This window comes from Trichomycterus rosablanca, chromosome 1 (genome assembly GCF_030014385.1).
Source record: "Trichomycterus rosablanca isolate fTriRos1 chromosome 1, fTriRos1.hap1, whole genome shotgun sequence".
NCBI lineage: Eukaryota > Metazoa > Chordata > Actinopteri > Siluriformes > Trichomycteridae > Trichomycterus > Trichomycterus rosablanca.
The window spans coordinates 23,061,881-23,133,969 of NC_085988.1; the positions used below are offsets into that span (position 1 = coordinate 23,061,881).

At 38.6% G+C, this 72,089-nt stretch overlaps 4 protein-coding genes across 4 annotated transcripts; 2 read left to right on the forward strand and 2 right to left on the reverse strand.

Annotated features, from left to right (window-relative positions):
• Nucleotides 1-9,585: 9,585 nt before the first annotated feature.
• Nucleotides 9,586-27,698, forward strand: si:ch211-107m4.1 (heterogeneous nuclear ribonucleoprotein U-like protein 2). The gene is made up of 13 exons (XM_062990390.1): nucleotides 9,586-10,288; nucleotides 14,606-14,729; nucleotides 14,842-14,918; nucleotides 16,069-16,208; nucleotides 17,934-18,042; nucleotides 18,147-18,259; nucleotides 18,915-19,181; nucleotides 20,286-20,522; nucleotides 20,793-20,958; nucleotides 21,745-21,924; nucleotides 22,031-22,092; nucleotides 22,408-22,497; nucleotides 26,834-27,698. The coding sequence occupies exons 1-13, from the start codon at nucleotides 9,697-9,699 to the stop codon at nucleotides 26,906-26,908; spliced, it is 2,232 nt and encodes a 743-aa protein (XP_062846460.1). The 5' UTR covers nucleotides 9,586-9,696; the 3' UTR covers nucleotides 26,909-27,698.
• Nucleotides 27,699-27,729: 31 nt separating this feature from the next.
• nudt22 (nudix (nucleoside diphosphate linked moiety X)-type motif 22) lies at nucleotides 27,730-39,781 on the reverse strand. The gene is made up of 6 exons (XM_062990403.1): nucleotides 39,318-39,781; nucleotides 32,991-33,621; nucleotides 29,855-29,968; nucleotides 28,857-28,954; nucleotides 28,160-28,253; nucleotides 27,730-28,081 (listed from the first exon to the last, which is right to left on the reverse strand). The coding sequence occupies exons 1-6, from the start codon at nucleotides 39,395-39,397 to the stop codon at nucleotides 27,977-27,979; spliced, it is 1,122 nt and encodes a 373-aa protein (XP_062846473.1). The 5' UTR covers nucleotides 39,398-39,781; the 3' UTR covers nucleotides 27,730-27,976.
• A 1,292-nt stretch (nucleotides 39,782-41,073) lies between these two features.
• On the forward strand, nucleotides 41,074-50,366 carry LOC134319727 (exosome complex component RRP40-like). The gene is made up of 4 exons (XM_063000986.1): nucleotides 41,074-41,330; nucleotides 44,153-44,302; nucleotides 44,442-44,593; nucleotides 49,402-50,366. Exons 1-4 carry the CDS (start codon nucleotides 41,100-41,102, stop codon nucleotides 49,607-49,609), a joined length of 741 nt encoding a protein of 246 aa, XP_062857056.1. The 5' UTR covers nucleotides 41,074-41,099; the 3' UTR covers nucleotides 49,610-50,366.
• Nucleotides 50,367-58,265: 7,899 nt separating this feature from the next.
• On the reverse strand, nucleotides 58,266-69,978 carry cdx1a (caudal type homeobox 1a). Its single transcript, XM_063000988.1, has 3 exons — nucleotides 69,473-69,978; nucleotides 60,452-60,600; nucleotides 58,266-58,463 (listed from the first exon to the last, which is right to left on the reverse strand). The coding sequence occupies exons 1-3, from the start codon at nucleotides 69,897-69,899 to the stop codon at nucleotides 58,266-58,268; spliced, it is 774 nt and encodes a 257-aa protein (XP_062857058.1). The 5' UTR covers nucleotides 69,900-69,978.
• Between the last annotated feature and the right edge of the window lie 2,111 nt (nucleotides 69,979-72,089).

Sequence of the window (72,089 nt, forward strand, 5' to 3'; positions counted from 1 at the left end):
AATCAGAAAAAGTTGGGACAGCATGGAAAATGCATTTACTTTGACTTTTATTTACTTGCAGACAGGATGAACCTGAGATATTTCATGTTTTGTCTGCTCAACTTCATTTCATTTACAGCCCCAAATCAGAAAAAGTTGGGACAGCATGGAAAATGCAAAAAAATAAAAAAAACACAGAGTTTCTTACATTTACTTTGACTTTTATTCGATGAAACAGGATGAACCTGAGATATTTTATGTTTTGTCTGCTCAACTTCATTTCATTTATTAATAAACATTCATTCCTTTCTGAACTCCTCGGTTCGAAACTCGGTGTTGCTTCTGGTCGGCTGGGCACCATCTAGCGGCCATAATTGGCAGTGTCTGCAGCAGATACTAATTGGCCATCGTATCTGCAGGGTGGGGGCCGGACTATGTGTGGGTCTCCATACGCTGTGTAAGGACCCTGATTGGCGAAAGAGACGCCTGTGCAGAAAGCAGGGGCGAGAAGAGGAGGACTGTGCACGTGTCGGAAGAGGCATGTACAGCGACGTGCTCTCCTCGGATGCAATCTGGTATCTCTGGTAGCAGCGGAAGACAAAATTGTCGCATTTTTCATTTTAACATTCTCGACACATTCTCTATTGGGGACAGGTCAGGACTGCAGGCAGGCCAGTCCAGTACCCATACCCCCTTCTTCTGCAGCCATGCCTTTGTAATATGTGCAGCATGTGATTTTGCATTGTCTTGTTGAAAAATGCATGGACATCCCTGGAAAAGATGACGTCTTGAAGGCAGCACATGTTGCTCTAAGAGTCTAAATGTTTTAATGTATGTATGTATGTATGTACAGTGGTGCTTGAAAGTTTGTGAACCCTTTGGAATTTTCTATATTTCTGCATAAATATGACCTAAAACATCATCAGAAGTCCTAAAAGTAGATAAAGAGAACCTAGTTAAACAAATGAGACAAAAATATTATACTTGGTCATTTATTTATTGAGGAAAATGATCCAATATTACATATTTGTGAGTGGAAAAAGTATGTGAACCTTTGCTTTCAGTATCTGGTGTGACCCCCCTTTGCAGCAATAACTGCAACTAAACATTTCCGGTAACTGTTGATCAGTCCTGCATACCGGCTTGGAGGAATTTTAGCCCATTCCTCCATACAGAACAGCTTCAACTCTGGGATGTTGTTAGGTTTCCTCACATTAACTGCTCGCTTCAGATCCTTCCTCAACATTTCGATTGGATTAAGGTCAGGACTTTGACTTGGCCATTCCAAAACATTAACTTTATTCTAGGGCTGTCAAACGATTAAAATTTTTAATCGCGATTAATCTCAGAATTTCATATAGTTAATCGCGATTAATCGCATTTAAAAAAATCTGTGTAAATGTTATAGAAAACAAGGATTTTTAAGTGAAATGTTACAATTAAAATGGTGAACACATTTTATGCTAAATGTACTGATGTTAAAAACTGCTGGGACAAGAGAAAACTGTAAGGGAGTTTATTCACTCACATACTAGGCAGTAAATGTCAGATTGTAGGTTAGAATTTCTCCATCAGCAAACATTGTAGATCAGCGGTGCTTTAGGTGGGATAAGGCGTAGTTATTGTATCAGACTTGTCTGTGGTTGTATCGTGACGATGGTTTGATGGACGTTTCTACACGAAGTGAGTGTGTTTTGACCCTTTGGGGCTTCCATAGTTCATGAACTAACGTGCTCGACTCAGCTTTCCGGTATTCGGTACAGAAGAAGAAGTTAATTAAGTGTAATAAAGTGTTCTGCTCCCGACAACTTGTGAATATAGCGTGTATTTATTTCTTTATTATGCAAGTGCATCACTACCACGATCGGTTACATTATGTTAACAAACCGCAAATGAAAAACGGTGGCAAGTCCGACATTAAAACGTTTGTTCTACCAGTCAAGTGTCAACATGAACTAGAATTTGCGTTAATGGCACTAATTTTTTTAATCGCGTTAAATTGAGGTCGCGTTAATGCGTTATTATCGCGTTAACTTCGACAGCCCTACTTTATTCTTCTTTAACCATTCTTTGGTAGAACGACTTGTGTGCTTAGGGTCGTTGTCTTGCTGCATGACGCACCTTCTCTTGAGATTCAGTTCTTGGATAGATGTCCTGATATTTTCCTTAAGAATTCTCTGTTATAATTCAGAATTTATTGTTCCATCAATGATGGCAAGCCGTCCTGGCCCAGATGCAGCAACCATGATACTACCACCACCATGTTTCACAGATGGGATAAGGTTCTTATGCTGGAATGCAGTGTTTTCCTTTCTCCAAACATAACGCTTTTCATTTAAACCAAAAAGTTCTATTTTGGTCTCATCCGTCCACAAAACATTCTTTCAGTAGCCTTCTGGCTTGTCCACGTGATCTGTAGCAAACTGCAGACAAGCAGCAATGTTCTTTTTGGAGAGCAGTGGCTTTCTCCTTGCAACCCTGACATGCACACCATTGTTGTTCGGTGTTCTCCTGATAGTGGACTCATGAACATTAGCCAATGTGAGAGAGGCCTTCAGTTGCTTAGAAGTTACCCTGGGGTCCTTTGTGACCTCGCTGACTATTACACGCCTTGCTCTTGGAGTGATCTTTGTTGGTCGACCACTCCTGGGGAGGGTAACAATGGTCTTGAATTTCCTCCATTTGTACACAATCTGTCTGACTGTGGATTGGTGGAGTCCAAACTCTTTAGAGATGGTTTTGTAACCTTTTCCAGCCTGATGAGCATCGACAACTCTTTTTCTGAGGTCCTCAGAAATCTCCTTTGTGCGTATCATGATACACTTCCACAAACATGTGTTGTGAAGAGCAGACTTTGATAGATCCCTGTTCTTTAAATAAAACAGGGTGCCCACTCACACCTGATTGTCATTCCATGATCAGGTGAAAACACCTGACTCTAATTTCACCTTCACATTAACTGCTAATCCTAGAGGTTCACATACTTTTGCCACTCACAAATATGTAATATTGGATCATTTTCCTCAATAAATAAATGACCAAGTATAATATTTTTGTCTCATTTGTTTAACTGGGATCTCTTTATCTACTTTTAGGACTTAAAACTCTGATGATGTTTTAGGTCATATTTATGCAGAAATATAGAAAATTCACAAACTTTCAAGCACCACTGTATATGTGAAAGTGTGTGTGAATTTATATATGTGTGTGTTTGTAAATGTGCATATGTAAGTGTATGTGCATGTAAGTTTGTGTATGAGTGTGTTTGAGTAATTATGTGTCACAAAGTGAATGTTAGTTTGCGTGTATATGTGTGTATATGTGTAAGCGTAATATGTGTCAGAATCTAGCTGTGTGTATGTGTGTGGGTGTATGCATGCATGGGAGTTCGAAAGTGTGTAAGTGTGCGTGCGTGCAAGTGTGTGTTTATGTGTGTTTGTAGTGTATTTGAGAGAGAGAAGAAGAGAGAGAGAGTATAATTAAGAGAAATAATTTGAAATATACATAATTAAACCTTACCCGCCACAACTCTGACCTGCAGGTAAACAAGAATAGAAAAGTCCTGCTACACCTCTGTCAAAGCCTGGCTCTGTACGTTGTCAGTGGTAGGTTACAAAAAAAATTGTAAAGACATTCCAATTAAAAGCCAATATACACTATATTGCCAAAAGTATTCACTCACCCATCCAAATCATTGAATTCAGGTGTTCCAATCACTTCCATGGCCACAGGTGTATAAAACCAAGCAGCTAGGCATGCAGACTGCTTCTACAAACATTAGTGAAAGAATGTGTCGCTCTCAGGAGCTCAGTGAATTTCAGCGTGGTACAGTGATAGGATGCCACCTGTGCAACAAGTCCAGTCATGGAGTCATTTCCTCACTACTAAATAGTTCACAGTCAACTGTCAGTGTATTATAACAAAGTGGAAGCAATTGGGAACGACAGCAACTCGTAAAATGACAGAGCGGGGTCAGCAGACGCTGAGGCGCATAGTGTGCAGAGGTCACCAACTTTCTGCAGAGTCAATCGCTACAGACCTCCAAACTTTCTGTGGCCTTCAGATTAGCTCAAGAACAGTGTGTAGAGAGCTTCATGGAATGGGTTTCCATGGCCGAGCAGCTGCATGCAAGCCTTACATCATCAAGCGCAATGCAAAGTGAGTCTTACCTCACAAATATGCTTCTGGAAGAATGGCCAAAAATTCCCATAAACACACTCCTAAACCTTGTGGAAAGCCTTCCCAGAAAAGTTGAAGCTGTTATGACTGCAAAGAGTGGGTCGACATCATATTAAATTCTATAGATAAAGAATGGGATGTAAAGAGTTCATATGCGTGTGAAGGCAGATGAGTGAATACTTTAGGCAGTATAGTGTATGTTGTATATATTTGATAACCCTCTTTTTCAGCCAATTGAATCTTATATAATTAACCTAATTATATTACTAGATTTAAATACATATTTGCAAACAGTAAAATCTTTAAGCCCCTCTTTAAACAAGAAATGATATACAGTAGATTGTTAACTGTCTTAATGCACTTTAGATTTATATAAAGATAACACATTTCTAAGAATGTTTTCTAAGAATTTCTAAGAATTATTTTAAATCTTATTCTATTAGAACCAGATTCCTTAAATGATTTGTAATTCCTCTGGCTTTGTTTCTTTCTTTGATATTTTTCATTTTTTATTGTTGTTGAACGTAAACTGGTTATTGTTGTACAGAGATGGGGACTCGAGTTCGAGTCGCACGTAAATCACACACACAGCGACTTCAAACTTGACTCGTTTCCACCAGTGCACCACCTTCTTCTCTCTCACTCACTGTCCCCTCTGTCTGATACACAGTGACAGCTACTGGCAGGAGTAATTATACAACAACAAATAGTGATGTTTTTCATTTTCTCACCACTACGCTTCCTCTGCACATTCTTTTGGGACATTTTAATATTGAATTTAAATATAACCCATATAATATAATATAAAGAAAACACCAGAAAAACACCATTTGCTGTCCGAATGTTCGCTCACTTTATATATACTGTATATAGAGAGAGAGATGGTTGGAGTCAACTTGTTTGTGACGTCACGTGTTTCGCGAATTTCTGTTCGTAATCCAAAATTTGTTCTAGGAAATCAGAGGATGAACAACAGCAGCTCTCACTGTTACACATTTATGAAAAGGTGACGAGACAAAGCAGTCCTGTCTCACATCTAAGGTGAAAGTTATAAAATACACACAATGTAATTATAAACACTGTATTCATATTATTTATGTTCCAGTTCTGTCTTTGTAGGGTTTTTATCACAGTGTGGAATACAAGGACACACTAAATACAATCATCCATCCATCCATTCAGTCATGCATCAACACATTTACCAGCCAGCACTTTATCCTATTCATCGTCACAGTGGGTACAATTATTTAGGCAAAAGTTATGAAACACCTCAGACAGGTTGCCAGTCCATCACAGGGCAACACACACACAAACACACATGTAGGGTAATTTTATTTAACCTGACTGCATGACTGCACGTTTATTTAACCTGACTGTGGAAGGAAACCGGAGCTTCTGGAGAAAAACCACGCGGACACGGGAAGAACATGCAAACTTCACACAGACCAGGACCACTCAACCTGGAAATCAAACCCAGGACTTTCTTAGTGTGGATGACAGTGCTACACACCATTGTGTCATTGTGTCTCCCCAGTTTACCAACCAGCTCTATTTAACCATTTTATTCATTTAATTTTATGTTTATTGTGTATATATTTTTTCCAATAAATAAATATTAATCAAATAAAGAAGTGTCAAAGATTTTATTACATCTCTGTATGTTTTATATTTTTAAATTTACAACAGTTATATGTATTATGTTTTATATGCTTATATTTTGCATAATGGGGAGGTATTTGTTGGTTGGATTTGGGTGGAGTAACTGTAGTAAGTTTAGATACCACTGCTATAAACTATTACAAAAACAGGACAGTGTTACTGTACAAAAATCTTTAAATTGGTGGTATGTAGAGTTGTGTGTATTTGGAGTTTATTCACAAAATGATCATGTAGACATGTAACTGCACATACAGTACATGGGTAGTGTAATACAAGTACCAAGTCGTATAAGGTCTGCTTTATCCTGGTAGATCTGGAGCCCACCTGGAAACTATGTACACAAGTGGAGATTTACCCAAAAACAATAATTTGTTTGGACACAGTAGACACAAACTTTAAAAGTGCATAAAAGTGTTGTATATAACAAACTTGTGACAAGTGGCAGTAAGCCAGTAAAGTTTTTTTGGAACCACAAAAGCGAACACCACACAACAGACTCAGAGATACGTTTCAACTGGTTTATTAAAGACAACCAAATCAAAATACTCATGGCAGAAGGAACTTGGAAGGAGCAGCAAAGGGACCAGGGGGCTGGGAAGGAGGCAGGGAGGAACAAGAGCGAATACTCGAGACAGGAGTGGCGGAAAGATGCAAGTTCACAAGGTTATATTGAATACAGTCATGGACTATTTAGTGTCTCCAATTCACCTCACTTGCATGTTTTTGGACTGTGGGAGGAAACCGGAGCACCCGGAGGAAACCCACGCGGACACAGGGAGAACATGCAAACTCCACACAGAAAGGACCCAGACTGCCCCACCTGAGGATCCAGGAACAAGAAGAATGAGGGCATCCAGGGAAAAACAAAATGAAATAATTGACCTCTCATTTTGTAAACATCAGAAAACAGCCTCCCATTGATAATTGACTACAGAAACTGAATGAGGTGCTACGTCTGAGACCTGAAAAAGTAAGGGGTAAAGCTGTGACTGTATCACGTCACTTTTACAGTTAGTTTCTTTACAGTTATTGAGGTAAACCAGCAGGTCTATGTATTTGAATTCACCAGCACAAATCACCATCACCATATACTTAATACAATTAAAAAATGAGCTTTACTGAAAGTAAAATTTGAATATTACTGCTATGAACTATTACAAAACAGGACAGTGTTATTGTACACATCCTACAAATTGGTGGTATGTGAGTGTGTACCTGGATTTTAATCACATTATTTATTCACTTAACACCTTATAATAGTTTTTTTGCTCCAGTCACATTACAGCTTTTTGTCCTACAGTTATAGAACTCTATAGGCCTTGAATTAAAATATTAAAGACTGTGACCATGACCTACCCTCTGTCACAGACATTGTCTACTTTACATTCTTTTTTAATGCAGTTTCTCCCTTTTCCTCCCGATTTTTAGCATGTCCAATTTTTACCCAATTACGGTATGCTTCCTCCCTACTGGTGCTGACCCCCGCCCCTGACACACGTCCCCTCCGATACGTGAGCAGTAGCTGACTGCATTTTTTCACCTGCACCAGCCGAGTTCATATGCCAAACAGCCGGAGAGCCACACCCTGATCAGCATTATTCCTCTACTACTCTATGCAGATGCCATCAACCAGCCCGCAGAGGTCGTAATTGCATCAGTTATGAGGTCCCCATCCGGCTCCATAATCCCGTATGAACAATAGCCAAACGTTGTTCATATAGCCGCTCAGCCCAGCCGGATGGCAGAGCTGAGATTTGATGTGATGTGAAATCCCAGCTCTGGTGCGCTAGCGTATTTTACAGCTGCGCCACAGCGGCCCCTACTTTACATTTCGTACATTTGGTGAGTTACATTTATAGTAAATATAACTCAATTCACCTGTAGGTAGTATGGTTGCCAAAATCATTCTATATAGTAAATATCACTAATTCACCTGTAGGTAGTACAGTATGTTTGTCAAAACCTCTCACACACTCAACACTCTATGTAGTTATTTATAGTAAAAATAAACTGAATTATAAAAAGCAATGGGTGTCATAATGTCTGCATAGATTAAAAAAAGACATTGAAGTCTTACACGTGAATGTTTTACTGTATGTTTTTATTTGTTAACACATAATTTATTTAGCTGTGTGTGTCCAGGCAAACGATTTACATTTTTAGCATTTAGCAGACACTTTTATCCAAAGCGACTTACAGTTGTGACAGTATACAGTCTAAGCAATTGAGGGTTAAGGGACTTGCTTGAGGGCCAAACAGTGGCGACCTGGCAGTGGTAAAGCTTGAACCAGCAACCTTGTGATTACTGGACCAGTACCTTAACCACTAGGCTACAGCTGCCTATATGAAGACGTTTTTGGCCCCAATGGCCTTCCATAGGAAATCTTTGGAGTTTTCCTGCTCCAAAGTTGCTTTGGATGTGTTATTACAGTTGCAGAACACAATGATTTGCGTGACAACTTTAGATTTGTAATGTGATGCCCTATAGCAAAGCACTTTACCATCACTTTACACTTTACTGCACTTTAACATCACCCCAGACTGCACACTGGACTGTTATAATTATTTATCATTTGCACTTGCACTTTACACAACTGTCATACATATACAAGTATAGTTATAGTTATTTTTCACCATCCTTATATAGTTATAGTTACAGCTGTATAGTTATTATTTACACATCTTTTATTACTATTACTGTTATTACTAATATATACCTAACTAATCTTTATTATTATTACTGTTATTATTATAATGTATACCTAACTAATCTTTATTATTATTACTGTTATTATTATAATGTATACTAACTAACCTTTATTATATTACTGTTATTATTATAATACATACCCATTTTTATTCATATGCTTATTGTTATTATTGCTATTATGTATATAGTGCTATGTACATAGATATAATTCCATATATGTAAATAGCTATAGTTATAACTTTATATTCATATTAATCATATATGTTACTTTATCTATCTATCTATCTATCTATCTATCTATCTATCTATCTATCTATCTATCTATCTATCTATCTATCTATCTATCTATCCATCCATCCATCCATCCATCCATCCATCCATCCATCCATCCATCCATCCATCCATCCATCCATCCATCCATCCATCCATCCATCTATGTATTTATGCTGATCAAATGCTGTTAATGGGCCAGTGATAGCTCAGTGGTTAAGGTACTGGACTAGTAAACAGAAGGTTGCCGGTTCAAGCCCCGCCACCACCAAGTTGCCACTGTTGGGTCCCTGAGCAAGGCCCTTAACCCTCAATTGCTCATTGTGTTCCACTCACTGTGTAAGTCGCTTTGGATAAAAGCGTCTGCTAAATGCTGAAAATGTAAATGTAAATGTAAATGTTAATGGTGATGTGTCTCATACTCCAGTCTCCACTTCTGTTAACCCCTGCTTTACGTTAACATGTGCATTTGTCTTTTGTAGTCCTATGTGTTTTTACATTGACCTTATAGGGCGGGACATTTAGATGATTGACCAATGAAAAAGACATATGACTACAGGAATGTTAAAGTTTGGCCAATAATGACATGAAATTCACTTTAACATGGCTCGATGTTTTGAAAAGTAACCAATAAAAAAAGATTTCAAAGCCCTTACTGGGCGTAATGTTTGAGTTATAGACCAATAAAAACAGCTTATTCTCATAAGGGGGCGGGAAACCTTTGGTGACCCACCAATCATTATTCAGAACTTTTTCTTGAACGTTGTGCAGCCGATTCTGTGTGTCGATTCAGTGCTTTCAGGAAAGCCGCTGTAAGTGGGTTTGTTTTTAATAATAATAATACAAAAATATAAGCATTTTAGTCGTTAGGTGTTTTATTGTTAAACGTGCTAGTTAAAATGTTGTTGGAGGAGGTGAAAAGGTTGAAAGTAACCGAGCTGCGGACTGAGCTAAAGGAGAGGGGGCTCGACCCCAGAGGACTGAAGGCTGAGCTGGTGGCTCGACTTATTTCTGCCATCGAGAGAACCGAATCTGATCAACTTGAGGAATTAAACTCGTTAAACACGAAAGCTGTGTCAGCTACAGAAGAACAGGACACAGAACTAAATCAACTAACATGTCTGGCTGCTTCACTACCGACTGGTGATAATGTTACAGCACCAACAACAACAACTGCAGCAGAGGACCATCATTCACCGGTTAAGAAACACACAGGATCAGTCCAGATTCCGACCATCAGCCAATCCCATGTGGATCAGAGTACACAGACAGAAAGTGACCTCAGTGTCACTGTGTCCCATCCACCCTGCTCCTGCTCCAGAAGAGAAGTGGAAACACACCAGTTTACAACCCAAAGTCTTCCTAGTAGTGTTAGCACTAGCACTGATGTTCATGTCCAGTCTGCCCAGTGTGCCCAGTCTGCAAGTCCTACACCAGTGCCCACCCTCCCAGTGTCCGAGCCTGAACCTTCATCCCATATAAACGACCAGTGTAAGTGTCTCTATTTAATTGCTTATTATAAGAGTACAGTAGACCCTTGACTTACGAATTTAATTGGTTCCGAAGGGTTCTTAAGTCAAAATGTTCATTAGTTAAACCTATTTTTCCCTTAAGAAATAATGTAAATAGAATTAATCCGTGCCAGACCTCCCAATCCCCCCCCCCCCCTTACCTAACCTTTCTAATGTCTTAAATGGTCTTTTTTGTTATAAATACAAGTTTATTTTCCCTTAATCTTAAATTATAGAATAGACATTACTGTAATAAACAATAATGAACAACAATACACAGTAGTAGTACTGTACATAAAACACACATCACATTTCTAAGCTTGTGTTTTTTGGCCTTTATGCACTGAAATTCCCCCCGATTGCTTAAATGGTTTAATGATATTATGCACTGTAGAGGGAGAAATATGCAAATCTCTTCCAATCTTTCTTTGAGGTACATTGTTTTTAAACATTTTAATAATTTTCTCACACATTTGTTGACAAACTAGAGATCCTCTGATCATCTTTGCTCATCAAGACTCAGCCTTTCCTGGATGCTGCTTTTGTACCAAACCATGATTACAATCACCTGTTGACATCACCTGTTTAAAATCGCATCATTTCGTTTTTTCATTGCATTACTAGCCCTAAATTGCCCCCGTTCCAACTTTTTTTGGAATGTGTTGCAGGCCTGAAATGCAGGAATGGAAGTTTATTAATAAATGAAATAAAGTTGAGCAGATAAAGCATGAAATATCTCAGGTTCATCCTGTCTGCAATCAAATAAAAGTCAAAGTAAATGTAAGGAACACTGCATTTTTATTTTTTTTGCATTTTCCATACTGTCCCAACTTTCTCTGATTTGGGCATGTGAATGAATGTAAATTGCATTATGACAGACAAGCATTTTAACACTTTCCAATACTTCTTCTTTTGGCTGCTCCCATAAGGGGTTACCACAGCGGATCATTAGTCTCAATCTTGTCCTGTCTTCAACATCCTCCCCTGTTACACCAGCCGCCTGTATGTTCTCCTTTACCACATTCATTAACCTTCTCTTTAGCCTTCCTCTCCTTTTCCTACCTGGTGGCTTCATTCTCATCATGCTTTTCCCTGTATGACTCTCATCCCTCCGCCACACATGCCCAAACCATCTCTAACTGTCTTTTCTCACATTTGTCTCCAAAGCATCCCACTTTCACTGTCCTTCTAATAAATTCGTTCCTAATCCTTTCCATCCCCATCACTCCCAAGCAGTATCACAGTATCTTCATCTCTGCCACCTCCAGCTCCCTCTACTGTCTTTATTCAGTGCCACCGCCTCCAGCCATACAACATAGTGGGTCTTACTACCGTCTTGTAAACTTTCAGTTTTACTCTGGCAGATACCCTTCTATTACAAATCACTCCTGTCACTCTATGCCATTCATTCTACACTGCCTGCACTCTTTTTGTCACCTCTCTATCAAATTTATTTCATTACTTTGTACACTTGACCTCAAGTATTGACGCTTATGTGCTTTTACCACCTCAGCTCCTTGCAGCTGCATCTATATGTACACTGATCAGCCATAACATTAAAACCACCGCCTTGTTTCTACACTCACTGTCCATTTTATCATCTCCACTTACCATATAGAAGCACTTTGTAGGTCTACAATTACTGACTGTAGTCCATCTGTTTCTCTGCATGCTTTGTTAGCCCCTTTCATGCTGATCTTCAATGGTCTGGACTCTCCCAGGACCACCACAGAGTAGGTATTATTTAGGTGGTGGATCATTCTCAGCACTGCAGTGACACTGACATGGTGGTGGTGTGTTAGTGTGTGTTGTGCTGGTGTGAGTGGATAAGACACAGCAATGCTGCTGGAGTTTTTAAACACCTCACTGTCACTTCTGGACTGAGAATATTCCTCCTACCTAAAAATATTTAGCCAACAGTGACCCGTGGGCAGTGTCCTGTGACCACTGATGAAGGTCTAGAAGATGACCAACTCAAGTGCCAACAGTGCCTCTAATGAGACTGACTGTTTGAGATGACTCAGGCAGTACAAACAATGATTAGCGTGAACAAAGCTTAACGTGACCTATTGTATTAAAACGAGCGAGGAATTTAATTAGTGGGTAGAACATGTGAGCAGTAATAATTAAGAAAGGTTTAGTGTTCCCATGTTGTTGATTCTTACAATTTCTTAGCACCCTGAGCTATAACACAAGTTTAAAAGTGAAACAGGAGAAAAATCCAGCTAAACACAGATATACGTGGATGCTTTCAGAGTGGTTTTGATGGTTATTCCACACAAATGCAGATTCGTCTCATATTCACACTTTGATGACGTTTTACCGCACCACTCAAGCCAAGTGCTGAACAAAGCGTCAATTTGCGCTGAGGCTCACGGTGAGCAAAGCACAAAACATTTCTCATGTGAATGTGCCCTTAGGGTAGGCAAGGATTTGAGAACATCCAGTATCAACCTAATCACACCAGGGAGGGGCAGCGGTACATAATAGAAGTGCATAGCTAGCAATTATGTGTGTGACATCACAATTTTAAACCCTGATATTCACGTTCTGAGAAACAATCAGTGTTGATATTTGTTTACGTTTATGCAATTAGCAGACACTATTATCCAAAGTGACTTACAACTGTGACTACAGTGGATAAAATCTACACACCCCTGCCACAATGGCAGGTTTTCTGATGTAAAGATGAATATTTCTAGAACTTTTTCCACTTGTAATGAGAACTAAAGTCATATCCATACATTTCCATTGAAAATAAACTGAAATCTTTTAGGGTTTTTTTTTTCTCGAATAAAAATAAAATACATTCTTTTTGGGTAGGAGTCTGTCAGCATGGCACATCTTGACATGGCAATCTTTGCCCACTCTTCCTTGCAGAAGCACTTCAAACAGACATATAAACAATACGGAAGATTGTTATATGTAGTAGTATGTAGTACACAGTCAGTACTTGCCAAAAATCTCTGCTTCTTATTTAATGTTGCTGTAGGCCTCCCAGTTTTCTTCTTGTCTTTTTATTCATTTTGGAGGGACGTCCAGTTCTTGGTAATGTCACTGTCATACGTTTGACTGATACGTTTGATGCTTTGTAGTATTTTGCTTACAGTAGCTTTTGCTGTAAGATGCTGTAGATAAATGTCAGTAAGATGTAATCCAATTGCCTGATTACGTCATGCTTCCTCTCCACCAATGCCGATCCTCGCTCTGATTGAGGAGAACGAAGCTAACCCACGCCCCCTCCAACACGTGGGCAGCAGTCTTATGCATTTTGTCACCTACACTTTGACGAGTACACATGCAGATCAGCACGTACGGAGAGACACACCCTGACAGCACTCTTTTTCTGCGCCATCAATCAACCAGCAGAGGTTGTAATTGCATTAGTTATAAGAGAGTCTCTATCCCACCCCTATCTGAACAACAGGCCAATTATTGTTCATGTGGTCACTCAGCCCAGGCGTCAGGCAGAGCTGAGACTCGATACGATGTATTCGAGATCCCAGCTCTGGTGTTCCAGCGTGTGTTTTTACCGCTGCACCACCTGAGCGGCGGGTCACTGACTACTATTTAACATGAGTTTGAATGTGATACGTTAATTTTTTTATAGGTTAGATTTTTATATCACAAAAACCTGGTGTTTTTACAGGGGTGTGTAAACTTTTACATTTACTGTATATACAGTCCAAGCACTTGAGGTCCTTGCTCAAGGGTCAAACAGTGGCAAAATGGTTGTGGATAGGCTTGAATCAGGGACCCTCTGATTACCAGTCCAGTACATTAACCACTGAGTTTCCATTGCCACTTACCTGACCCAGACTTATGCAGGTTAATGAACCTGAAATGAAATGACACCCAAACGTTTCATGCTTAATAGAACAGAGCACTCTTATAAAACACGGAAGATAGGAAGATAGTGAGTTCCCTTTAAGACATTAGCTTTAATTCACCATGCATGTGTTCATTTTATACCATTAAATGTCACATTTGGTCCAGTTTCCCCAGAATCACTCGACGAAATGCAGTAACACACCCTGGACCGGAAAACAATCCATCGCCTGGCCTTGGCCATTTCTCCCGACCCCATCAGATATTCCCAGTTTTGTCTGTATGTAGACGCTGAACCGGCTGATAGCTTCACTGGAGATTAGAACCCTAAATACAGCGGTAGTGGGCTAGCGTAATTATCCAAGCACCAGCCGAGCGCTCCATCATGCATGTGTGTGTGTGTGTCTGTAATTCACCTAATGTGAAAGGACCTGAATGTTAAAGACATTTTGTACTACATTTTCTGCAGCAATGCCATCTACAATGAAAGAGATGGAAACTGAAAATCAGGACAAACACAGGGAGCTGAGGAGACCTCTGGGTGAGAGGGGCAGAGATTATTATGAGTTTAAAGAGGAGATTCAGTATAAAAGGTATTAAGTTCCTGTAATATTTACCTGTCTTGTATGAACTGTGTTTTAAAGGTTCTTATTTGTCACCATTAATTCATGAAGTTCATTAATTTTGCCCTTACTTTTTTATTAGAGCCAAAACCCCAGAGCCTGGTCCAGTAAGTGAAGATGAAATGGACATTGATGAAGACATGATTCGGTTGGATCCTTGTAAGCTTAAAGCTTTTAATCTTTTAATCTTAAATAGTAAACAACAAATGTAATCACAACTTTGTTGCTTTGCAGGCTCATTCCATATCAGATTTTAATTACGCATACAATCAAACTGTACACACAAAGATCTGTCTGTCTGTCTGTCTGTCTGTCTGTCTGTCTGTCTGTCTATCTATCTATCTATCTATCTATCTGCCTGCCTGCCCGCCTGTTTGCTGTATATGTCTGTCTGCTGTATCTGTCTGTCTGTCTATCTATCTATCTGCTTGTCTGTCTGTCTGCTATATATCTGTCTGTCTGCCTGTCTGTCTCTATCTGTCTGCTATATGTCTGTCTATCTATCTGCCTGTCTGTCTATCTGCCTGCCTGCCTGTCTGTCTATCTATCTGCCTGTCTGTCTATCTATCTATCTATCTATCTATCTATCTATCTATCTATCTATCTATTTATCTATCTATCTATCTATCTGTCTGTCTGTCTGTCTATCTATGATGGAACTCACAATAATAAACAGTGTTAAAAGATAGATAGATAGATGGATGGATGGATGGATGGATGGATGGATGGATGGATGGACAATAGATAGATAGATAGATAGATAGATAGATAGATAGATAGATAGATAGATAGATAGATAGATAGATAGATAGATAGATAGATAGATAGATAGATAGATAGATAGATAGATAGATAGATAGATAGATAGATAGATAGACACTGTAGATAGATAGATAGATAGATAGATAGATAGATAGATAGATAGATAGATAGATAGATAGATAGATAGATAGATAGATAGATAGATATTTAAGGACCTGCTGGTAATATTCTGGTACTAAATATCACAGGACTCCCTCAGATGGATTGTGGAGTCCATGCTTTGGTGGGTTAGAGCTGTTTTGACAGTACTGTATATTAGGCAGTTGGGCCTACTGTTTTGGCTTAGCGTGGATTTCCTCCCTATATTTATTTACTGCAATTACAATGCTATACAGGTAGTGAAGCAGTGCAATGTCATAATCTGCTTCTCCAGAATTCAAAATTTTGAATCAGCAACCTTGTTTTCTGCTGTAAAAACTTGATTCAGTTATAAATTCCATGAACTTGCTCTATTAAATGTTTGTCCTTGCTGGGGTTTGTGTTGCAGATAACAGTGACATGCATTTTGAAGTAGGTTCAAATGGTAGCAGTGGTCAGCCTTTGCTCTGGGAGAAGTTTCCTCTGCTTCGTTCAGGATGTAGACTGACCCATGGCTTTACTCAGGGGAAAGTAGGATTCGAAGTCAAGGTAGGAATTTTGCCTTGGAGTCTCTATGCTTTCTTATCATTTATTCTTTACCACCTAGAGAACCCGAGAGATGCAGCCAATAAAATCTATGTTAAGTGAATAAAACCTGAAATCCAGCAAGCATAGTATCTGTTGGATCTTTTACTATGTAAGGAATGGAAGTTGGAATAACACAAAGCAGTGGCCATATCCAGTAAAAATATACAATACAGCTATACACTGTTTAGGTAGGATTTGACTGGAGTACTTTCTTCTATATCTAATGTCTTTAAAGAAATACATTGCTAAAAAATAAAATTGAACTTCACTTTGACTTCTATCACCTAATGGTTAATCTTGACCTGTAGTTCCAGTACACTATTAAGCACATTATAGAATTTATTTGATTTTTATTGACCAGTTTATCTCGGTCAGGGTCACGGCGGGTTCGGGTTCATCGGGAAACACTGAGCAAAAGGTGGTAATACTCTGGATAGGGCTAGTTCATCACAGGGCTTCGGCCACCTCCTGCTGAGACAGGAGGCCAGTCATATCTGTGTGGATGTCTGGCCGGCTGATAGCACTGCTGATATTCAAACCTAAATCTCAGCACTAATGGGCTAGTGTAATAGACGGCTGTGCCACCTGAGCACCCGAGTATAGAATTCCACTGAGCAAATTACTTCTATGGAGCCAGAATACTAATTCTATGGAGCCAGATTTTATTATTTTTTTAAATTATTTTCATGAAACTGAAAGTTCAAGTCCTGAGCTTTGACAGTTTGTGTCACATGAATCATTTTTCTACATTTATTTTTATTTTGAATACAGTGGTACCTTGTAAATGAGCGACCCCTAAACTCAAAATCTTTGAAACACAATGCCCTTTGTCGAAAAATGTGTACCCTTAAACTCAACATTTCCCTTAAACTCAATGCTTTGTTCAGTGCTCAACTTGAGCAGTGTGGTAAAACGTCATGCGAACATGAGACAATTCTGCATTTGTGTGGAATAACCGTCAAATTTTACATCCACATATATTTGTGTTCAGCTGTGTTTCTCCTGTTTCACTTTTAAACTTGTTTTGAAGTCGAGGTTCTGAAAAATGGTAAGAATCAGCTTTTCCGAAAGAGTCTAAAACACTTAAAAATAATAATGTATTAAATGTATAAAAAACGTAATGTATTAAAAGAACAACATAGAAACACTAAACCTCTCTTAATTATTACTGCTTATAAGTTCTCTCCACTAATTAAGAAGTATAAGAAAATAAAGAAGTAAAGGTAAATGCAGGTTTTATTGTATTTTTGATTGATTTTAACTGTTTTTTTAATTATATTTCAGTGTTTTTTTATATTATATTTGTGTTATTTTCAGTGTATAAGTGTCAAAAACAAGCCCATTTTTTTACATTGGCCTAAAATATATGCAGTTCCATGGGACCATGGAACACATGAACAGGTTTCCCACACATTCCTATGGGAAAAATACCTTAAAACTCAACACCTTTTAAGCTTAACGCCACTCCTAGTACCTTGAGTTTCCAGGTACCACTGTATATTATTTTTTTGCACATCGTGTTTGTGTTAAGTCGGCTTGATTACTGTGAATGTTCATATTGGTCAGTATGAGTACTGACAGGTTTTCAGAGCTTTGGCATCGGAAATAAAAACACTTGTTAGTGTTGCACATTAATACTGTGTCAATTTGCCATCATAAAAGCTCAGTGTGTTTTTTATCATGTAGTTTGTCAAGAGATTGTCTTTAACCCCAGTTGATGGCAACTCCATTGTTGACCCTGAGCCACACGTCCTCAGAGTGGGCTGGTCTGTGGATGGTTCCAGCTTTCAGCTAGGTAAAAACTGAATACATTCATCTAGTAATTTTGTATCATGCCACAAGTCAAATGCACAAAAATAATTTGTAATTATAATGTTTTTGTTATTTGATCTACTGTAGGAGAGGACAAGCTGTCGTTTGGTTTTGATGTAGCAGGTAGAGCAGTGACCAATAGAAAAATGGAAGAATTTGGCGAACCCTTCTCAGAGGGTGATGTCATTGGCTGCTATGCGGTATGTTTCTGTACTTACTTTAGCACACACAGGACAAATACATTACTTTTATTAGTTTAATCAATTCTGTTTTCAGGACCTAATTATTTTATAGTAATGATTAAGGAAGTAACGATACACTCTACCCATGATGCAATGCGATTCACAATACTGGGTTCACGATACGATTTTTTAAACAAAATGAAATTGAAGACAAATTATGACAAATTATTATAATGCCCTTTTATTTCTGAGGGAGCTACAAACTATGCAAAACAATGCTACACATGCAGGTTGCCAGGTCAGGCATAAATCACTACCCCGCAACCTTTAAATATTCACCCATTTAGAATTAAGCCCAGTTTGGCTGGAAAACACAGAACCTGGCAATTCTGTGTAGTGACGTCAACCAGACGAGGTGGCTAGCGCCAGTGCACTCTGCTGTTTAAAGTGAATATTGATTCATTTTACATCTCAATCGATTTGAGTCGTGGCATATTTGCATCGATTATTAACTTCTTGTGGTGCATTGTTACATCCCTAGTAATGATAGTAATATAGTAATATAGTAACAGCAGTGTGTTTATTAAACATCTAGCCCATTCATCATGTAATGAATTACTTATACAAATACGTCAAGCCACTTGAATTGTCTTCAAACTGTCATTTCTTCCAGTTTATCAGTGAAGCTGGACAAGCAGAACTCTCGTTTTCTAAAAATGGGCACCACCTTGGGGTGGCATTTCACCTTGATGACTACATGCTGGCAGGCCGTGCACTCTACCCACACGTGCTGTGTAAAAACTGCTCTGTTTCATTAAATCTGGACCCAGGGGGTACAGCATGGCACCCTGGTCCTTCTGGGTACTGCCCTTTTCCAGCGCTTCCATCCACACAGCTGACACGGGCATCCCTGTCTCCTTCTCATAGGAAGGACTGTGAGGTAAGTTTCCTGTGATTCTGCTTAGGCTTCACCTGTCAGTTTGAATGGCCTTGCTAGTTAACAGGGTTCTATGTTCTAAACATTTCTATTCAAAGAAATGTGACTTCAAATTCAGCTTTGACCAAACTGTGATTTGTGGTAACATTGTTTAATTGTAAACTACAAAAGGCAGTGCCGGATGCTTAGTGAAACAGCGGTCTACACTGTCGAGTCACATTATTATGACCACCAGCTAATATCCAGAGTAACCGCTGTGTGCAGATCAGACAGCTGCTACACAGGCTGGGAGTGACTTAATAAGGTCCTGGTTGGTTGACACAGGTATCTGGAGCCATACTGACTGCAGTGCATCCCACAGCTGCTGGAGGGTGCTTGGGGGAGGATCCATAAAGCGAACACGATGATCAAGGTGGTCCCACAGATGCTCAATTGAGTTCAAGTCTGGGAAATTAGGGGTCCAGGGTAGTACTTGAAACTCTTGGTCATGCTCTTCCAACCAATGTCAGACATTTCTAGCCGTGTGACATGTAGCGTCGTCTTGCTGAAGATCCCATCTGCCCCAGAAAAGATAATCAGCATGTATGGGTGTACGTGATGTCACTAATGGATTCATACGCAAATCGGTTGAGAGTGCCTTCCACATGGATGTATGGGCCCAGAGAATGCCATAAAAACATTCCCCAGATCACTACGCTGCCACAGTTGTTGAAAGTAGGAAGTGGTCATAATAATGTTACCAATATTACCAGTAGTGTATTACGTTAAACCACCACCACAGAGATCGGGGTTCGAATCTCAGAGGTGCTATGAGCCAGCCTGAAGTCTATAAGGACATGATTGGCTGTGTCTTTGGTAGCCAAAGCCCTGCGATCGATTGCTGCCCTGCCCTTTGGTTTCCTGTTGAAACTTTCCTGTTGCCCTTTTCTGCTAAAATATCCCAGTGACCACTTCACAAAACCACCAAACAGTTTCTGTTTTGATTGCGGCTTAAGGCTGTGTTAATGTGTTGATCATGGCATTTAACTTAAATAATAAATACAGCTTGTTTCAGGTGCTTTGTTGCCTTCTTATTAAACGAAACACTCTCATGTCTCTTTTCTTCAGATGCTGATGATGGTTGGCATGCCAGGTTCTGGAAAGAGTCACTGGACTCAAAGCCACATGGCCACAAATCCAGAAAAGCATTACAATGTGCTAAGCACAGACTCTGTCCTTCACTGCATGAACCTGCAGCTGCCAAACCCAGAGCACAAGGAGCTACTCCTACAGCAGGCCACTCAGTGTCTCACACACATCATCAAAATAGCAGCAACCAAACGACGAAACTTCATCCTAGACCAGGTGACGGTTTTTTATGTATACACCAGCAAGGAAAATGTGGTTCAGTGTCAAAACGATAATGATATGCATAAAAATTTTAAACATACATTCAGTTTTAATGATTTACTGGTTTAAGATTAGATCACTGATCTTTAGGTTATTCAACAGGTGAAACTGATGGAATTATGAGTAGGTTTAAAACCATTATTATTACAACTCTAGCAATCGAAAGTGTCTTTAAAGAGCCTAAAGATGAAAAGTAGCTCATTGTGCTCCTTTTTCATATCCTAGGCAAACATTTACCCATCTGCAAGAAGGCACAAGCTGCTGCGTTTCGCTGGGTATCAGAGGAGGGCGATCGTAGTCGTCCCCTCGGACAAAGAGTGGAAGAGGCGTCTTCAGCAGCAAGAGCAGAATGAGGGAGCAGTGCCTGAAATGTCACTGCTGAAGAGCAAAGGTGAGATTGCATGTCTTTCCTTGATCATTACAGGGGTGGTGCAAGCAGCAGTTGATCTGTAGTGGGGAATTGGAAACGACTAGATTGGACGTGCCTGACTGGCCAATAACATTTGAGATTCATTTGCGTCGTTTAGCGGACGCTTTTATCCAAAGCGACTTACAGTTCAAACAACTGAGAGTTAAGGGTCTTGCTAACTTGGTGTTGGTGGAGCTTGAACCAGCAACCTTCTTATTACTAATCCAGTACCTTAAGCACTGAGCTAAAACTTATTCGCACCCCAGATCCCAGAGGTAAATGGGCTAGTGTACTTTTGCTACTGCATCACCCGAGCACCTACTGTCATTGACATTTTGACATTTTTGGCATTTAGCAGATGCTTTTATCCAAAGTGACTTACAGTACTGTGACAGTATACTGTCTAAGCAATTGAGGGTTAAGGGTCCAACAGTGGCAACCTGGCAGTGCTGGGACTTGAACCAGTGACCTTTTGAATAGTAGTAACCACTAGGCTACAGCTGCCCCAGTCAAAGCACTGTCACTGCTAAAGAGCAAAGGTGAGAGTGCATGGATCTATAATGGGGAATTAAAAACTACTAGATTAGATAAGCAAGGGGGGGCACAAACAGTAAACAAGTGATCTCCTGTCCCAGTTGAGGTTGGGGGTGGTGCAGACATGAAGCAGCACTGAAGCTAATGTAAAATCACTAAAATTAAATTTTTATATTTTTAGGTAGTGTCCCCAAACCCTTTTTTGAAGTAGGTATCACTGTTCTCTTTTTGCAGCGAGTTTTACCCTCCCAGAGCAGGGGGATCTCCTGGAGGAGGTGCTGTTTGTGGAGCTCTGCCGAGAAGAAGCACAGTCGCTTCTCAAAAACTATAAAGAAGAGGCCGGACGTGTCCTCCCAGCACCTTCGAAACGCAAAAAGCTCCACAACAAACCTAACAAAGCCCAGAATCCACATGGTGAGGTCTTACAATTACTACACATGGTCAAACTGCAACATATGCTCATCTGTTGTTTGATCCAAATGCTAAAGATGCTTTATTAGATTTTTTTTTTCTTTTTCAGGATGGACCATGAACCGTAATGTTTATGCTCAGCAGTCACAGTGGGGGCGGCAAAAACCATATGTAAGTCCTTTTTTTTTTTTTTTTTTTTTTTTTTTTTTACATTATATTAAACTTTCAACCCTGCCAATCTATTTACCAATTCCAAATACCGGTAAAGTGTATGCTTTTGTTTCTTTTTCTGTTTGCTACATTTATATTTCATGATTTAAGCAAAGAAAGTTGAAAAAAGTGAACGAATTAGAATTATAAAAAAATTTTCCAGCAGTGCTGTATTCAATTTTTCGAAATGGGTAAATGCACCCAAGTTTCATCTAGGCAGACGTCATGCATGTGTAAAAGCAACCGAGGAGTAAAACTCTTTTTCCTTTTGTGTAGGGACGACCTCTTTCTGCATTCCCTCAATCTTACGGCTATAACAGCGATCCACAACAGTACAGAGATTACTATCAGCCATGCACTACGCAGGTGAGAGACACTGATACACAGCTTGATCTGTTTTTTTTTTTTTTTCTTTTCTGGGTTACGTTCAAACTGCAAAAAAAAAAAAAAAAAAAATTATATATATATATATATATATATATACAGGGGTTGGACAAAATAACTGAAACACCTGTCATTTTAGTGTGGGAGGTTTCATGGCTAAATTGGACCAGTCTGGTGGCCAATCTTCATTAATTGCACATTGCACCAGTAAGAGCAGAGTGTGAAGGTTCAATTAGCAGGGTAAGAGCACAGTTTTGCTCAAAATATTGCAATGCACACAACATTATGGGTGACATACCAGAGTTCAAAAGAGGACAAATTGTTGGTGCACGTCTTGCTGGCGCATCTGTGACCAAGACAGCAAGTCTTTGTGATGTATCAAGAGCCACGGTATCCAGGGTAATGTCAGCATACCACCAAGAAGGACAAACCACATCCAACAGGATTAACTGTGGACGCAAGAGGAAGCTGTCTGAAAGGGATGTTCGGGTGCTAACCCGGATTGTATCCAAAAAACATAAAACCACGGCTGCCCAAATCACGGCAGAATTAAATGTGCACCTCAACTCTCCTGTTTCCACCAGAACTGTCCGTCGGGAGCTCCACAGGGTCAATATACACGGCCGGGCTGCTATAGCCAAACCTTTGGTCACTCGTGCCAATGCCAAACGTCGGTTTCAATGGTGCAAGGAGCGCAAATCTTGGGCTGTGGACAATGTGAAACATGTATTGTTCTCTGATGAGTCCACCTTTACTGTTTTCCCCACATCCGGGAGAGTTACGGTGTGGAGAAGCCCCAAAGAAGCGTACCACCCAGACTGTTGCATGCCCAGAGTGAAGCATGGGGGTGGATCAGTGATGGTTTGGGCTGCCATATCATGGCATTCCCTTGGCCCAATACTTGTGCTAGATGGGTGCGTCACTGCCAAGGACTACCGAACCATTCTGGAGGACCATGTGCATCCAATGGCGGTGCCGTGTATCAGGATGACAATGCACCAATACACACAGCAAGACTGGTGAAAGATTGGTTTGATGAACATGAAAGTGAAGTTGAACATCTCCCATGGCCTGCACAGTCACCAGATCTAAATATTATTGAGCCACTTTGGGGTGTTTTGGAGAAGCGAGTCAGGAAACGTTTTCCTCCACCAGCATCACGTAGTGACCTGGCCACTATCCTGCAAGAAGAATGGCTTAAAATCCCTCTGACCACTGTGCAGGACTTGTATATGTCATTTCCAAGACGAATTGACGCTGTATTGGCCGCAAAAGGAGGCCCTACACCATACTAATAAATTATTGTGGTCTAAAACCAGGTGTTTCAGTTATTTTGTCCAACCCCTGTATATATATACAGTGTATCACAAAAGTGAGTACACCCCTCACATTTCTGCAAATATTTCATTATATCTTTTCATGGGACAACACTATAGACATGAAACTTGGATATAACTTAGAGTAGTCAGTGTACAGCTTGTATAGCAGTGTAGATTTACTGTCTTCTGAAAATAACTCAACACACAGCCATTAATGTCTAAATAGCTGGCAACATAAGTGAGTACACCCCACAGTGAACATGTCCAAATTGTGCCCAAATGTGTCGTTGTCCCTCCCTGGTGTCATGTGTCAAGGTCCCAGGTGTAAATGGGGAGCAGGGCTGTTAAATTTGGTGTTTTGGGTACAATTCTCTCATACTGGCCACTGGATATTCAACATGGCACCTCATGGCAAAGAACTCTCTGAGGATGTGAGAAATAGAATTGTTGCTCTCCACAAAGATGGCCTGGGCTATAAGAAGATTGCTAACACCCTGAAACTGAGCTACAGCATGGTGGCCAAGGTCCTACAGCGGTTTTCCAGGACAGGTTCCACTCGGAACAGGCTTCGCCAGGGTCGACCAAAGAAGTTGAGTCCACGTGTTCGGCGTCATATCCAGAGGTTGGCTTTAAAAAATAGACACATGAGTGCTGCCAGCATTGCTGCAGAGGTTGAAGACGTGGGAGGTCAGCCTGTCAGTGCTCAGACCATACGCCGCACACTGCATCAACTCGGTCTGCATGGTCGTCATCCCAGAAGGAAGCTGACGCTCAAGAAAGCCAGCAAACAGTTTGCTGAAGACAAGCAGTCCAAGAACATGGATTACTGGAATGCCCTGTGGTCTGACGAGACCAAGATAAACTTGTTTGGCTCAGATGGTGTCCAGCATGTGTGGCGGCGCCCTGGTGAGAGGTACCAAGACAACTGTATCTTGCCTACAGTCAAGCATGGTGGTGGTAGCATCATGGTATTGGGCTGCATGAGTGTTGTTGGCACTGGGGAGCTGCAGTTCATTGAGGGAAACATGAATTCCAACATGTACTGTGACATTCTGAAACAGAGCATGATCCCCTCCCTTTGAAAACTGGGCCTCATGGCAGTTTTCCAACAGGATAACAACCCCAAACACAACCTCCAAGATGACAACTGCCTTGCTGAGGAAGCTGAAGGTAAAGGTGATGGACTAAACTCAATTGAGCACCTGTTGCGCATCCTCAAGTGGAAGGTGGAGGAGTTCAAGGTGTCTAACATCCACCAGCTCCGTGATGTCATCATGGAGGAGTGGAAGAGGATTCCAGTAGCAACCTGTGCAGCTCTGGTGAATTCCATGCCCAGGAGGGTTAAGGCAGTGCTGGATAATAATGGTGGTCACACAAAATATTGACACTTTGGGCACAATTTGGACATGTTCACTGTGGGGTGTACTCACTTATGTTGCCAGCTATTTAGACATTAATGGCTGTGTGTTGAGTTATTTTCAGAAGACAGTAAATCTACACTGCTATACAAGCTGTACACTGACTACTCTAACTTATATCCAAGTTTTATTTCTATAGTGTTGTCCCATGAAAAGATATAATAAAATATTGGCAAAAATGTGAGGGGTGTACTCACTTTTGTGATACACTGTATATATATATACTGTATATATTCATACAGGCAATTTTGAGAACGTAAGTCAACTTAATTTTGGCTTCAAATGGAAAACATTCGAAAAACAGTGGCGTCTACACAGACATTTTTGTCACTAAATTCTACCCAAAATAGCCACAATGACAAAGTGAAAGCAGGTTTTTTGACATTTGTGCTAATTTATTAAAAATCAAAATGTAAAATATCATATGTACACAATTTGATATGACACCCAAAATTGAGCTGAGGTGCATTTAGTTTTCACTGATACTGCTTGAGGTGTTTCTATAATTTAATTGGAGTCCACCGGTGGTAAATTCAATTGACTGAACCTGATTGGGGATTGCCAACACCTGCCTGTATAAGGTCCCACAGTTGACAGTGCATATCAGAGCAAACTCCAAGCCATGGGGTCAAAGGAATTATCTGCAGACCTCAGAAACAGGATTGTGTCAGGGCATAGATCTGGAGAAGGGTACAGAAAAATTGCTGCAGCTTTACAGGTCCCAAAGAGCACAATGGCCACCATCATTTGTAAATGGAAGAAGTCTGAAACCACCAAGAATCTCCTAGACCTGGACGCCCGGCCAAACTGAGCGATCAGGGATGATGGGCCTTGGCCAGGGCGGTGAGCAGGAACCTGAGGGTCACTCTGACAAAGCTCCAGCGTATCCTTGTGGAGATGGGAGAACCTATCTGAAGATCAACCATCCAGGTAGCACTCCAGAAACAAGTGTGCCAAGCTCATAGCTTCTTTCCCAAGATGCCTTGAAGCTGTAATTGCTGCCAAAGGTGCATCAACCAAGTATTATAAGGGTGTGTACAGATATGTAACCCCTGAATAAACCATTTTTGTCAGTAATATAAAATTGCATATTTTCTAAACCCTGTTTTCACTTTGTAATTATTGACGATTGTGTGTCGATGTTTGAGGCAAAAAAAAGAACTCAATATATTATAGAATGTGTCTGTAACATAAAATGAGGAGATGGTAAAAGGGACATTCCGGCTTGACTATATAATAGTCCATGTGAACTATTATTCAACCCCCTATCTCAGTACTTTTGTGTTGATAACCCATAATAAGTGCTAAAAGGCCTCTGACTCCCCTCTTCAGGAGTCTTTGCCAATTCTTCTCATGCAAAAATTTCCAGCTCTTCCATTTCAGGTCTTCCATTCCATTTAGATCTGGAGATTGAGGTCTCAGATATGGTACAGTTAAAAGACGTGTGATAAATGTAAACCTGAGAAATCAGATATAAGCACTAAATTAAAAACTATCCATTGTGGTTGCAGCGTGAATGTAGTCTAGATGCAGGATGTAAGAATTGTTTTAATACGTATATTGTTTGTATTTTATTTGCAGTGGAACGCATACGACCAAAACCAGAGCTACTACAGCAACCAGAACTATTACTTTGGCAATCAAGCTTCTTGGTAGATTTCTACACGTCTTCATAGAAATTATTATTCCTTTTAAGTTCTTTTGGATTTTATTTTAAATGTGGAGCTTTTGTGCAGTGTTATATAGCAGTACTGCTTTAATGCAGATTATTTTAATTATACAGCATATGTTTTTAATACTACACTTTCACTTAGTGCAGCATAAAATGTATATTTCTGGCTTTTAGCAGACGCTTTTATTCAAAGCAACTTGGAGTTATGACTGACTGGCATGCAAGCAACTGAGTGCCTTGCTTAAGAGCTAGGGGCCAAACAGTGGCAACTTGGCAATAGTAGGGATAAAACAGGAAACCTTCTGATTTCTGATTTAGATTTGGAGACTGAGAAGGTCTCACATGGTACAGTTAAAAGACGTGTGATGAATGTAAACCTGAGAAATCGAATATAAGCACCAAATTAAAAACTAGCTATTGTGGTTGCAGTGTGAATGTAGCCTAGATGCAGGATGTAAGAATTGGATTTAATCCCAAGCAATTTGGAGTTATGACTGAATGCCATGCAAGCAGCTGAACGCCTTGCTTAAGGGTTAGGGGCCAAACGGTGGCAACTTGGCGATAGTAGGGATAGAACAGGCAACCTTCTGATTTGTCCAATATCTTAACCAGAGCTACCACTGCCAGATTTTTCATTATTTGTTTACAGTATTCAACAAATTATTTTAATTCATTTTAAACAGAAATGCTAAACCTGTAATACTGCTCAAACCATTTGTAATTACTATTTCTAACAGTAAGCAAATTGAAGTTTCTGGTACATACACATTTTAATAAAGCATTTGAATTTAGCATTTGTCTTTTAAAATGGATTTTTATTAAGGTGCATGTGTCAAGGTGACATTGTTAAACTAAATACAATATGTGGATTTAATACCATTTTAAAAATATAAATTTACTTTCATACTGACCTTAGCAAAAAATGTATACTGTAACCCTTTTAATATGTAAAAACTGTAAACATTTGTAACGCTGGCCAAGGCAAGAAGTACAAATCTAAAGATTCTAATCGTCCACTTGCTGGCCTTCCCTGCCTTTGGAGTAGTTCTGCATTAGGAGTGATCAGGCTTCACTAGTTGATACAGTAGCACAGCTCCTTTGGCTGAAGGACACAGTTCTGCCCACATGGGTGAGTTCTCATTCAGCTTCAGCATTTCCTACAACACAAGAAGTATGTTCTTCAAATTGCCACAAATGTTTTAAATTGTTGCATGAATGTAGATTTATTATCCTACCGTTCTACTCAGGAACACTATGTCCGTAGATTCATTAGCTTCTGGGCCTCCACGCCAATAAAAATCTTTTATCTCCTCCATCGTCAGAGAACACCTGATCAGAAAAAACGACAACTTGTAAATCTGCTCAAGCCGAGGCCCTGAGATGTACTGGCCAGTGTGGTTTTGTTTATTTTAATACATGGCTTCAGGTCATAGTCTGCATAAGTTTTGGATGCAGTTACATGGTGTGGGTATCAGTTTGCAAATAACGTTGAGATAATGTTTTATGCATTATCTCCCATTTTCTCCCAATTTATCGTAGTCAATTTGTCTTCCGCTGCTGGGGGATCCCTGATTGCAGTCGAGGTGGGTACATTACTGCATAAACCAAGGCACCTCTCTACCTGCTAATCAGGGTCCTTACACAGTGTTTGAAAACTCCACCCACATAGTCCTTTTATCCCGTCCTAGCAGACACTGCCAATTATGCCCGCTAGATGGCACTCAGCCAACCGATGGTTTCGAACCGAGGAGTTCAGAATCTCTGCGCTGGTGTGCTAGTGGAATATCCCACTGTGCCACCTGGGCACCCTGAGTGAGAAGCTTTTATTACTTGTTAGAAAGTTTAACATTGTAGCTTTAGAAGCAAAAAGTCAGACACCAAGCATATTTGGTAAAATCCTGTAAATTGGGACTTTTGCTTTGAGGTCTTTACCTGATGAAGAACTCTGCACTGGGTCGTCCTGCGCTGAGGTGATTGAGTGCTATTCCCATCAGAACAGGTGGGCTGAGGAAGGTGAGCGGAACGTTCACCTTCAGAAATAAAACAAACAAATATTCCCAAATCATCCTAAATTAAATGAACAAAGGTACATTAAGAAAATTGCCCTAAGGCCAATTGTGTTATGTTTCTAAGTAGATTTAACATATTTTTTGAAGCAAACATGGCTTTAATTTTCTAATGAAAATGGATATTATAAAACGGATAGTTCCGGTCCTAAAATCTAATTGGCTGAGCCGCGTTCGAAGCCATTGTAAAATCCCCGATAAACGCACACCTATGACCACCTCACATCATTCCATATTAATACGCCACTGAATCGAAAAAGTTAATGTTATTTTCGCCCTCATGTTGCCTAGCAACACTGTTAATCGAACTATTTTGCGTCGCGGAAGAATGCTTTATTGTAAGTTTATACACGATAAATACATTTATGAATTAAACATTGTTGTATTTATTATATTTTATGTTGACCGCCGTTTTATAATAGCAATAAGCCACTCGAGACCGTGCATTACTGTTATGATTTTAGCACGGGGAAAGAAGTTTTAGGCACTCCGCTTCGCGTCGTGCCAAAAACGTCATCCCCGTGCTAAAATCACAGTAATGCACGGCCTCTCGTGGCTTATTGCTTTATTTTACCATGGCTTTCTCCAAAATGAGTAAACAAAACATTTGATATGTGGATCCATCTCATTTTCCAGCCCTATACTGTGTGGATAACAGGTATGAGTTATCACGTGAATATTGAAATGGTTGACGCTGCACTGCCCATTCTTTAGTTTGAATATGGAAGTTCTTAAATGCTGCCCTAATTGCTACAAACCATTTTTTATTTAAGCCGCACCTACCACACCGTTGGTGATTAAATGAAGCACACCCAACACACATAATAATTGGGTTTTCTTAAGCTTGTAAATGAGTGTCCACACCTCATCTCTGATCTCGGCACACACCGAGGAGAAGATCTCCTTAACCACGGCTCTCTCACTGCCCTGCATGAGCTCAACACTGATGGTCTCCTCGCTCACTCCCTGACATACAGCCTAAAGAAAAAGAAGGAAGAGACAGTTGATATCTGCAATACAATACAATGCATTTTTAAAGAACAACGGATATACTGGACTAACTGTGTAGTATGTAAATATGTAGTTATAGTACATTAAAACAAAAGTTTACAATACTTGCTGAATAGGCATATGCAAAACGAATATCACTTGTTCTTAGCAGGGATGGCTCTAAAGAATGTATAAGGAACCATTACTATAGTGTCAACAAACTTAAATCTACTTGGACCCCTAAATATGAACTTATATACAGCAGTACCTTGAAACTCAACGTCAATTGGTTCTGGGAGTGGTGTTGAGTTTAAAAGGTGTTAAGTTTCAAGGTATTTTTTCCCATAAGGATGTATGGGAAACCTATTAATGCTTTCCATGGTCCTGTGGAACTGCATATATTTTAGGCTTATGTAAAATAAACACTTATACACTGAAAATAACACAAATGTAATATAAAAACACTCAAATACAATTAAAAACAGTTAAAAATTAATAAAAAATACAATAAAACCTGCATTTTACCTTCATTGTTATCTTATGCTTCTTAATTAGTGGATAGAACTTATAAGCAGTAATAATTAAGAGAGGTTTAGTGTTTCTATGTCGTTCTTTTAATACATTAAGTTACATTTTTTTTTTTTATGATAAGCGTTTTAGACTCTCTCGGAAAAGCTGATTCTTACAATTTCTCAGAACCTCGAGCTATAACACAAGTTAAAAAGTGAAACAGGAGAGAAATTCAGATAAACACATACAGTGTATCACAAAAGTGAGTACACCCCTCACATTTCTGCAGATATTTAAGTATATCTTTTCATGGGACAACACTGACAAAATGACACTTTGACACAATGAAAAGTAGTCTGTGTGCAGCTTATATAACAGTGTAAATTTATTCTTCCCTCAAAATAACTCAATATACAGCCATTAATGTCTAAACCACCGGCAACAAAAGTGAGTACACCCCTTAGTGAAAGTTCCTGAAGTGTCAATATTTTGTGTGGCCACCATTATTTCCCAGAACTGCTTTAACTCTCCTGGGCATGGAGTTTACCAGAGCTTCACAGGTTGCCACTGGAATGCTTTTCCACTCCTCCATGACGACATCACGGAGCTGGCGGATATTCGAGACTTTGCGCTCCTCCACCTTCCGCTTGAGGATGCCCCAAAGATGTTCTATTGGGTTTAGGTCTGGAGACATGCTTGGCCAGTCCATCACCTTTACCCTCAGCCTCTTCAATAAAGCAGTGGTCGTCTTAGAGGTGTGTTTGGGGTCATTATCATGCTGGAACACTGCCCTGCGACCCAGTTTCCGGAGGGAGGGGATCATGCTCTGCTTCAGTATTTCACAGTACATATTGGAGTTCATGTGTCCCTCAATGAAATGTAACTCCCCAACACCTGCTGCACTCATGCAGCCCCAGACCATGGCATTCCCACCACCATGCTTGACTGTAGGCATGACACACTTATCTTTGTACTCCTCACCTGATTGCCGCCACACATGCTTAAGACCATCTGAACCAAACAAATTAATCTTGGTCTCATCAGACCATAGGACATGGTTCCAGTAATCCATGTCCTTTGTTGACATGTCTTCAGCAAACTGTTTGCGGGCTTTCTTGTGTAGAGACTTCAGAAGAGGCTTCCTTCTGGGGTGACAGCCATGCAGACCAATTTGATGTAGTGTGCGGCGTATGGTCTGAGCACTGACAGGCTGACCCCCCACCTTTTCAATCTCTGCAGCAATGCTGACAGCACTCCTGCGCCTATCTTTCAAAGACAGCAGTTGGATGTGACGCTGAGCACGTGCACTCAGTTTCTATGGACGACCAACGCGAGGTCTGTTCTGAGTGGACCCTGCTCTTTTAAAACGCTGGATGATCTTGGCCACTGTGCTGCAGCTCAGTTTCAGGGTGTTGGCAATCTTCTTGTAGCCTTGGCCATCTTCATGTAGCGCAACAATTCGTCTTTTAAGATCCTCAGAGAGTTCTTTGCCATGAGGTGCCATGTTGGAACTTTCAGTGACCAGTATGAGCGAGTGTGAGAGCTGTACTACTAAATTGAACACACCTGCTCCCTATGCACACCTGAGACCTAGTAACACTAACAAATCACATGACATTTTGGAGGGAAAATGACAAGCAGTGCTCAATTTGGACATTTAGGGGTGTAGTCTCTTAGGGGTGTACTCACTTTTGTTGCCGGTGGTTTAGACATTAATGGCTGTATATTGAGTTATTTTGAGGGAAGAATAAATTTACACTGTTATATAAGCTGCACACAGACTACTTTTCATTGTGTCAAAGTGTCATTTTGTCAGTGTTGTCCCATGAAAAGATATACTTAAATATCTGCAGAAATGTGAGGGGTGTACTCACTTTTGTGATACACTGTACATGTGGAGCTTTTAGAGTGGATTTGACAGTTATTCCACACAAATGCAGATTTGTCTCATGTTCACATGACGTTTTACCACAACGCTCAAGCTGAGCGCTGAACAAAGCGGCAGTCGCACACAGTGAATTTAGGGAAAACGTTGAGTTTAAGGGTACAAATTTATGATGACGGGTGTTGAGTTTCAAAGATTTTGAGTTTAAAAGACGTTGAGTTACAAGGTACCACTGTATTACTAAATGTACACTAATTACTGCTGATGATGGACCAACATCGTCATCCTCAGAGAAGTCATAAATCGCTGACGTTGACAGCTAATGATGGCCTACTGCCCCGTCACATTTGCATTGTTTATGCACTTGTCTCTACTTGTCTTCTGATTTTTGTTGTTCTTTGTTTTGGATATCTTGTAACACTCCAGTAATACATCACTACTTCTGTAACACTAACAAACTTTGTAATTACTATAATAAGTAGTGAAATAAAATACAAAATAGTAGTTTTTTTTGCTATGTTTTAAGGTGACACCTGTTTTGATTAGATCTGCAAATCTATCCCACAGTCCCCTATTAAAAACTTAGTGTATATTATTCCACACTGATTGTTTTACCTTGGGCTCAGGATGACCACCTGGTATGTCCAAAAGCTCTGCTGCTTCGGCAACCTTCTGACTGCGGCGCAGCATCACCACCTGCCCATCTGAGGTAAGCAACACAGCGCCAACTCCGAGTGGCTGAGCCAGCAGCGCCTGAGAGTCTCCTAACTCCTGCTTACCACGCTGCTGCAGGTTAACAGCTTCACGTGACCAGTTAGTACCTAGAAAATCTTTGTAACAGGTCAGACCCAGCTGTAATCTCAGGATGGCTTGGTCCTGCTTTGGGGTGTTTATCACTGAGGATGAGTTTGCATCATGCTGGGCTTCTTTTGTCGTTTCTCTACAACAGTTGCCTTTGGTGTCTCTTGAGATTTGGTTTTTAGGCACAAAGGTGCGATCCCCCTCACCATGATCTGCAGTAATGGATTTCTGAAGCAGGTGGTTTTCAAGCTTTTTGGAGCAGTTTTGAATGCTATTAGTTGGCTCATCTGAGCAGTTTGAGGAGGTATCATGGACTGTGGTTAAGAGGTGTGCTGAATGAAATCGGAATTTGGCCCCGTTAAACAGCCATGGCTCTTTGGTCACTCTGTCATTCCACACAGCCTCAATGTGCTTATCGATCTCAAGAACATTTCGGCGGTTGAACCTGAAAGAGAATGCATATGTTGGAATATGATTGGTTGATTTGACAAGATAATATATATATATAAGAAACAATGTAAATAGAATTCATCCGTGCCAGACCTCCCAAACCCTACCTAACCTTTCTAATGTCTTAAATGGTCTTTTTTGTTATAAATACAAGTATATTTTCCCTTAATCTTAAATTATAGAATAGACATAAACAATAATAACTCGGCCCACTGTCCGAATGTTCACTCACTGTACATATATATATTTATACAACAGTTAGTTCAGACCTTACAATCTGATTGGTTGAGAAGTGTTCTAACTGTGCTGATATTCGTGATAACAGCACGGTCTTTTCACACCACAACTGTATTACTCTGCTGACGCGTTGCCAGTAACGACAAGCTTCATGCACACAAACGCGCACGCAGGCAACACAGACCTTTATTCCCGATCACGTTTTAAATCCGTGATCTGATATACAATCTAGTGCACTATGTAGGGAACATTAATCCGCGATCTGATACACAATCTAGTAGAGATGGACCGATCGGGGTTTTTGGCACCGATTCCGATCTCCTTTCAGGGACATCGGCCGATAGCCGATTCCGATCGGGAAGGGGGGGGGGGGGAATTAGCAGTAAATAAACTTAAAAAGAGCCTCACAGTAAAGATAAACCGGAGCAGCGCGCGTGTGTGTGTGTGTGCCTTTAGAAGATACGCTTTGTTCACAGTATCGCTATAAGTGATTCATTGATTCATGAGTTGATTCGTTTTTATGTGAAGCGTAAGTTTCTCTTCTCAGTTATCTCTCCGTGTTTACTGTTATTAATTAAATGTCGTGGTTTTAAATAAACACCAGCTACTACAGAACATTTTGTGTGACTCTCTTACATTAAAAAGCTTAATTAAAAAGCTTAATTAAACTGCTATTACCACAGATCTGTAACCGAGTCAGACTCGTTCCGTCTAAGGAGCTAAAAGTTTTCTAAAAGTTCAGCAGATGATCCTGAACTAACGAATTTGCTAATGAATAAACTTTTGCCTCTGATTGGCTCTGTAACGTCTTCTGTTCTCATCTACATCACAAGTAAGAACCGCTTACGATTTACCAAAGTGAACCAGGAGTTTATATAACGTGCTGATAGAATCGACTCAGATGTGACCGGGTTGAATTATCTTTTTAAAGTAAATATTACAATCAGCAAAATTACATCGTAAGAGCTTTCACGATGGTTTCTGTACGATGGTTGATGAATGGTGATGTGATGGTTGGTGCTTCATAGCTCAAAGTCTGGATCAATCCACTGAGCTGTTAACTTAACATGGTCTTTATATATCACACGATCGGATCGGCTACTTTTAGGAAATATCGCCGATCGCCGATAGCATATTTTGATTAAAAATCGGCCGATACCGATTCGTAGCCGATCGATCGTCCCATCTCTACAATCTAGTGCACTATGTAGGGAACATTAATGTGTTTGTGACGTGAACAGTTAGCTTAATAGCCCAGCAGCTCCTAAGAGTTCTGTTATCATCCATAATCCTTTGGTGTGTGTGAGAGGTTTTTTATTTCTTTTTTTCCCTTCGGAGGTTCTTGCTTTTTTCTTCTTGTTGTTCTTACCTCCCTAAAATGAGTTTTTGCAACTTGGGATGTCTGCTTTGTAGTGTTAAACTTTATATTCGTTGTGGAACTACTTTTTGGCGGAAGGTATTGTCAATATTAAAGCATATTTAATATGAAATTCAGGGCTTCTTTGATTTATTTTCTTTCTTTATTTTGTAAAAACTGTTGTATAAAAGCAATAGAACACTTGAGGTTGTGTGTTATAGCGAATAACATCACGACTGTTCGCGACAACACACTCCCTCTCGTGTTCTATTGCTTAAATATATATATATATATATATATATATATATATATATATATATATATATATATATATAGAGAGAGAGAGAGAGAGAGAGAGAGAGAGAGAGAGAGAGAGAGAGAGAGAGAGAGAGAGAGAGAGAGAGAGAGAGACGGTCGGAGTCAACTTGTTCGTGACGTCACGTATTTCGCGAATTTCGGTTCGTAATCCGAAATTTGTTTTGTACGTTAAGTTGAAAAAAAAAATGCTTGTAACCCAAAATGTTCGTATGGTAAACGGTTCATAACTCAAGGGGCTACTGTACTTTTCTATTACAAAAGACCTACGTTAATACCTGTTCTCACTAATCAAAAGAAATCGGAACTCAATTTTTACTTTAATGAAAAAAAATAAAAAATAAAAAGCTTAGGTTTTCTAACCAGTATGAAAACCAGTGGTGGTATACCAATTTGACTACTAGAACAGTGGTCCCCAACCACTGGGCCGCACAGAAAGAATGAATAATTAGAGATCGATTTCGGGTGTTATTGTCTTATTATCACCCCTAGGTGGTAGCAGTGTATTGTTGCAGTGAAAACAGCTCATTGTACATCGTTTGTGAGCAATATTATTAAAAAATATTAAATCCTCCCTTCCCCGCCAGTCCATGAAATTATATCTTATATGAAACCGGTCCGTGGTGCAAAAAAGGTTGGGAAACGCTGTACTAGAATATTATGCTTATATTAAACTTCTACATTAACCTTTATAAGGGGCAGCGGTAGTTAAGTGGTTAAGGTACTGGACTAGTAAAGAAAATGTCACTTGTTCAAGCCCTAGCACTGCCAATTTGCCAATAATGGGCCCTTGAGGAAGGTCTGTAACCCTCAATTGCATTCAGTCACAATTGTAAATCGCCTTCACTAAATGCCAGAAATGTATAATTTTACTCCAAAATATAATAATTAGGGCTGTCGTTAATTGCGTTAATTAACGCAATGTGTTAAAATTTTAATCACGATTAAAAAAATTAATCAAGAATAAAATTTTTATTAAACTATTTTTATTGGGCTGTTTGTGCCACTTTAAACATGCGTCACTGTGGTAATTTGCGTTGCTTTAACACAGCAACATTGTGTTTATACTGTTTAACTATAACATGGGTATTTTTACAGTTTGAGGTTATGAGTTAGAAATTGCTCGAGCTGCTGCTCCTACATATTGTGAAACGGGTGTTTTGAATAATAATTTTGTTTTCAAAAAGCGTGAGAAATTATCACTAGACAAAATTACAGTTATTAATTGACCTTCAGTATCATCTTTGGTCAAATCAAACTTTTGCCTCGTCAGGCATCTGTGCGCACGGATACACTTTACAGGCTAAATGAGCTCAGACAAATTTATTTCAGAGGAATTTGGATGGAAAGACCATGAACTGTACACGTCGTGGGAACATTACAAACACTAATGTTAAATGGATCGCAATGGACTGTAGACGCTTTAACAGTTAACGCTGTGGGTCTACATGACATTATACATCTTGCATCTAGAAATGGTTGATTGTAGTACCCTAAGCGCCTGTTTCCAGTGGCAGGGTTATGAACAGGAGAAGATCCTCACTTTTGCCTCACTTAACTGGCTGAAAGATGAGTAGCTGTTAACAACTCTATATAGGCATTGGCTGGCTTTCTTAAGATAATTTAGATGTAATAATTTTATCATAATTGTATAATTTTTTTTTATTGGTACACATTTTCTTGCAATAAAAATGTGCATAACTGTTCAAATGTTGCTTAGTTATTTTTGCAGTCAATCGCGATTAATCTCGATTAAAAATTTGAATCGTGTGACAGCCCTAATAATAATTATAGTTATGTATAATGTGAAAATGAAACTAATACTGGTAAACCTTAACCAGTGTGGTTACAGCTTTCTGTTCCAACCATAAGGTTATGCAAGTGAGTGAAGTATCACCTGTATTGATACTAGGATTAGTTGTTTATACAAGAGTAAAAGGCAGAAACTCCTGCTTAATTGGAATGAAAAACCTGCAGCCACGTCAACTGGCCCTTCCCGAATTCTCCACCCCTGTGTGAAGTCAAGATACTAGAATAAGAAAGAGACTAAATGTAAAAGTATTACAAAGGTACCACCCCATGTATGTCATGTAGGAAACGAACCGCAGGGTAAAAATAAGCCTTTTGGCATTACCAAACACAAACAAAGAAAAACAAACACAATTCTGGAAAAGCAATTAAAGCATTTTGTGAAATGCCAATACAAATAATTGTTAATTCTCTTGAGGCTTTATTTACCTGCCAAAATTAATTTTAATGTTTTGGCTGACCAATTCAATTATATTTTGTATCTATACTGTAAATAAATTTTTAATTAGAAACATTTACCATAATCAAATAAGTTGGGAAAGGAACAAATTAAGAGTGAACAGTTTATTGAATACTCCACCAAGGGCTAGGTCTTTCAAGTAAAGATGGGTCGTGGCTCACCACTTTGTGCCAAACTTTGTAGGAGGATTCAGGGACTCAGAGAAATCTTAGTCTGTGTAGAGCAAGGCCATTGTTGAGCACAACCTGCAAGTACTTAGATGATACAGCTTAAGAACCTGTCAAGCTACTGTGATAAATATAGTAGCCATGAGTAGCCATAAAGGCATGAATAATTAAACCGTTTGGCTCAAGCTCATCTCAGATGCACAGAAGATTAGAGTGTACTGTCTTTGATACGTTCACATTTTAGCTTATTTTTGGTAAAACAAAAGAACATCAAGTGCTCTGTTTATTAGGATTTCATGACAGGAAGCGTAGTTACTCATTACACAAGGTTTATTAGTTCACAAGTTTAATGTCAAACACAGTCATGGACAATTTTGTATCTCCAATTCACCTTAGTTGAATGTCTTTGGACTGTGGGAGAAAACCGGAGCTCCCGGAGGAAACCCACCAGAAAAAGGTGCAAATGGTATATATTGTGATTGCAAAGAGAGATATATTCTGCCAGTGTGACGTCTTGGGTAGGATAGTCCAAAATTATTCACATTTATGACATTTAACAGAAACTTTATCCAAAGTGACACTTGACCAAATAAAACTAAGATATTGAAGGCTACAGCAAGAAGGTCCTGGGTTTGATCCCCGGGTGGGGCGGTGCAGGTCCTTTCTGTGTGGAGTTTGCATGTTCTCCCAGTGTCTGTGGGTTTCCTCCGGGTGCTCCGGTTTCCTTCCATTTACATTTTACATTCCCACAGTCCAAAGACATGCAAGTAAGGTGAATTGGAGACCATGACTGTGTTCGATATAACCTTGTGAACTGATGAATCTTGTGTAATGAGTAACTACTGTTCCTGTCATGAATGTAACCAAAGTGTAAAATCCTACATGATGTTAAAATCCTAATAAACAAACAAACAAACAAACAAACAAACAAACAAAACCAAGAACAATGTAATTACAACCGGACAACAACTAAAACAAAGTATGGGTACAATAGAGCTTTGTGGTGTCTGAATTCTTTGTTTATGATGATCACATTTTGGTAATATTTTTAAGTTTAAAATTGATTGACATTGTGAGTGTAAATACTGTGTGTATGTTAAATAATGGCTTAAAATGACTGAATATTGAATATGAAATATTCCTAGTTATTATTTCAATGCAATTTCATTTCAATATATATATATATATATATATATATATATATATATATATATATATATATATGTGTGTGTGTGTGTGTGTGTGTGTGTGTGTGTGTGTGTGTGTGTGTGTGTGTGTGTGTGTGTTCCAGTCTTTTTAAATCAATCTTAATCATGACATGTTTGGTAGAATTGATGTATATTTACCTGGTCGATATCTCTACTTGTACTTGGTGTTCTTGAAGACCCCGAGCACAGTGGATCATAACAGAAGCTTCTGAATCCATTCTACTCTATTTTATTGCTACCTTATTTAATTTAAAGCTTTAACTCCGTTGCTTTAAATAAAGTAAAACTTATCATTAATAGTAAAAGTGGTTTAACCGAAGGCTTAACAGACAGAAAGCATAGCTGGGTTGTCAATGAATTCTGAATCTCCGGTTGCTGTTCACACAGCTGAACACCTGCTAGCTAGCTTACCTGCACACTTCCTCATATACGCTACATACAAACTTTACTGTTACCTCAGATATTAACACTTCCACTACAACGGAAATTACAACTAACATTATATTCTAATGTACTTAAACATTATTCTAAATTTTCGCTTTAAAACAATAAAATATAATGTCATTATTAATGTAAAACTCGTTCCTCGTTCGCCAACACCTTTCCGCTCTACTGTAGCAACAGCCTGTAAAGTCAAGCCAACAGATTGGAAAGCTCCTTCAAAATACAAGTGGTGTGTGTGGGGGTGTGTGTGTGTGTGTGTGTGTGTGTGTGTGTGTGTGTGTGTGTGTGTGTGTGTGTTTGAAGATTTCTTTATTTATTAGGATTTTAACATCATGTTTTACACACTTTGGTTACATTCATGACAGAAACAGTAGTTACTCGTTACACAAGATTCATCAGATCAACTCTTTAATGTCAAACACAGTCATGGACAATTTAGTATCTCCAATTTACCTCACTTGTATGTCTTTGGACTGTGGGAGGAAACCGGAGCTCACAGAGGAAACCCACACAGACACGGGTAGGGGTAGAACATGCAAACTCCACACAGAAAGGACCCGGACCGCCCCCACCTGGGGATCAAACCCAGGACCTTCTTGCTGTGAGGTGACAGTGCTACGTGCTGCCCCATGTGTGTGTTCTTCTGTTCGTGCTAATTGTCACATTTAAATGTTTCAGACTGTCCAAATTTAGTACACAAAATGCAGCTTTTAAATGCTTATTCAATTTATTGAAGATTTATTTATTTATTAGGATTTTACCGTCATGTTTTACACACTTTGACCAGCCAATTGCACTAAAATAACTAAATGATAAACATCTGGAGCTAAGATTCCATAAAGCCTATCCACAAAAGTGGAGATAATTTAGTAATAAGCAATATAGTTATGCTACACTACTTTACTACAAATCAACTAACACAAAAAAATAATCAAATGTTTGTTTTGTTGTCTTTAAACCAATTCAGCTTAATCTGGTATAAAGCACTGTATTAAAAATAATTATGAAGTGGTGTAGGGGGTTAATATACGAACTAGCAATTACTGTACTCAAACACACACTAACACACCATCACCATGTCAGTGTCACTGCAGTGCTGAGAATCATCCACCACCTAAATAATACCTGCTCTGTGGTGGTCCTGTGGGGGTCCTGACCATTGAAGAACAGGGTGAAAGCAGGCTAAAAATGTATGTAGAGAAATAGATGGACTACAGTCACTAACTGTAGAACTACAAAGTGCTTCTATATGGTAAGTAGACAGTGAGTGTAGAAACAAGGAGGTGGTTTTAATGTTATGGCTGATCGGTGTATGTATTGGTAACAAAAAGTATTCAGTTTAATTCACGACCAAGTACAGCCCTTGCTGTCGTAGATCAGGCTTTTATTTTGAAACCTGGTATGTTCTCATTGTGGTTGTTTTCAGTTTCTGGTCTCTCACGTGTGCACAGGAGATGTACAGCAGTAGATTCAAACATGGAGATCATCCACTCATGTTTTAAAGCTCAAATAGGTGAGGTGGTTTTACCTGGAGATGTTTTCTCCTTCGATGTTTCATCAGTGGAGCAGGACAGCGCTGTTAAAGCTGAGAAGATCATTTGTGGACCCGGACTGAGACGAAATGCAGAAGAAATCCTGGTGTACAAAAGTGGGATCCTCCGCCACAAACACCCCAACCTGTACTGGATAGATTCTCAACAAAAGCGGGTATAAAAGTTTAAATATTTTATGTTCATGCTCATTAAACTCATGTGTAGTTCCATATAATTACTGTGTGCATTTACTGCAACTACATACCAGGTGGTGGATGATTTGTTCACCAACAAATGCTGGTACAATAATGCTTAGAGACAGTGGTAGCCTAATGGGAACGGAAAGGTTGAGAGTTCGAATCCCAGCTCTGCCATGCAGTCACCTTGAGCTTGGGCCCTTGAGCAAGGCCCTTAATCCTCTATGCTCCAGGGGTGCCGTACAATGACTGACCCTGTGTTCTGACCAGTGTCGGCTCCTGCCAAATCTCTCAGGGGGGGCAATTGTTGCAATGATGACCAAGGTGACCCGTTCAATGGGTAAATTAAAGCTTAAATAATTAACATCTTAAGTCATCTGTCAGTTTGCTTTCAGAGCAGCTTTACCATTAATCACAAAATGAAGTAAATCCTTCACACTAACAATTTATTTCAGTCTTCATCAGATAGCATTTTATTTTAGGTGCAGCAGATCCAGAATAAAGATCGGGGGCATCGGGGCTGATGTGCAATAAATAAAGAAGTACAATTAAACAATTGGGGAGATACAATAAGTGCAATCACAATTCACAATTTAAAAATTACCTTACTTACTTGTAATTTACTTGTAACTTATATGATTTCCCCCCTTTGTAGATGCTTGATGTTTAAATTTGGTCTGGGTGGCCCTAATTCTTAAGTTCTTAAGTTGCTAATGTATCCTGATCACTACAATGACTGAACGGCATTTCCCTTAGTGACACGATGGAGTTGCTCCGAACTGAGGTGATGGTAGTCATGGTGACGAGATCGCGACACCAGGTTACGTGTGATGCAAGCCCGTAAGTGCGAGCCCTCCCGGAACCCATTCAGATTGTATTGCAGCGCCTGCAGTTCAAAAAAAAGAGCCTTAACATGAGAGTCTATGAGAGCAATCCGGGGCGATTTTCAGTCAGACTGAAATCGCCCCAAAAGGGGCGGTACTGTACGGAACACAACTCGACGCTGATTGGACTACGATATTCAGAGGCAAGACAGACCAGAACAGTCACAGCTGTGATAGAAAAATTTCTTCCCTTTCGCCCTTTGGTGGTGCGTCGCCCGATCGCCCTAAGGAACGAGCCGCCCCTGGTTCTGACCCCAGCTTCCAAACAAGCTGGGATATGCAAAGAAAGAATTTTGTTGTACTGTACACCTGTATATGTATATATGACAAAGAAAGGCATTCTATATTCTATTCTAATGCACGTTGAATTGTACAAATTGACAGGCTGATTGACAGTGTTCATTTTAGAGATAGTCCTTCAGATGTCTACTCACAAGAGTTTAGACTGCTGATTTTAGACTCGCCATCAATTCACATGCACCAGCTCTGTGTACAAAGTCATTCAGAGAAAGTGTGCTGCAATCTTAATGTGAGCTTAGACACTTATGCATGTGTATTATTTAAATCATGAATGACTGAACTGTTATACATTAAAATACTAGCTAGCAATAGCCCAACAGTTTTGACATCTCCAACTCATCTCCAACAGTTTGTTCTAATCTCAAGTCTGCTACCATCAGGCCGGGTGCCTATATGCACAAATGATGTGGATGTTTTGCATCATGTTCCAGTATAAAGGTCCAATTCTGCCTATATACTTATGTTGTTCGGGAAGCTTTAATATAACTGCAGCATATTTTATAATTGCAGCTGGGGTATTTAGATAGCTGTTGTAATGAACTTGGCAAAAATGGCAAAACCTACATTAACTTAAAACTGGTTTGCTATGTTATGCTGATTTTCATTAAAGACTTATTAATATGAAACCTTATATTTGATGATATATGGGTAAAATGAAATTGGTAAAGTTTGCATCCCTTATACAAATGAAAATACAGTACGTTTTGTCTAAAGCCACTTCAAAATACTTATATTTTTACTTAACGTTAACAATTACCTAATTACCTAATACCTCTAAAATGTACATTTAGTTCTGTTTCTGTTAGTGTGTGCACAATTACAGGATCACATTCATAGAATATACAGAATTATAATAAACCACTTAACAAAACATAGACATACCAGAAAAAAAAAAAGATTTGAATTTAAAACTTCAGTTGTATCACCGCTGTATTCCTTGTTGTACACCTCTACTTTTAAATGATACATTATATCAACTTATTTCATTTATGAAATTGCACTGCATTATGCAAAACACAATGTATACAGTCCCTGTTAACTTTCCACACTCCATCCAGTGTTTTTATCTGATTTATTTCTGGATTCTAGACAGATTCTTTAGCAGACTGCCCTGGTGTGAGATATTTTTTAACTGTTACTATGGCATTTGAGCTTAAAATTTGAGTTCAGAAACAACCTTTACACTTTTAATACTGACTCATTTACATTAGATGAAAGGAGGCACTAGATTATCAGTAATCCACTGTTAGAAAGTTCGAAGAGCTTGTTAATAGTAAAGAAATTTCCTAAACATGGTTTCTAGGCATGCTTAAACATTTTGTTATATTAGAAATCCTGTTTTTATGATGCAAACTCATGTATTTTGCAACACCTAAGTGTAGGTTAGGTAGCTTTATTAACTACTACAATGAAAGAGTTCCATTTGGAGCCAGTGGTGTGACATTTTTTCATCCCCAGGTGGAACTAATGCTTCATCCAGGGTGTTTTTCTGCTTTGTGCCCTGGGTTGCTACGATAAGCTTAAGGATTGTTCAACTTCTTAATTTAGTTCTTTATACCTATCTGGTTTGTTTTAGTATGAATGTTGTAATAAATTTTTTTTTGACCCTTATTTAGTATGTTCCAGCTAAAGGTGAGTCTGTGATTGGCATCATCACAGCAAAGGCCGGAGACATCTTTAAAGTAGACGTGGGTGGCAGTGAACAGGCTTCCCTGTCCTACTTGGCATTTGAGGGAGCAACAAAAAGGAACAGACCCAATGTACAGGTACAATACACTCACCATATTGTAGAGACATGTCCCTATACAGGAAGACTGGAGGAAATCCTTTTTGCATATGCAACATTGCATAAGACTCTTGCATTTGCATTTAGTGTGATGTGATTATCATTGTGACATTATATAGGTGGGGGATCTGGTGTACGCACAGTTTATTATTGCTAATAAAGACATGGAACCGGAGCTGGTGTGTATAGACAGCTGTGGTCGAGCAAACGGGATGGGAGTTTTTGGATCAGACGGACTTCTGTTCAGGGTTTCTCTTGGATTAGTGCGCAGGTAAGTGTGAGAGTGTTGTGGCAAAACAGTGACTTTTATAAAACTATGTTCTGGATTAAATAATAATGATAATAGTAATAATGATATATTAATAGACATCAAATAATAATAATACCAATAGACAAAGTAATAAATTATAATAATAAGCTATAGTAATAATAATTATAATAATAATAATAATAATAATGTAAGCTGTAACAATAATAGATATTAAATAATAAATCGTATTATTATTATTGTTAAATATCTTATATATTACTGTTATTATTGTAATATTATTATTAATGTTAATAATGCTAATAAATATGTCATCACTGATATATATATATATATATATATATATATATATATATATATATATATATATATATATATATACAGTGTATCACAAAAGTGAGTACACCCCTCACATTTCTGCAGATATTTAAGTGTATCTTTTCATGGGACAACACTGACAAAATGACACTTTGACACAATGAAAAGTAGTCTGTGTGCAGCTTATATAACAGTGTAAATTTATTCTTCCCTCAAAATAACTCAATATACAGCCATTAATGTCTAAACCACCGGCAACAAAAGTGAGTACACCCCTAAGAGACTACACCCCTAAATGTCCAAATTGAGCACTGCTTGTCATTTTCCCTCCAAAATGTCATGTGATTTGTTAGTGTTACTAGGTCTCAGGTGTGCATAGGGAGCAGGTGTGTTCAATTTAGTAGTACAGCTCTCACACTCTCTCATACTGGTCACTGAAAGTTCCAACATGGCACCTCATGGCAAAGAACTCTCTGAGGATCTTAAAAGATGAATTGTTGCGCTACATGAAGATGGCCAAGGCTACAAGAAGATTGCCAACACCCTGAAACTGAGCTGCAGCACAGTGGCCAAGATCATCCAGCGTTTTAAAAGAGCAGGGTCCACTCAGAACAGACCTCGCGTTGGTCGTCCAAAGAAGCTGAGTTACACGTGCTCAGCGTCACATCCAACTGCTGTCTTTGAAAGATAGGCGCAGGAGTGCTGTCAGCATTGCTGCAGAGATTGAAAAGGTGGGGGGTCAGCCTGTCAGTGCTCAGACCATACGCCGCACACTACATCAAATTGGTCTGCATGGCTGTCACCCCAGAAGGAAGCCTCTTCTGAAGTCTCTACACAAGAAAGCCCGCAAACAGTTTGCTGAAGACATGTCAACAAAGGACATGGATTACTGGAACCATGTCCTACGGTCTGATGAGACCAAGATTAATTTGTTTGGTTCAGATGGTCTCAAGCATGTGTGGCGGCAATCAGGTGAGGAGTACAAAGATAAGTGTGTCATGCCTACAGTCAAGCATGGTGGTGGGAATGCCATGGTCTGGGGCTGCATGAGTGCAGCAGGTGTTGGGGAGTTACATTTCATTGAGGGACACATGAACTCCAATATGTACTGTGAAATACTGAAGCAGAGCATGATCCCCTCCCTCCGGAAACTGGGTCGCAGGGCAGTGTTCCAGCATGATAATGACTCCAAACACACCTCTAAGACGACCACTGCTTTATTGAAGAGGCTGAGGGTAAAGGTGATGGACTGGCCAAGCATGTCTCCAGACCTAAACCCAATAGAACATCTTCGCGCTCCTCCACCTTCCGCTTGAGGATGCCCCAAAGTCTCGAATATCCGCCAGCTCCGTGATGTCGTCATGGAGGAGTGGAAAAGCATTCCAGTGGCAACCTGTGAAGCTCTGGTAAACTCCATGCCCAGGAGTGTTAAGGCAGTTCTGGGAAATAATGGTGGCCACACAAAATATTGACACTTCAGGAACTTTCACTAAGGGGTGTACTCACTTTTGTTGCCGGTGGTTTAGACATTAATGGCTGTATATTGAGTTATTTTGAGGGAAGAATAAATTTACACTGTTATATAAGCTGCACACAGACTACTTTTCATTGTGTCAAAGTGTCATTTTGTCAGTGTTGTCCCATGAAAAGATATACTTAAATATCTGCAGAAATGTGAGGGGTGTACTCACTTTTGTGATACACTGTATATATACAGTGCTGGCCAAAAGTATTGGCACCCCTGCAATTCTGTCAGATAATACTCAATTTCTTCCAGAAAATGATTGCAATCACAAATGCTTTGGTATTAATATCTTCATTTATTTTGCTTGCAATGAAAAAACACAAAAGAGAATGAAAAAAAAGTCAAATCAATTATCATTTTACACAAAACTCCAAAAATGGGCCGGACAAAAGTATTGGCACCCTCAGCCTAATACTTGGTAGCACAACCTTTAGACAAAATAACTGCGAACAACCGCTTCCGGTAACCATCAATGAGTGTCTTACAATGCCCTGCTGGAATTTTAGACCATTCTTCTTTGGCAAACTGCTCCAGGTCCCTGAGATTTGAAGGGTGCCTTCTCCAAACTGCCATTTTGAGATCTCTCCACAGGTGTTCTATGGGATTCAGGTCTGGACTCATTGCTGGCCACTTTAGAAGTCTCCAGTGCTTTCTCTCAAACCATTTTCTAGTGCTTTTTGAAGTGTGTTTTGGGTCATTGTCCTGCTGGAAGACCCATGACCTCTGAGGGAGACCCAGCTTTCTCACACTGGACCCTACATTATGCTGCAAAATTTGTTGGTAGTCTTCAGACTTCATAATGCCATGCACACGTTTAAGCAGTCCAGTGCCAGAGGCAGCAAAGCAACCCCAAAACATCAGGGAACCTCCGCCATGTTTGACTGTAGGGACCGTGTTCTTTTCTTTGAAGGCCTCGTTTTTTTTCCTGTAAACTCTATGTTGATGCCTTTTCCCAAAAAGCTCTACTTTTGTCTCATCTGACCAGAGAACATTCTTCCAAAACGTTTTTGGCTTTCTCAGGTAAGTTTTGGCAAACTCCAGCCTGGCTTTTTTATGTCTCTGGGTCAGAAGTGGGGTCTTCCTGGGTATCCTACCATAGAGTCCCTTTTCATTCAGACGCCGACGGATAGTACGGGTTGACACTGTTGTACCCTCGGACTGCAGGGCAGCTTGAACTTGTTTGGATGTTAGTCGAGGTTCTTTATCCACCATCTGCACAATCTTTCGTTGAAATCTCTCGTCAATTTTTCTTTTCCGTCCACATCTAGGGAGGTTAGCCACAGTGCCATGGGCTTTAAACTTTTTGATGACACTGCGCACGGTAGACACAGGAACATTCAGGTCTTTGGAGATGGACTTGTAGCCTTGAGATTGCCCATGCTTCCTCACAATTTTGCTTCTCAAGTCCTCAGACAGTTTTTTGGTCTTCTTTCTTTTCTCCATGCTCAATGTGGTACACACAAGGACACAGGACAGAGGTTGAGTCAACTTTAATCCATTTTAACTGGCTGCAAGTGTGATTTAGTTATTGCCACCACCTGTTATGTGCCACAGGTAAGTAACAGGTGCTGTTAATTACACAAATTAGAGAAGCATCACATGATTTTTCAAAGGGTGCCAATACTTTTGTCCACCCCCTTTTTTATGTTTGGTGTGGAATTATATCCAATTTGGCTTTTTGACAATTCTTTTTGTGGTTTTCCATTGAAGACAAATTAAATGAACATTTTAATATCAAAGCATTTGTAATTGCAATCATTTTCTGGAAGAAATTGAGTATTATCTGACAGAATTGCAGGGGTGCCAATACTTTTGGCCAGCACTGTATATATATTAAATGTCTATGTTAATAATGATAATAATGAATAGTAAATGAAACAAAATAGTTTATTTCCATACTGTGTTCTAAAACATGCACCGACCAGTGTCTGATGATATTAAGGCTTTATTACCTACAACAATAAAAACAATTCCACTTAGAGCCAGTGGCATGACATATTTTTTATCTCCAGGTGGGGCTATTTGCAAATCTTTTCAAATAGGCTCTTGAGAAAGTAGGGATGCAAATTTTGCACAGTTCTATTAACCACCAACCTTACAGCGGCCCATTAAAAAAATTTTAAATCACCAAGCTTCTTGTCAACACATTTTTAGGTTTTATTGCATAAACAAACAGCATCTAAAACTACTAAGGCAGGTTTTTGATATTTTACAAAGTGGCTTCCTACACCCTGAGCAACATCAGCAATTTGTCACCTGCTTGTTTGAGTTGCAGGGTCAATGGAAAGGCATTTACTAATCTATTTTTCAACCAATAAATATTTATTAGGTTCTGTAGTTATGTGCTGTGTCCATAAAGTAGGGATGTAACGATACACTCTACCCGCGATGCGATTCAAGATACTGCGTTCATGATACGATTTTTTCCCAATTTTTTTTAAACTGAAATTGAAGACAAATTATGACAGTTTCCTTATTATTTCTCTTAAAAAATGGAAATAAAATACTGTGTTTGTGATTATCTTTTATTTATCTAAATAATGAATGCCCTTTTATTTCTGAGGTAGGTACCAACTATGCAAAAAATTAAGCCTAATTTGGCTGAAAAAAAACCAAATTTGGCAACCAGACATATAGCGCCAGTGACGTCAACCAGGCGAGGTGTACAGTGCCAGTGCCCTCTGCTGTTTAAACATTTACATTTTCTGCATTTAGCAGACGCTCTTATCCAGAGCGACTTACAGAAGTGCTTCCATAGTGAACATTTCATTTCTCAAGTATTAGTAAACAAAAAGTTTTAGTAAAATAAGTACAAGTCAGCTGAAGTGCTTAGTAAAAAGTGAACATCGATTCATTTTACATGTCAAATCGATTTTAATTGTGGAATTTTTGAATTGGTTATTAACTGTCTTGTGGTGAATTGTTACATCCCTACCATAAAGCTTTTTCTGATTTCTGTTTTATTTAGACTGCTTGCCCCTCAGAGTGAGATAGTAAAGGACCTGGGAAGCATCTTTCCCTTTGAGATGGTGGTGGGCATGAACGGCCGGGTTTGGGTGAAAGCTAAGACTGTTCAGCACACACTGATCGTAGCTAATCTTCTGGAGAGCTGCGAGAACATGACAGCACAGCAAAGAAAAGTTCTGTTCAAGAAAGTGGCAGAAGGTTCCCTCTAGTGCATCTACCATGTACTGTTTCTCAATGACCATCCTGAACTCATCCTGATTTTCATCTTACAAGACCATTCTACTGCTTTTATTTAAAAAGGCACGTGGTCAGTGTGCCCAGTAAAGTACGACTGCGGCTTTTGTAATGTTTATGCTGGTGATACTGGTTCAGCAGCCCAGGCATATGGACAGAGCTTTTCTCTTAGTGTTTGACTAGTATTTTTATACAAAATAAATTAAACACTGTGTGTAACGAATACAATTGTATTGATTACCTTTGATATTGATTACTCAATCAGTATAATTTCCAAGATGCCTTTTTTCATCAGCATGCTGATTAATTTTATGCAGTTTGGGATGTAGCTAAAATGATGAGTGTGCTAAAATATTTTTGCACTTTGGACATAAATGTTGAACAAATAATATTAATGTCATTTATAAGCAGTAGTCGGATTATTATGAAGACATAGTAAAATTTTTAAATCACATAATCATAAATATGTAGTATAATATATTAGTAAGATATTCCTAAACAGTTCTTATAATTTTCTTTGGGCATTATAAAAATAATAAACCTGGATTAAGTTTAGATTAGCTTTGTGCTATAAAGATGGATACTTTAGTTTATTTACAAAGAAATTACACTGGATTATTTCTGCTAAGAGCAATCCTGACAGACTTACACCTCTCTTGAGTTTTTACTCTTTTTTCATACAAGTACAACTTTGATAAAAAATGTATAACGGTGATGCTGGAATCAACAATAAATGGCAAAAACATTCAATATAAGCTTTTTTACACAACCAAACATAAATGGGGAACTTTTTTGGCACGTGTATTTTTAAGAATGTTTATCAATGATTTCACTCTTCTGAAGTATTTTTGAGAATTTAAGTTTAACAAAACTTTTTTTCATTTATCATTAAATCTTTAAAGTGACTGAGATAGGGTCTAAGGTCAAAAGTATCAGAATGCAGAGCTACATTATCTTTATGACCCATTATCACCTCATCCAGAGCAGCTCTTTACTGCTTCCGCATGGTTAATGTTTGATACAAACTTTAAACCAAGCCTTTTTGTTTCCACATCATTCCTGTAAACAACCATAATATACCAGAGTATCAGGTAAAGGAAATAAACAAATGTATTAAGCAGTTAAAAGTATATAGGTAAAGATGCATTGTGTTTCGAACTGTTGCTGTTTTGGAAAACAACACAGAGTATCAGCTTTAATTTTTTTTAATACAGCCTAGCCACAATTCTGTTTTGTTTGCCATTGTGCTTTGTCATGAAGTTAGACCAACCCAGACCGTTAAAGGGTTACGGAGTCAGCAACAGTTAGGGAAAAGCAATTTTCTGTTCCAGCATAACTCACAAACTAAGGTCCATAATGACATGGTTAGACAAGCTTGTTGTGGAGAACCTCATTCAACATTAGTGCCTGATATAATAAATGCTTTCACCCAAAGTGGCCCATGACCATTTTAGCAGCATTTATGATTCTATTAGTTGCACATCAGCCGTTCTGCTTTTGTAAATTAGAACTGTAATTGTGTACAAAATATCAAGATAAAAATCATGGGGTGCCAATGAAATCTAATTGTCTAATGACAAAACCTAGGTTCATTCAAGTAAATTCTATCTGCTTCTTCTATCTGCTCTGTAGTAATTAAGACTAACTATGAATGTTTGGTTGGGTGAGACCAGGAATCAGAAAAGCCTGGACTGGTTAAGCTTGGTTTTTGATACAGCACTCTGTTGTATATGATCTATTATGTAATATCATGTTTTATGGTCTTGGGGACCTGATTTCAGTCCTCACCTGCAAACTGTGATATTTTAAGTTATCAGCATCTGTGTGGGTTCCCCAGGTACCTCAGTTCCCTTCTATTTACCTCCTCAAAACATGTAGGTTTACTGGTTGCTCTAAACTGAACTCAGGTACATTTATGTAGGTCGCCTTGGATAAAAGTGTCTGCTAAGTGCTAAAAATGTAAATGTATTACCTTGCCTTGGATTGCTGCCTTATCTAGGATGCATTCTTGCTTTGCACCTAGTGATGCTGGACCCACTACAAACCAGACTAGGATGTGATTGGTAATGAGTGAAACTGAATAAATTAACGTCATATAAATTTTAAGTATATACAAAAAACAGGTAAACTTTGGTGACAAAGATCTCTGCAGGCCACTGGGTTTCCCCTCATTTGTCAAGCAATGCCTTAATGAATGGGCACAGTCATCAAAATGTCGGTTATATGCAAAATGTAGGTTATAAAAGCATTCAATTCCATTTGTACTACTTTTAAACTTAAAGAAAGTTAAAACTGCTGTCCTGTTTACTTTAATGGCAGATGTTCTTGCTAAATTAATGGGATTTTATAACTATGACTGGATAAAAGCACAATATGCTCCTCTAGTTCACTTAAGCCCAAATTCTACACCATTTACTCAAACTGCTTTTTTCTATGTACTCTGTCATTCTCTTTTATGCCAATAGCCCTTTTCCATTGCATAGTACCCTCTAGTACAGTAGGTTTTAGTACAGTATGTGAGGGCAAGCTGTAGCCTAGTGGTTAAGGCACTGAACTAGTAATCAGAAGGTTGCTGGTTCAAGCCTTACAAGTGCCAGGATGCTGCTGTTTTTTATTTATTTATTTATTAGGATTTAAACGTCATGTTTTACACACTTTGGTTACATTCATGACAGGACAGGTAGTTACTCGTTACACAAGATTCATTAGTTCAAGTCTTTTATGTCAAACACAGTCAGGGACAATTTTGTATCTCCAATTCTTCTAACTTACATGTCTTTGGACTATTTTGGATTGTGGGAGGAAACCGAACATGCAAACTCCACACAGAAAGAACCCAGACTGCTCCACCTGGGAATGGAACCCAGGACCTTCTTGCTGTGAGGCGACAGTGCTACCCACCGAGCCACCGTGCAGCCCAAACTCAGGTCTAAGTTAGTGAGTGAAGTGTGAGTGTGTATTGCAGTAGGGCAGTTGTAGCCTAGTGGTTAAGGTACTGGACTAGTAATGGAAAGGTTGCTGGTTCAAACCCCACCACTGCCAGATTGCCACTGTTGGACCCTCAAGCAAGGCCCTTAATCTACAGTAGACCCTTGACTTACGAACCGTTTACCATATGAACATTTTGGGTTATGAGTGATTTTTTTCAACTTAACGTACGAACAAATTTCGGATTACGAACCGAAATTTCGCGAAACACGTGACGTCACGATATACAGTGTATCACAAAAGTGAGTACACCCCTCACATTTCTGCAGATATTTAAGTATATCTTTTCATGGGACAACACTGACAAAATGACACTTTGACACAATGAAAAGTAGTCTGTGTGCAGCTTATATAACAGTGTAAATTTATTCTTCCCTCAAAATAACTCAATATACAGCCATTAATGTCTAAACCACCGGCAACAAAAGTGAGTACACCCCTTAGTGAAAGTTCCTGAAGTGTCAATATTTTGTGTGGCCACCATTATTTCCCAGAACTGCCTTAACTCTCCTGGGCATGGAGTTTACCAGAGCTTCACAGGTTGCCACTGGAATGCTTTTCCACTCCTCCATGACGACATCACGGAGCTGGCGGATATTCGAGACTTTGCGCTCCTCCACCTTCCGCTTGAGGATGCCCCAAAGATGTTCTATTGGGTTTAGGTCTGGAGACATGCTTGGCCAGTCCATCACCTTTACCCTCAGCCTCTTCAATAAAGCAGTGGTCGTCTTAGAGGTGTGTTTGGGGTCATTATCATGCTGGAACACTGCCCTGCGACCCAGTTTCCGGAGGGAGGGGATCATGCTCTGCTTCAGTATTTCACAGTACATATTGGAGTTCATGTGTCCCTCAATGAAATGTAACTCCCCAACACCTGCTGCACTCATGCAGCCCCAGACCATGGCATTCCCACCACCATGCTTGACTGTAGGCATGACGCACTTATCTTTGTACTCCTCACCTGATTGCCGCCACACATGCTTGAGACCATCTGAACCAAACAAATTAATCTTGGTCTCATCAGACCATAGGACATGGTTCCAGTAATCCATGTCCTTTGTTGACATGTCTTCAGCAAACTGTTTGCAGGCTTTCTTGTGTAGAGACTTCAGAAGAGGCTTCCTTCTGGGGTGACAGCCATGCAGACCAATTTGATGTAGTGTGCGGCGTATGGTCTGAGCACTGACAGGCTGACCCCCCACCTTTTCAATCTCTGCAGCAATGCTGACAGCACTCCTGCGCCTATCTTTCAAAGACAGCAGTTGGATGTGACGCTGAGCACGTGCACTCAGCTTCTTTGGACGACCAACGCGAGGTCTGTTCTGAGTGGACCCTGCTCTTTTAAAACGCTGGATAATCTTGGACACTGTGCTGCAGCTCAGTTTCAGGGTGTTGGCAATCTTCTTGTAGCCTTGGCCATCTTCATGTAGCGCAACAATTCGTCTTTTAAGATCCTCAGAGAGTTCTTTGCCATGAGGTGCCATGTTGGAACTTTCAGTGACCAGTATGAGAGAGTGTGAGAGCTGTACTACTAAATTGAACACACCTGCTCCCTATGCACACCTGAGACCCAGTAACACTAACAAATCACATGACATTTTGGAGGGAAAATGACAAGCAGTGCTCAATTTGGACATTTAGGGGTGTAGTCTCTTAGGGGTGTACTCACTTTTGTTGCCGGTGGTTTAGACATTAATGGCTGTATATTGAGTTATTTTGAGGGAAGAATAAATTTACACTGTTATATAAGCTGCACACAGACTACTTTTCATTGTGTCAAAGTGTCATTTTGTCAGTGTTGTCCCATGAAAAGATACACTTAAATATCTGCAGAAATGTGAGGGGTGTACTCACTTTTGTGATACACTGTACACCCCTAAATGTCCAAATTGAGCACTGCTTGTCATTTTCCCTCCAAAATGTCATGTGATTTGTTAGTGTTACTGGGTCTCAGGTGTGCATAGGGAGCAGGTGTGTTCAATTTAGTAGTACAGCTCTCACACTCTCTCATACTGGTCACTGAAAGTTCCAACATGGCACCTCATGGCAAAGAACTCTCTGAGGATCTTAAAAGACGAATTGTTGCGCTACATGAAGATGGCCAAGGCTACAAGAAGATTGCCAACACCCTGAAACTGAGCTGCAGCACAGTGGCCAAGATCATCCAGTGTTTTAAAAGAGCAGGGTCCACTCAGAACAGACCTCACGTTGGTCGTCCAAAGAAGCTGAGTGCACGTGCTCAGCGTCACATCCAACTGCTGTCTTTGAAAGATAGGCGCAGGAGTGCTGTCAGCATTGCTGCAGAGATTGAAAAGGTGGGGGGTCAGCCTGTCAGTGCTCAGACCATACGCTGCACACTACATCAAATTGGTCTGCATGGCCGTCACCCCAGAAGGAAGCCTCTTCTGAAGTCTCTACACAAGAAAGCCCGCAAACAGTTTGCTGAAGACATGTCAACAAAGGACATGGATTACTGGAACCATGTCCTATGGTCTGATGAGACCAAGATTAATTTGTTTGGTTCAGATGGTCTCAAGCATGTGTGGCGGCAATCAGGTGAGGAGTACAAAGATAAGTGTGTCATGCCTACAGTCAAGCATGGTGGTGGGAATGCCATGGTCTGGGGCTGCATGAGTGCAGCAGGTGTTGGGGAGTTACATTTCATTGAGGGACACATGAACTCCAATATGTACTGTGAAATACTGAAGCAGAGCATGATCCCCTCCCTCCGGAAACTGGGTCGCAGGGCAGTGTTCCAGCATGATAATGACCCCAAACACACCTCTAAGACGACCACTGCTTTATTGAAGAGGCTGAGGTTAAAGGTGATGGACTGGCCAAGCATGTCTCCAGACCTAAACCCAATAGAAGATCTTTGGGGCATCCTCAAGCGGAAGGTGGAGGAGCGCAAAGTCTCGAATATCCGCCAGCTCCGTGATGTCGTCATGGAGGAGTGGAAAAGCATTCCAGTGGCAACCTGTGAAGCTCTGGTAAACTCCATGCCCGGGAGAGTTAAGGCAGTTCTGGAAAATAATGGTGGCCACACAAAATATTGACACTTCAGGAACTTTCACTAAGGGGTGTACTCACTTTTGTTGCCGGTGGTTTAGACATTAATGGCTGTATATTGAGTTATTTTGAGGGAAGAATAAATTTACACTGTTATATAAGCTGCACACAGACTACTTTTCATTGTGTCAAAGTGTCATTTTGTCAGTGTTGTCCCATGAAAAGATATACTTAAATATCTGCAGAAATGTGAGGGGTGTACTCACTTTTGTGATACACTGTATATATATATATATATAAAGTGAGCGAACATCCGGACAGAGGACGGTGTTTTCTTTATATTTTGTAAAATTCAATATTAAAATGTCCCCAGAGAAGGTGCAGAGAAAGCTTAGTGGTGAGAAAATGAAAAAATCAACATCATTACTATTGAAAAAAAGTCGGAAATTAATGAGAAATATGAGCTTGGTGTTTGAGTGACTGATCTTGGAATGGCGAAATCGACAATATGTATGATTTTGAGTAGTTAAGACAATTACAAGGAAGTTTATTATGGTGTATGGTACAGCACACATACTGTACTGAAATGTGATGTGTGTTTTTTATGTACAGTACTATTTTGTATTGTTGTTTATTGTTTATTACAGTAATGTCTATTCTATAATTTAAGATTTAATGGTAAATATACTTGTATTTTTAACAAAAAAGACAATTTAAGACATTGGAGAGGTTAGGTAAAGGGGTAGTTTGGGAGGTCTGGCACGGATTAATTTTATTTACATTATTTCTTATGGGGAAAAATAGGTTTAACTTACGAACAATTTGACTTAAGAACAGCCCTTCGAAACCAATTAAATTTGTAAGTCAAGGGTCAACTGTACTGTCACAGTACTGTAGGTCGCTGTGGATAAAAGCGTCTACTGAGTGCCGAGAATGTAAATGTATTGCCTTGGATGCATTCTTGCTGTGCACCTAGTGATGCTGGACCCACTACAAACCAGACTAGGATGTGATTAGTGATTAGTAAAATTGAATATTAACGTCATTTAAATTATGTAAAGTGTTAAGTGTTTAAAAAACAGTAAGACTTTGGTAAATCAGTCTTTATTGAAACAGTTATTTATAAGGCACATGACAAAATCTTTTCTGTTTATATATTAGATTAATTGCAGCTTATCCATACAAATGTTTTATTGATTCACCTAGATGTCAAAGACGGCTCAGTTTAAGTGGCTTAATGATTAAATCTGTTGTTGATATCAGTTTATTTACAGTTCTATAGTTATTTGGAAATACTTCATACAATAAAAAATCAAATGGAATATATTTATGGGACAATATTTTTCTATAAAATATGTAATTATTAAGATAAAAAATGCCTACACTAGAGGTCAAAATATGGAAGCAAAAAAGCCTCATTATGGCTTTAATCGACACTGAATGCTTGTTATTATAGTTGTTTATTTGTAATTTTATATAGGAAAAGTCATTTCATGCTATTCACTTGACCAGTTTTATTTATTTAACCATATTATCACTTCTACATCAGACAGAATTAGATGTACAAAGCTTAACAACCACTAAAATCTACATTTAAATACAAAAACGTTAAGAACTAATTTGTTGTAAAAAAGAAATAGCTACAGAAATATCAAATCTGTTTATGCAATATTAATAAACAATTAACAAAGCTAAAATGCTTCCAGACTTTTGGCCTGTAGTGTAGTTCATAGATATTTAAAATCTCTTTTGTAAAAGTGTACAGATCAGTTTAAGGCTAAGTTTCTCACAGTGTTGTTTACACAGATCCTGAAAAGAAAACACAGTTAAACGTCTAACTGCTGATAAACTGTGTGTACCTTTGGAATCTTTAAACTCCAGTCTACACAAGGAAACAACCGTGCATTACAGAGTATGACCTTACACTGTGAATTTGTGTTGTGAAATCAGTCGTTAATTTACAAAGCAAAGATTGATTCTGATTACGAGTTGAAAACGATCATGGAGTTCATATCTTTAACCGAGCTGAATCATCTGACTGTGAAGTGAAGGGGGCGACTTTGGCCGCGACACACCCAGCGTTTAACGATCACCGGGTCAAAGTAACTTCTTTTGCATAAGGAACATATTCCGTAACCCCATGATCTGCACGCCAGGTGTTTAACAGCCTGATTTTCACATGACAACCAGGCAATTATTTACCCTGTCTCCAGTGTCATCGTGCCATCACCAAATGAAGCCAGGTTGGGCATGAACACCTTTCAAGTCTATTTCTGTATGATGGGCTGTGTGAAAGTAATCTTGCAAGCAAAGTGGTTCATTTACATTTGATACATTAACAGTTCAAACTCAAAACATTTCAAATATAAGCACATTCTAATCAAAAACATATTTAATCTACAGTTTATTTAAAACAATACAAGCTGAATATCCAGGATTCATGATATTGATCACTTACAAAACTGACAAACTATTAAAATACTGTGCTTCATCTGCTACAGTATTTCCTGTGTACCAGAGACCCTTCCTCATGTAGTTTAGAGTGGTATTTGGTATCACTGAGGGTGTGTAAACGTTTGGTTTCTTTTGTTAAACATCCACTTTAAGTGTTTCCACTTCTGTTATCAGCAGTTTTTAGTATTCTTCCTTGATAGCGACTGATAATGTGTCAGTCAACAAGCTGTTGCTGGTGCTGGCGACTATAGCAGCATTAGTATGGATGTCAGCAGCGGGTGGAGTGGATGTAGTTGTGGAAGCCTGCTGCGACTGCTGCAACTTCTTCCTGTTGATCTTCCTCTCTTTGGCACGTCTGTTCTGGAACCAGATCTTTACCTGATTAACACATAGAGAAATGGTTTTGGAATTTAATCCTTAGGCATGAGACGGCATGAAGAATTTTTTTAATCTCAGTATAAACAGAGTAAACCTCAATGTATTTATATTACTACTACAAATAAGTGGGAAATACACTACATGATCAAACGTTTGAAGACACCTGACCATATTTCAGTGGGGTCAGATCTCTGTGCAGGCCACTGGGTTTTCCCCATTTGTCAAACAATGCCTTAATGAATGCTTTGGGCACAGTCATAAAGCAAAATGTAGGTTATAAAAGCTTAGCTGTCCTGTTTACTTTTATTGCAGACTTTTTTGCTAAATTGACAGTATTTTATAAATATGACTGTAAATAAAAGCACAATATGCTGCTTTAGTTCACCAGAGCCAAAATTCTACACCATTCACTCAAACTGCTTCTTTCTATGAATGTACTCTGTCATTTTCTTGTACACCACTGGCCTTTTTCATCTGCACAGTACCCTCTAGTACAGTAGGTTTTAGTATAGTATGTGAACCCACATTTAGTAGTCAATTTGTGCTGCCAAATGACCCTTACTGTACCTAAGTATTTATTTTTAAATTTGGTTAATGTTGCTACTGCTATTAGTTTAAATTACAGCAGCATATTTGATCTCAGAATCTGATCACATCATCTTCAGTGAACTTCTACTTTCATGGGTTCCCAACTTTAGCTGGCTAATTAGTATGTTTTTACTGACTTCAAATATTAAGTTTTCCTAGCCAGACTTAACATTAAGCAAAATAAGCCACTGCAAGAAATAATGTATTCTTTTCTATTTACCGATCGGTTAAATACAGGGAATATATATGTAATTTTAGTAATGTATATAGCTCACTTAGTTACTGACACCCTGGTAAACAACATTGAATTAGAAATAGTTGAGTTCACTGATTATTTATTAATTAAATATTTAATCAAATAACATTTATTAAAAGCAAACCCATACATTTTTGTTTACCTAAAGTATTTGTTATTACATCAGAAAGCAATGAACAATAAATACAAATGCATTCAGAGTGTTTATGAACATGTATGTCACTTATGTATGATTATTTATGACTTTCAGTTTTAATTAAGCTAGAAATATTGGGGCCAATTTCCCCAAGCAACTTATTGGCATGGAAAATTGGGAAGGTTCATAATTTATAGCAAGATTAAGAGTGAGGAAATAATGCCAAATGTTTCAGTGAGCTTCTACTTTCACGAGTTCCCATGTGTAATTGAAATTGGACAGTATCACATTAGGTACAGTACAGGTAGTACTAGATTTGAATGCCAACTGTATTGTACTGTAGGATATCCTGCAATGGATAAGGGGCATTAGTGACAAAGATACCAGACTGAAGCAATGTAACAAAAGATGAGTCTAGGACTGAAGTATCAACTTTTGCTTATGCTGTATAAGCAGTTTTTGTAAACAGTGTGACCTCTACTTATTAACATGCTTTTAATGACTAAAATTTTAAGTTGCTATCAAAGTGTTCTTAACTGAACTTAACATGTAGCAAAAGTAGCCACCGCCTTTAGAAGTAGTTTGCATTGAACTATTGTTTTCTCTTCAAGTAAATACAGAAAGAAAAGTTTTGTGGAGTGTGGGTGGATTTTCTCTAGGAGGTCTGGTTTTCTCCCACAAGTCCAAAGACATGCAGTCAGGCTTATAGAAATTTGCCTAAGTGTGAATGTGTGTGTCTGTCTGTGATAGACTGGTGACCTGTGGTGTTTCCTGCCTTTCATCCAATGAATCGGACCCACTGCGACCCTGACTAGGAAAAAGCTGAGGTCAAACAGACAATGAATAAATAAATGTAGTAGCTTTTCCCCCTGTATCTCATTTGAAGCTACAATGTTCTTAATGCTGTGAATATTTAAACACTGGTTATGAGTAAAGCTTGAGCTAACTGATCAATAAAACCTTTGTTTTACAGTTACTTTTTACTAGAACTGGTAAAGGCTCACCCACCTGCCGTTCAGAGAGGTTAAGAGTCACTGCGAGTTCAGCTTTCCTCCTGATGGTGATGTAGCGACTGAAGTGAAACTCCTTCTCCAGCTCCAGACGCTGGTGGTCACTGTACACCACTCTGTATTTGTCTTTTGTCCTGGTCTTTCCTCCTGCAATGGCAAAAGTAAAGTTTATGAAGTACTTTGTTGCATTTAAAATATTCTGGTAGTGTATTTATATGCTTTGATCTTAATACAAACTGCATTTTAAATGTCATTGTCAAATAATTCAGAGTTTTTTTAGTTTTGGCAACTGTATAGGCCTTCCTAAATAAAAGTATCAGTTCTTTGTGAATGATATCACATTGTGATGCATGCTATTTGCTTATGAGACACGTGAATCACAAGACACACAAACTAGTATCTGTGGGCCTGGAAGAGCACAGGTATCTGCCACAATTATTAACTACATCACTCCAATGTCCTGGATCTGATCAGGTTTAATTTGCATAATGTGCAATCCCCCTACATTAACAGACTGTAATATTTTGGTTTCCACCTTCCACCTGCTTGTGGAGCCTTTACATCTTCCAAATACTTTTTTAGATTTTGTTGGGTTTGGGGGGTAAACACAAACCTCAATTCCACACTGTCCAAGCTGGGACAGTATGTAAAATGTACAAGTATATAAAACAGTACAAACTATTTAACAAAATATTGAATGTTTTGCCTAATTTTATTTCTTATTTTTCTTTAATTTTATCAAAGTGCCCTAAAGGCGATTCTGACTCCTGGTGACCATATGAATATTGTTTCTTCAGAACATCCTTTCTTTTGTTCGGATCTTCAGGCTTTTAATGGCGTGTGCTCCGTACTTGTATTCATTAGGGATGTAATTATGCACCACAAGACAATTTGAATCGGTTATTCATTTAAGATGAATCGATATTCACTTTAAACAGGGCACTGGAGATATTCACCTTGCCTGGTTGACGGCACTTCACAAACTTGCCAGGTAGGCGAGTTTCCAGACAAATTTATTTATGTGAAGATACTTTCTTTATTTGTATTATTAATTTATTTATATAATGTTGTTTTAAAATTTCATTTCAGTTTTTTTACACAATAAGCATTTTTTGCCATAGTTTGTACAATAAAAGGGCATTCATTATTTAGATAAATAAAAGATAAGCACGAATACAGTATTTTATTTTTTTAAGAGAAATAATAAAAGGAAACCTTGTCATAAAATTTCATTTTGTTTAAAAAAAATCGAGAAAAAAAATCATATTGTGAACCCAGTATTGTGAATCGTATCGCATAGTGGGTAGAGTGTATCGTTACATCCCTAGTATTCATTCATCTTGATGTTGGCCATTCTCTTTCTCCTTTATATTTTACTGTCTTTTTCAGTGAATTGGTTCTTCTCATAATGTGTCCAAAGAGAGCTCAGTTTGGTTATCAGAGCTTCGAGTGAAAGGTTAGGTTTGAGTAGGTCTATGCTAGCACCAGACTTTAAAGACATCCATATTCTTTCTGTCTCACATTTTATTGTCCAGCTTTCACATTCATAAAGAACCTCAGAGAATGTCAACAGTTCTGATCTTTGTTTGTAGAGACAAATCGTTACATTTGAAGATCTTTTCCAGTTCCTTTATACTTGTTCTTACAAATGCGGGTCTATGTCGTAATTCCTGTTGAATCCTTTGCTGTTAATAATTGATCTAGGTAGGAAAAAGCTGTCCATTACTTTAACATCTTTTCCATCAATGGTAAAGTTAATGGTATTTCCTGTTACAATGACTTTTGTTTTCTTAATGCATACAAACCTTCTTGTTTATTTATTTATTAGGATTTTAACGTCATGTTTTACACTTTGGTTACATTCATGACAGAACAGGTAGTTACACAAGATTCATCAGTTCACAAGTTTAATGTCAAACACAGTCATGGACAATTTTTTATCTCCAATTCACCTCAATTGCATGTTTTTGGACTTTTGGGGCTAGCCGAAGTTCCCGGAGGAAACCTACGCAGACATGGGGGGAACCCCACACAGACCGGCCCACCTGGGGATTGAATGCAGGACTTTATTTTGCTGTGAGGCGACAGTGCTACCCACTGAGCCATCAAAACCTTCTTGGCTCAAAAAGGCACCATACCATGAGAATGCATATAACCGCAATATTAAATATTGTTTTTGTATTGTTTTTATTTCGTATACAATAAAGAGATTATTTACACTGTTATTTTACACAAATTTCCAATATTTTAAGTTAAGTTAGTGTAAGTTAATGTTTATAACTACAGTTCGTATATTTAATGTTAGCTACTAGACTTTAAAAAATAAGCTGGTTGGCTAATCTACATATTTTTTTGTAATTATAAATATATTATAAATAATTATAAAATGCATGTGGGTAATTTTATTTATTTACTTTTATTTCTTGTTCTTTTTTAGGTTTAACCATTCCACAGATTCCATTAAAACAAGTCACATTTTGAGAAGAATCTTATCAAATTTTGTTTGCACTGTGACAAAAAACAGGCCAAAAACAAATATATACACCCAGTGCTTAAGTCGGTTTAGTCACTAATGGAATCGATCTAGCATGTATACCGACCAGACACTGAGGTGATATATTGATATAAGTGTTGCCTGTTAGATAAGGCATGCTATTACCAGCGTGTTAACCTGACCACATAGGCTCAGGTACACAAACACACACTAGCACTGACACGTGTGTGTTTGTGTGTGTTATAAAAACATGTGTGTAGTATGTACTATACACACTGCCTATTCATTCATTAGACACCATTGTGGAGACTAAATGTATGGTTATTAGTAACTGTATACTTATTAATGATATGAGTTGCTTGTGTGAACTTTATATTAAAAGAATGTTCATTCTTCCAAAAAGATACCAGGTTATGACAAACTATAAAAATGAATGTAGTTTTCTTATCAGCATACATTTTGATTTGATTGGAGACATCCATCGTTTCCTGGATGTCTTGCACACACTTGCTATCTCTATTTCTCGTACACACACACACACACACATGCACCCCTGTCGGTGTTATCAGTATTCGTGGGTTCCTTCTGGAGTGGACACAGCAGGGTGCGGCCTGTCATCAGACAGCCTGGCTTCTGCTGTTAGCTTTTCAGAAAATGTTTCACCAGACGACAGGCTGCTAAGCTCAAAGACGCCTTGTGCTTTGACCTAATGATGGATAGAACACTCATCTTGGGCAACTTTGCACTACGTTTGGACGCCCAACTTGTTGACTGTATTACGATACACATGGGTTTTTCTTTTACCCTGAAGTTTCGTGGAAACCCTGACTCACAGCCTTTCAATAATATTACTAACACCATAATAGTGTCCCACGTTTCCCTATTTAATAACAAAAGAATGCTCGCCTTTGCTTATGTATTTACACTCTTATAATAAATGTAGATATTTGTATGTTAAAATTTAGTGTGCTGCATCAAAATGTATAATTTAAAGCAGAAATAGATGACAAAAATCCTTTACATTTGTTTATTGTACAAAACTGAACATATTGATTTGTACCTTAAGGCAGACCTGGGGACACACTACCATGAATTGTTTAACACATTTTCTACTGATCAACTAAATATGCTCTTCACAAACTGCTTTACATTCAATATATACACCGATCAGCCATAACATTAAAACCACCTTCTTGTTTCTACACTCACTGTCCATTTTATCAGCTCCACTTACCATATAGAAGCACTTTGTAGTTCTACAATTACTGACTGTTTGTCTGCATGCTTTGTAACCCCCCCTTCATGCTCTTCTTCAATTGTCAGGACTCTCTACTGACCACTACAGAGCAGGTATTATTTGGGTGTTGGATCATTTTCAGCACTGCAGTGACACTGACATGGTGATGGTATGTTAGTCTGTGTTGTGCTGGTATCAGTGGATAAGACACAGCAGCACTGATGGAGTTTTTAAACACCTCACTATCACTGCTGGACTGAGAATAGTCCACCAACCAAAAATATCCAGCCAACAGCACCCCGTGGGCAGCGTCTTGTGACCACTGAAGAAGGTCTAGAAGATGACCAACTCAAATAGCAGCAATAGATGAGCGATCGTCTCTGACTTTACATCTACAAGGTGGACCAACTAGGTATGAGTGTCTAATAGAGTGGACAGTGAGTGGACACAGTATTTTAAAACTCCAGCAGCGCTGCTGTGTCTGATCTACTCATACCAGCACAACACACACTAACACTCCACCACCATGTCAGTGTCACTGCAGTGCTGAGAATGATCCACCACCTAAAAAAATACCTGCTCTGTGGGGGTCCTGATCATTGAAGAACAGGGTGAAAGCAGGCTAAATAGGTATGTAGAGAAACAGATGGACTACAGTCAGTAATTGTAGAACGAAAAAATTGATTGTATATGGTAAGTGGAGCTGTTAAAATGGACAGTGAGTGTAGAAATAAGGAGGTGGTTTTAATGTTATGGCTGATCAGTGTATTTAAGAAGTTATAATTTAGTACATTCCTTTTTAAGAATGGAGCTAAGTGAATCTATTCTATAAAAGCGATTTTAATTTGAGAATATGTGCCACAAAATGTAAAACAAAATGTCTAACTTGATTGTGACCCAGCATTTGAGGGTAAATTATTCTTTTGTTTGTGAACAGTGATTAATTTAAGTGTTTATACCTGTATAAAGTGATGTGCAGTATGTCAAAAAAGGGCGGTTGTAGCTTAGTGTTTGAGGTACTAGGCTTGTAATCTAAAGGTCGCTGGTTCAAGCCCACCACTGTTGGGCCCTTAAGCAAAACCCTACCCCTCGATTGCTTAGACAATATACTATCACAGTACTGTAAGTCGCTTTGGATAAAAGCATCTGCTAAATGCCAAAAATGTAAATGTAAAAAATATCAGGGCTTACATGTGATGCCACAGACACCTGTAGCCAGGAGTCTAAAAGAACACAACTGGTGTTGCTCTCTGGTTTGGAGAAATAGCATTCTTATCTCCCGTATTGATCAAAATTAGCATTACAAAATACTGGGCATCTACAGGATTAAGTGTACAAAAGATAGTCACCTCCTTCAAACAAGCAGACCTGCTCAATGATGTTTCATGAGTTGCAGTTAAAAAAGATTCAGTAAGTGGCATTATGAGCCTGTGAGGAAGCATGATGTGTTATGCGTAAGAGAAGACTGACTAGGTAAATAGGTGGCTAAATAGGTAAAAAGAAACAAAAAAACTTATGTATTAAAATGTAAAGATATTTTCATAACACACAATGCCATATATGAACTTTACAACGCTGAGGTTTAGCAAATCAGTGTTGGCAAAACAAATGCAACATAAAAATATTTTATACAAAATTTTCTTCTTTTTTTTGTCTTGTAATATCTTAGATATTCAAAATTTAGGTAAAATATAGTATTAAATTCAGTAGCCAATTTTAGTTACTGTAGCACTATGATTTAATTGATTGAATAATTTACTTCATGTAGTTATATCTACAGTTAACTAATTGTCTGAATTATTTTGCTGGCAAGGAATTACACTGAAATGAACTACGCTAATGTTGAGATACTGTAACAGTACATGTGAGTATGTATACAGTGGCAGTTACAGTACGGTCAAGTGCCAACATTCTTAGAGTAGATCTGGCTAACCTTTGTCAGTAAATACTCTTATGAAATGTCAGAAAATGATATGTGTTTATGATATGATTGTGATCTCTTAACTTGTCTTTATAATTACACTTGAACATGTATAACAATGAAAAGAGGTTAAAATAGGTTATAATATGTTGTGTTTAAATCCCAGCAATAATAGGTCAGTAAGTACTATGCTCCAATGCTTATCTACATGCTAATGGCCAGTCTCATAAGTTAACATTAATGTAAAATAAACAACTAAAGAAAAAGCTTTTGTATGTTTCATGCCTCTAGCATTGCTCCTCAATGTTGGGCAAGGAGGCTGAGACTACCTCACAGATATAGAGACCTATTACCTCCCCTGTATGAGTGCCTGGCCAGGTTGATAGCAGCAGCTGAGATTCATTTACATTTTGGCATTTAGTAGACGCTTTTATCCAAAGTGACTTACAGTTGTGACAGTACACAATCTAAGCAATTGAGGGTTAAGGGACTTGCTCAAGGGTCCAACAGAGGCAACCTGGCAGTGGTGAGGCATGAACCAGCAACCTTCTGATTACTGAATCAGTACCTTAACCACTTGGCTACAGCTGCCCCTCAATTTGAGAACTTGAGAGCTTGAGATCTTGGTGGCAATGAACTAGTGCATTAGACCACCGAGTGGCCAACCAGTATTTTTTTGACTACTGGGTTTAACCAGGCATGAGATAAGAAGTTAAATGAGGTAGGAACTCGGCAGAGATACATAGTGAAATTAGTTGAGCTCTGCTGAGATAGTTAGTAAAATTGAGTAGTATTATGCTTTGTGAGTGCACATAGCTGATGTTCCTTTGTCTGGCCATTTTATATGGTTTATATTTACATATATTTACAAGGCTTATTTACTTTATATTCACTGTTTTTCTAGGTAACTTTAGGCCTATGGTAATTCAGGTTTCTGTTCAGGTGTGATCTAGACTGGTCTTGAACAATGTAATTCATTGTACAGTATATCAGTATTACCTTGAATCCTTAGTGCATGTACAAATACCACGAACGGTCAAAATTGTTCTAAGAACTTAATGAAGTCGTTGCTGTTATTGTTGAGTTCAATCATTACGATGTTTTGGATTTAAATACATTTAAATACATTTTTCCATTAAAGAAAAGTGCTATAATTCTAGTTTGTAATATTGTAATATTGCTGTAGGATATGTGATACAATAATATAATCTACGATGGCCATATATTAATGCACAAGTAAAAATGATAGGCTTGCATGCATATGCACTGATGACCCTAATACTAGTGTACAGATTTCTTTACTTTTACTATACAGTAGCCTAATAGCTTAACACTCTGGCTGATGGATAGAAGAAAATAGAGCATGTCAATAAAATGATAAAATACAGTAGTAAAGCCATAGTTGTGCAGTAAATCGGTAACACTTGCTATGTAAGGTCTTAAACATACTTAAAAGATAACCCCATAACAGGTGTTATAAAGTGGGCAATATGGATACTTGAAGTTGTAGTGACACATCCCAGTAGCCTCTAATAAATGAATAAATGCATAAAGAAATAAACCAATCAGGCTAAATAAACTCAAATGTGAATACTTCAGTAACTAATCATTTTAACACAAACATTTTACCAGTAAAATCTGTTCTAACCCACAAACTGAAGCTTCTGCTAGTGCATTTTGTTCTTGCGTGTAGAAAGTGCTTAGATTTTCTACTTCTTTATAATGCTGCTTTTTAATTAATACACCATTAAGTTGTACAATTTTAGTAAGATGCCACTCAATTTAATTGTCACTTAACCTTATTCTCATGTTTTTTTGCTGAAAACCCTCAGTTTATAAGAAAACGGCTCAATAAGCCAAACTGGGACATAAATGCATATATTATATGAGAAGACCGTTTTCTTATCAGCTCATAAACTCTTCACTTCACACTGATATGGTTATAGGAAATATTAAGTAAGGTGCACAGTATATGCTACCTGGTGATTCAAGGTATCATTAATAACAACAGCAAGTAATACAACAGCATTGTTAGAGTTCCTGTGTATGGAGGTAGCAGTTCAATGTAATGGTGTTGTGTAATTGTACTTACTTAAACTTGTCTAAACCCAATAACATGCTGATTTATTTTTCATAATGCTCCACATGAACCCAAATAAAAATTTAACACTGTTGGTGTTAACTCCACATGGCAGAATATATTATGTTTATTCACTGATTACTTTTACCGACCACTTTATCCACCTTTTGCATGGTTTGAGAAGGTGAGAGAGAATTCTTCCAGATAGACTGACCTGAGCTAAGGATTAAACCCAGGTCCACAGAACTTTTGATGCCGTGTGCCACCCACTCTACCAACTGCACCAAATGTAAAATTTTCCACCCTTAATTTCATCGTTGTAACTTTATTGGGAGATTCTTGGATTCCAGATTCTGGTTTATTTTCCAAGATAAAAAAAACAGATGTATATTTTGTTGCTTTTTAAATATGTGCTTAAAATATTCTAAAATAGATTAATTATATATATTCTTTATATTTGGTTCCTTGAAGTGCAAGTTTTAAATTCTGGTTCTTGTGGTAAACATTTCAGTGTTCTATGTGATTCAACACACTGTTACTGACTTAAGCATGGCCTGGTAAATAGCAGCCAGCCCACCTACTGCCATGTACCTGGAAAATGAGGAAAAATACCCTTTTATTACCATAATCAAATTTTGCCCATATATTAATAATGAATAATAAAATAATAAAAAAGGATACAGTATCTAAAATAATGAAACACAAAACTAAAACTAAAAACCATTAAAAAAAACAAAAGCAAACATATTTAATGATTACTAATAAAATAAAATAAAAATACAAATAATATTGATAAAATCCAAAAATTCAACTCATATTAATCATATTCTCATATTAAAGTGAAAACTGCATAGAAATTTGAACTAAATTTTCAAACTGCAAGTAAGTGGGGTATAGTCACATGTTCATCAAATCTGGGACACAAATCCTCTTAATGTTATCACTGTTTCATCATAGTGGCAAAACTGAGATTTTTTGTGCACAAAAATGTGTTGTCATAAATGTCTAAAAATGTTTAAATAAACGAATAAATATTTGTCCTGTTTTTTGAGTCATTGAGACCCCACAACGACAATACTGGAACTATTTAACAAAATATAAATGGTATCAGACTATCTATTAAAAGGCCATTTTTATTTATTTATTCATGTATTTTTGGATTTGTGTCTTGTTCATTATTTATGTGTACATTTTACTTTTTTTTTAATCTATAAACAAGTATATTGATCTGGAATTAGGTGTATATTGTGCCACCTATTGATAATAACTGATGGGTATTGTGCTTACCTGTAGTCGCAGGTAGACCGGTGCGTCTCGCCCACTCGGCGTGGTCCCTCTCTGATAGAGGGGACAGTTGTGGATGAGGTGGACAGTGGGCCCCCGGGACATTCCTCTGATCCTGTGGTACTACCAGCCCGTTGACGTTCCCCGTGTTCACATTTCCCAGATTAGGGAAGGGTGCGTGCGCGGCCCCGTGTCCATACAGTGGCCACTCTTCATGCGCGGGCGCGTAAACCGGGTTCCAAGCTCCAGCGCCGGTCTGCGCTCCAGGGTGGTGCTCGTTCCCCACTGCTGAAACATGCTGGTAGCCTGAGTAGTCCGAGTACGGGGGAGAAGGGTACACATTCTGGTGGCCGTAGCCAAGGTTGACATGTCTGGCGGGGTTGCTGTACATCGCACCACTGTCCCTTTCTAGCAGATAGCTCACGGACATGTTGGCGAGCCGAGAGCCTGGCGCATAATGCTAATGATCGTGCTGTCAGCCTACGCGGAGCAAATCCCAGTTTTACTTTAACTAATCCAGCTCACCTTCCTGCTACAACTCACCTGTCCGATATCCGCACCAGTGACGTAGTGCTGCTATCAGAGAGAGGAGGGGTGCAGTTTATACTACAGTAGCGCAGGGTTTTACAACCGTGCCACACGGACCAACACCTCTGGCCACATGAAGGGGAGTTTATTACAGGCTATTGTCCTCTAGGCACAATGACTAGAGATCACAGATTTTATTCAGAGATTCTCTTGGACAGCAAACGTTCAGCTCTATTCTTTTAACAATAAATCGTGCTACACCACTCGTCTGAATCGTCACATCAAAGTATGCGTATTAAAATGGCATATACTTTGTTAATTAATAAATATTTAAATACATATTTAAATAAAATAAGTCCGCAATTTTGCAAAAAAGACCCATAACTGTGTTACAGATAAAATAACTAATTATTCATGTGGTTAGGGAGCAACAAAAAATAAGCCATTCATAATTTAGAATGATAAAATAGTTATTATTTATAGTGGTTTTTTATTTATTTAAATGCTCTATAATAATAATAATAATAATAATAATAATAATATTTTGGTTCAATAAAAAGAAAAAAAGAAAAACAAATGTCACACAAAAAGGCAATGCACCTTTATTTTTAAATACTGGTTTCTAAAAGCTGCAAATAAGATGTTTTTTTTTTTTACTCTAGTCTATTTTATTCTTCATTTAATTATGAACAAGAATAACTACATTTCTAACATTAATAATAATAATAATAATAATGCTCTATAATAATAATAATAATAGTAGTAGTAGTAGTAGTAATAATACAATTTTGATTCAAAAAAATTGAAAAAGAAAAACAAATGTCACACAAAAAGGCAATGTCCCTTTTATTTGTAGATACTGATTTCTAAACGCTGCAAATAAGATTAATTAATTAATTAGTATAACTATATTTCTAATCATAATAATAATTATTATTATTATATTTGACACAAAAATAGCAAGTTTTATGCAGGCTACTTCTAATACAAATGACATTTAAAAAAATAAATGATATAAATGCTGTAAATGAGATGGTATTTTTTCTATTTTATTCTTTATTTAATTATTAATTAGAATAACTATATTTCTAATAATAATAATTATTATTATTATTGTTTTATTATTATATTTGACAAAAAATAGCAAGTTTTATGCAGGCTACTTCTAATACAAATGACATTTAAAAAAATAAATGCTGCAAATGAGGCTGTGATATTATCCTTTTATTTTATTATTTGCGGAAAGTGCTGTATAAAACATTTAAGTGACATGATTGTTATAATTTTGATGATTTTCATGATTATTGTCACTACAAAGGCAATGTATATCTTGACAACTTGGCTTAATCGCTTTCCTAACATTCTAAATAGTATGTAGTGCTCCACAGTTTTGACACACTGTCTGACATACTAATTCGTGTGCTAGTATGCGGACTGGGATTCAGGCTGTGTTTTATAGGAAGCAGAACTACAGTAGGTTGTATTATTCAGCAGTCAGTCAGGAGGTTCCCACAGAAACCAGGTCGGTCAGTCGCTGAAGTGTGTCCGCCCTTTTGTCTTTCATTTCCAGTTTGTAGCACTTCAAAGCCTTGTCTCAGACATGTCGCGGTGCTGACAGGACCGAGCTGAGAGGAGCCTTGGTCATGTCACATTCTTCATGACGCCACTTATTTACATCGGAAAGCGCGCGCGCATATCAAAGCGCGCACATCAAAGCCCGGGCAATAAAGTGGTACAAATTGGGCCGGTGGGGTGTTCACACACGTGGAGACTGAAACCCCGCCGACTGTATGTAAATGCTCTGATCACGGAACCCACGCTCTCTCTGACTCTTTCTGTCTGTCCCTGTTTTTCTCTCATTTTCACACACACTCTCACACATCAGATTTATTTTGCTCCTTATTTGTGGGATGTTAATGACAGAAGTTTAGAGAAGAGTTCTAATATCAGTCAGAATGAGCTGTCAGCTCTAATTTGAACTAACACAATGATACAAAACCTAAACATTCTTCCTAAACATTTGATTGTGGTGGTGGAGATATCTTTCTAACACATCAGTCTAAAATCATCCACAGGGTATTAATTTAGCTTA

Bases quoted from the DNA above. Each gene is read 5' to 3' on its own strand.
- nudt22 (XM_062990403.1), bottom strand. From the start codon at position 39,397: ATGGATTCAGAAGCTTCTGTTATGATCCACTGTGCTCGGGGTCTTCAA. The intron at 33,622-39,317 runs GTAAATATACAT...ATTCTCTTTCAG, and splicing joins CAAGTAGAGATATCGACCAG to GTTCAACCGCCGAAATGTTC. The intron at 28,082-28,159 runs GTAGGATAATAA...CTTGTGTTGTAG, and splicing joins TAGTGTTCCTGAGTAGAACG to GAAATGCTGAAGCTGAATGA.
- si:ch211-107m4.1 (XM_062990390.1), top strand. From the start codon at position 9,697: ATGTTGTTGGAGGAGGTGAAAAGGTTGAAAGTAACCGAGCTGCGGACT. The intron at 20,523-20,792 runs GTGACGGTTTTT...TTCATATCCTAG, and splicing joins GAAACTTCATCCTAGACCAG to GCAAACATTTACCCATCTGC. The intron at 22,093-22,407 runs GTAAGTCCTTTT...CCTTTTGTGTAG, and splicing joins GGGGGCGGCAAAAACCATAT to GGACGACCTCTTTCTGCATT.
- LOC134319727 (XM_063000986.1), top strand. From the start codon at position 41,100: ATGGAGATCATCCACTCATGTTTTAAAGCTCAAATAGGTGAGGTGGTT. The intron at 41,331-44,152 runs GTATAAAAGTTT...ACCCTTATTTAG, and splicing joins TAGATTCTCAACAAAAGCGG to TATGTTCCAGCTAAAGGTGA. The intron at 44,303-44,441 runs GTACAATACACT...GACATTATATAG, and splicing joins GGAACAGACCCAATGTACAG to GTGGGGGATCTGGTGTACGC.
- cdx1a (XM_063000988.1), bottom strand. From the start codon at position 69,899: ATGTCCGTGAGCTATCTGCTAGAAAGGGACAGTGGTGCGATGTACAGC. The intron at 60,601-69,472 runs GTAAGCACAATA...TTGCCATTGCAG, and splicing joins CGGTCTACCTGCGACTACAG to GAGGAAAGACCAGGACAAAA. The intron at 58,464-60,451 runs GTGGGTGAGCCT...TGTGTTAATCAG, and splicing joins TTAACCTCTCTGAACGGCAG to GTAAAGATCTGGTTCCAGAA.